The sequence below is a fragment of the Phocoena sinus genome, chromosome 12, assembly GCF_008692025.1.
Source record: "Phocoena sinus isolate mPhoSin1 chromosome 12, mPhoSin1.pri, whole genome shotgun sequence".
Classification (NCBI taxonomy): Eukaryota; Metazoa; Chordata; class Mammalia; order Artiodactyla; family Phocoenidae; genus Phocoena; species Phocoena sinus.
In genome coordinates, this window is record NC_045774.1 from 68,068,321 (window position 1) to 68,140,409 (window position 72,089).

At 40.5% G+C, this 72,089-nt stretch overlaps 2 protein-coding genes across 4 annotated transcripts; one reads left to right on the forward strand and one right to left on the reverse strand.

Annotated features, from left to right (window-relative positions):
* The first annotated feature begins 1,301 nt into the window (after positions 1–1,301).
* Positions 1,302–28,324, forward strand: SRSF12 (serine and arginine rich splicing factor 12). Of its 3 annotated transcripts, XM_032650805.1 has the most exons (5): positions 1,302–1,508; positions 9,813–9,917; positions 11,244–11,347; positions 11,526–11,667; positions 17,472–28,324. In XM_032650805.1, exons 1-5 carry the CDS (start codon positions 1,444–1,446, stop codon positions 17,839–17,841), a joined length of 786 nt encoding a protein of 261 aa, XP_032506696.1. In that variant the 5' UTR covers positions 1,302–1,443; the 3' UTR covers positions 17,842–28,324. The 3 variants fall into 3 exon arrangements, with proteins under 3 accessions (XP_032506696.1, XP_032506698.1, XP_032506699.1); XM_032650808.1 differs by lacking the exons at positions 1,302–1,508; positions 9,813–9,917 and adding an exon at positions 10,263–10,390 and having other exon boundaries at positions 11,236–11,347; XM_032650807.1 differs by lacking the exon at positions 9,813–9,917 and having other exon boundaries at positions 1,397–1,508; positions 10,044–11,667.
* Positions 28,325–28,533: 209 nt separating this feature from the next.
* Positions 28,534–35,569, reverse strand: PNRC1 (proline rich nuclear receptor coactivator 1). Its single transcript, XM_032651453.1, has 2 exons — positions 34,856–35,569; positions 28,534–32,714 (listed from the first exon to the last, which is right to left on the reverse strand). Exons 1-2 carry the CDS (start codon positions 35,399–35,401, stop codon positions 32,271–32,273), a joined length of 990 nt encoding a protein of 329 aa, XP_032507344.1. The 5' UTR covers positions 35,402–35,569; the 3' UTR covers positions 28,534–32,270.
* Between the last annotated feature and the right edge of the window lie 36,520 nt (positions 35,570–72,089).

Genomic DNA, 72,089 nt, shown 5'->3' on the forward strand with positions numbered 1-72,089 from the left:
TTCTCCAACACTCCTCAGGGAAAAGTTCAGTGACCCTCTAGGCCTGCTCACCAAGCCCCATAAGGCACCCTTCTAGAAGCATGTAGCTCTTTTCATAGCCCTTAGCCTAGTTTGTGTGTTTATTAGTGCCATAATTCGAGTCTGCCTCCTCTGCCAAACTGTAAGCTTCCTGAGAATGGGGGACCCTCCCCCACCCCTTATATTCCCAGGCCAGGCCTGAGCTTGCTTTGCCATAGCAATCACTTTTTGAATGAATGGCCACTATTCCAGAAGCATTTGCCGACTTTGGTAAACTCTCACAGCCTTTGAGACCGCTGTGGGCTAGGTAGGGTGACCATATTATTTACCCTCCAAAGCGACCACTCCTGAGAATGAAAAGGGGTGCTACTAACAATTACAAGTCACCTGGCTACAGTCCTGGTAACAGGCTGTACTGACCACAGGAGCAAATGTGAAGGCAGGAGGATAACCAGAAGAGGATGGATATGGCATTTTGGAGAGACGTGAAGAGGCTAATTTAAATTTGCTTAATTGCCTCTGCATTTTCATTGATTCCCTCTACACCATGTATGCATTTGTTCATTCTTTTATTGTCTGGTCTTCACTCATGGATGTAAGCTCTATGAGGACTGGGACTTGGCCTCTTTTGTTCGTTGCTCTAAAACGCACCTAAAATAGTTCCTGGTGCATAGCAGGTGCTCAATAAACACTTGAATGAACGTACTCAGAGCTGAACGGCGTATCCTAAATGAATAATGGATGAAGAATCAAAACACATAGAAAAAAATCCTCCCAGTTTGAAAGCCTAAAGAGTCTCAACACTAAAGGGGACGGGGGGGGGGGGGGGGGGGGGGGGCGGAACAATTGCCCCGCCTTGGGCTGAGGATGCAAGAATGAAGGCCCCAGCGTCCAAGCGGCCGTTGCGCGGTAGAACTCAGCCTTCACCCCGCCCACCCCCCCTCGTGACACCCTCCCTCCGGAAGCTCTCTAGCCCCCAGCTCATCCGCTTCAGCCCCTACAACCGCTCTGGTTCCTGCCCTCCTGTTACACTATGACCCCAGTCGTCTCCTCCCCGAATCCCATTTGACTCCGGGACCCCCGCGCGACTCCCTCTCCTGATCCCCTCAACCCCTGGCCTCCTGCGCCGCCCCCTTTTCAGACGCCCTGGAATCCTGGCACGCCGCGTCGCCCCCTCCCCGCACCCCTATGGGCGTCGGCGTCGGCGCCGCCCCCGCCCCCGCCCCCGCGAGGTCCGCACAGACTGACTCGCGCCGCACAGCGCTTCCCCCGCGCCCGCCTCTGCGGCTGCGCGCTGGCGGGGCCGAGGCGGAGGGGAGGGGGTCGCGCCGGGGGCCGGCGGAGCTGCTTTGGCTGCGGCGGCAGCAGGAGACGGAGCGAGCCCGGCGGCCACGGGCAGACCCGGAGGGAACGGAGGAAGCGGTCATGTCTCGCTACACGAGGCCCCCCAACACCTCCCTGTTCGTCAGGAACGTCGCGGACGCCACCAGGTGAGCGGCGGTGCCGCCTCAGGTTGGGGCGCGGGGGAGGGGCGGGTAACGGCCGCGGGGCGGAGCCCGGCGGCGGCCCGCGGGTCTGCCTAGCACCTCCCAGCCGGCTGGGCCGGGGCGCTCCGCGGAGGAGCCCTTCCCGGGGCCGGCGGGAGCCCTCGGGCTACTCGGGGCCTGGGCGGGACTCGCGCCTCAGCCCTCCCGGCCGGCGTTCCGCCCCGCTACGGCCCCGCTTCCGGGCCCCGTAGCGCTTGACCGCCCCCAGCGCCTGGGCGGCGGGCCGGTACCCATCCCCACCGCGAGAACCGGCGGAGCGCCGGCTGACTCTTGCCCGGGAGCTGGTCCCTCCCCGCCTCTGGCCCTCAGTGTTCCTCGAGTGGGTGCCTGGGTCTCGCCCCTTTGTCGCTGTACCGGGATAAAGCCGCGCATCTTGCCTCCTAAATGGGAAGGAATTGGGGATGGTGAGAACGCGTTACGGAATAATGCGTACCTTGGGCCTTACGATTCCCTTTGCCTGTAGTCGGTAGTCTGGTCTACTTACAGGTGGTGCTGGTTAAATTCTATTCGTTGCAGTTTTATACTATATACAAAGGATAACTTCAGTGGATGAGATTTCTGTGTTTTTCTTTAAAGTTCTGAGTGCAATATAAACACCCATCATAACGGTTTGGATAGACTTCCCTGGTCGGTTCTGATACACTCAAACCACCCGACCCTCTTTGGAGAATTCTGTCTACATAGTACCTGAACATAGATGTTAAGGAATGACTTCTTATAACAGTGTCTTTCTCCCTTAATAGGGGCCAGAAGGAATGCCGGGGCGGGTGGACATTTTGATAAATGTCTAAAATAATAGACATTTTCGTATCACTGGGCTTGCTTAATTTACTCTCCAGCACCATCCCAAACTTTATAGGTATGCAGGATTATCTTATTGTACATAAGGGAAAGCTGCAAGTCAGCGTGTTAATGACTTACCTGGGGCTTCACAGCTGGAAACATATTGGAGCGCTTGACTCCAGAGCCATCAGGAGTAATCATCATAATTTACCTTTGAGAAGTAAATGTTAGGTCTTTTTAAAAAATTTGATCCCTGCTATTATATATATATGTCACAACTGTAAACTGTGAGTTAATATACTTTAACATCCTAAAATGCCTGTGTTTACATTTCTTCTCTCAACCTGTTTAATCAATATATTACATAGAAAACAAGCAAAATTTATAACTTGGGTAAGGTTAAAACAATTCCCACAGTTAAACAGACCACTTGAATACTGAATAAGATCAAGCCTCTCCAGTGTGCCTACAAAAAAATGAAAGGTTTCCAATTCTAATGGCCACAGGGGCCAGCCAGGGTAATATGAATGAGTGAAGATGTCACGTTAAGGGACAGTAGGACGGTATGGACCCTGGCAAATGAAAAAGAACATGTGCCATCTCAAGGGGACAGTGACTGCTACCAAGCTTCAGCTGATAACTGCTGTATAGACATTTGGACTTGTTTTAAATGTTTAAACATTGTGTAGGCCAAACAAAACATATACACATGTGACACATGACCTCTGATCTAGATAATCAAGACTGATAATTGAGATTTATTGATTTCCTTTTCCATTTTTTTCACGACTTTCTATGACTGCCACTGGGGGACAGTCAAAATCTAGGAGGTTTGTATTAATGAAATTATAATAATCGCTAACATTTGTTGAGTACTCACTGTATACCAGGCACTGTACTAAAAACTGTACTATGTTATCTTATTAAATTTTCAGTAACCTTATATAACAGATAAGAATCTGAGATTTAGAGACATTAAGGATCTTTCCTAAAAGTGCACAGCTGTTGAGTAATGTTATGAAAGTAGAATCATCACATGCAACCTTAATTAATAGTTTTTTTTGTACAAGGTGGCATATAGTCTAAGTTAACTAGCAATATGACACCTAGACACATTTTATTTATTTATTTATAATTAATTAATTTTATTTTTGGTTGTGTTGGGTCGTTGTTGCTGCGCGTGGGCTTTCTCTAGTTGAGGCGAACAGGAGCTACTCTTTGTTGCGGTGCGTGGGCCTCATTGCAGTGGCTTCTCTTGTTGCAGAGCACAGGCTCTAGGCACATGGGCTTCAGTAGTTGTGGCACGTGCTCACAGGCTCTAGAGCGCAGGATCAGTAGTTGTGGTGCACGGGCTTAGTTGCTCCGTGGCATGTGGGATCTTCCCAGACCAGGGTTCGAACCCGTGTGCCCTGTATTGGCAGGCGGATTCTTAACCACTGTGCCACCAGGGAAGCCCCCTAGACACGTTTTAAATTAGCTTTAACATTTGGTATGCTTATAAAGAAAATCATTGGGATATATGTTAAAACAAACAGGGTATAAAACTATAAATACAGTTTGATTTCAATTACATAAAAAAATGAAGGGAAAATCTATATATATATTATAGAAAATGATCCTGGAAAGAAATCCCTTTGAGTGGTTTTCTTTATCTTGTTTTTTTTTGTTTTTTTTGTTTTTTTGTTTTGCAGTACGCGGGCCTCTCACTGCTGTGGCCTCTCCTGTTGCGGAGCACAGGCTCCAGACATGCAGGCTCAGCGGCCATGGCTCACGGGCCCAGCCGCTCTGCGGCATGTGGGATCTTCCTTGACCGGGGCACAAACCTGTGTCCCGTGCATCGGCAGGTGGACTCCCAACCACTGCGCCACCAGGGAAGCCTGAGTGGTTTTCTTTATCTTGTTTTCATATTTTATTTAATGTTAGTTTTATAACGAAGCCAAATTTTATTTTAAATGTTTCTTTGAAGTGGCCATTTTAATACATATGATGATAAAGCACAAGACATTAAAACACATTGTAGGTTAGCATTAAATTTGTTAGGAATGAAATTGAGCACAAGAACTAAAGAAAGATTTTAAAATTTTATAATTTGTGTTATGTTTCTCTTCACTGGTGAAGTAAGATGTGGACCAGGAAGAATATTAATTTTAAATCTTGGCATTTTGTGTACAGTAATCTTTTTAATGTCAGATATAGTTTTCTATTGGAACAAAGTAATGTCGAAATCTCAAAACACTCCCACTTTGATACTTACCATTATGTTAGGTTGGGGAGTACCCATTAAGTACTTCTCTTGGATATACTTAGTAGCATTCTTTGGTTACAGTGTGTATGAGGCTACATTAATATTGATATCAGTGGTCATGTAGAAAAAGCATTAAACAAAATCCAGCAAGATTCATAAGAAGTCTCAGCAAACCAGGAAGAGAAGGGAACTTCCTCAGCTTAATAAAGGACATCTGTGAAAAACCTATAGCCGATAACATACTTAATGATGAAACTGAATGCTTTCCTCTTACAAGACAAGGATGTCCACTCTCACAACCTCTATTCAGCATTTTATTGCAGGTCCTAACCAATGCAACAAGGCAAGAAAAAAAAGACATAAAAATTATAAAGGTAAAAGTAAAACCTGTCCCTATTCTTAGGTGACATGTTTGTTTACATAAAGCTATAGTAACTAGTAATGAGTTTCAGTGAGTTATTAGGATATGAGGTAAACTTAGTGAAAATTCTATTTCTGTATACTAACAGCAAATAAATAATGAAAAAAAATGAATTCCATTTATCTTAGTATTAAAAACATACTTAGGTGGGACTTCACTGGTGGCTCAGTGGTTGGGAGTCTGCCTGCCAGTGCAGGGGACACAGGTTTGATCCCATGTCTGGGGGGATCCCACATGCCGCGGAGCAGCTGGGCCCCTGCACCACAACTGCTGAGCCTGTGCTCTAGAGCCCACGAGCTATGGTTGCTGAGCCCACGTGCCACAACTACTGAAGCCCGTGCGCCTAGAGCAATGACAAGCCACTGTGATGAGAGGCCCGCGCACCGCAGCGAGGAGTGGCCCCCACTCGCCGCAACTAGAGGGCCTGCACGCAGCAACGAAGACCCAATGATGACGACCCAACGCAGCTATAAATAAATAAATTTATTTTAAAAAAACAAACATAAAAACATAGGAATAAGTTTCACAAAAAAACACGTAAAAACCTTTGCATTGAAGGAGACTATAACACATTGCCAAGAGAGAGCAAAGACCAACATAAATTGATAGATATACTTTGTTCTTAGATTGGAAGATGAAATTTTATTAAGTTATCAATTCAGTCCCAATTGATTATAGATTCAAGGCACTCCTGATCAAATGCTTTTTAAAAAACAGAAACTAACAAGTTAATTCTAAAATATATTAATATACAAAGGATCTAGAATAGCCAAAATAATTTTGAAAAAGGTTATTGAAGCTGGAAGATTTATACTACCTGACTTAAAGATTTACTAAAAAGTTACGGTACTCAAAACAGTTTGATATTGGCCTAAGGATAGACAAATATATCAGTAGAACAGAATAGAGGGTCCATAAATAATCCATACATATAGAGTCATTTGATTTTTGACAAAGGCACTAAAGCCATTAGAGAAAGGAAAGTCTTTTCAACAAATGGTGCTGTAACAACTGGATGTATGTACTAATTTTATGAAAAAAATGTGCTGCAGCCTCTACTTCACGTAATTTGAACTGGATCATCAATTGAAATGTAAAAGATGAAACTGTAAAGCTTGTAGAAGAAAGCATGGGAGAATATCTTCATGACTTGGGGATAGGCAGAGATTTCTTATAGAACAAAGAAAGTAATTACCATAAAATAAAAAGGAATATTGATAGATTTCTCCAAAATGAAAATTTCTGTTCATTAAAAAATAGCATTAAGAAAGTAAATAGGCAAGCCAAAGACTGGGAGAAAATATTCACAAAACATATATCTCACAAAGGACTTTTTCTCAGAATAATAATGAACTTTTACAACTCAATAATAAAAAGACAGATGTTATTATTAAAAATGGGCAAAAAACTCACACTTTCAAGAGAAAAATATGCAAATGTCCATTTAGCACATGAAAAAGTGCTCAGCATCATTTGTTGTTGCGGAAATGCAAATTAAAACCACAGTGTTCCACTTAACACCCACTTGAATGGCTAAAATTAAAAAGACTGACAATACCAAGTGTTGACAAAGATTGGCACAACTGAAACTTACATGTTGGTGGTGGCAGTATAAAATGGTGCAACCACTTTGCAGAACTGTTTGGCTCTTTCATAGAAATTAAATATATACATCCTCTCTAAAAACCCAGAAATTCTGGCCCTGGAATAAATGACCCATAAGCATGTAAAGATGTTGCACCTCACTGGTGTTTAGGTAAATTAAAATTCAAATAATGAGATACACATTCACTTTATATCCTTCAGAATGGCAAGGAGTAAAAGATGTTAGTGAGGAGTTGGATCCTTAGAAATTCTGATGCATGTCTTGAGGAGTTTAAGTGGATTTGGCTACTTGGGAGAACATGTAATGAAGCTGAAGATATTTGTACTCTCCAGCCCATCAGTTGCATAGCTAGTGGTACATCCCAGAGAACTCTGAAGAGCTCTAGGAAGCACATGCATCATAATGTGCACTCTAGCACAGTTTGCAGTTTAAAAAAGCAGCATTTTAAAATGTTCATCCACAGAAAGATGTATGAATAAATTGTGGTTTATTCATAACCATACCAATACAGAGTTAAAATGAGTGAACTAGAGCTACATGGAGAAATCTCAAGGGAGGAGAAGGAAAGGTGCAGAATTTTACAAATAGTTTGATACCATTTATGTGCATTTGCAGTAGAAATACAAAGTTATGCAGAGGAATGAGGAACACCAACGGTTGTTTCTAAGGTAGGAGGATGTAATATTTCTTTAAAAATACTAAAAATTACAGCAAATAGGGCAAGTGTTGAGATATAATAAATCTTGTTGGTAGATACATGGGTGTTTATTATCTCTATACATTTCTGAATGTCAAAATAGATCACACCAAAAATGCAAAAATAAATGAAAACAAAACAACAGCTCACAGGTGAGGGAGTGGAGACAATGAAAGAGAACCAGCTCTTTTGAGATTTGTTCCTTCAGACTTCTGGGATTCTAAGCCTCTGTGACACACACACTGCTCCAGCCTCTTTTATATTATCTAGGATCCTCTTCTGTCAGCCACTCACATTTGGTTAATGGAATTGGTTGCCTCCTAAGACATTTATTTGAATGCTAGCTTTGCTACTGGCTGTGTGTATCTCTGGGCAAGGTGACTGCTCTCACTCTGTCTCCTTGACTATTAAATGGTAACAATGTGTTCTTTGCTCATTAATACAGCAGATGCATACTGAGCGCTTACTGTGTGCCAAGCAACTATGCTAGGTACTGAGATACACTAGGTGAAGACACCTGCTTTAGAAGCGATTCTCAATCCTGAGCCTCAGAATTGCCTATGAAACCTTTAAAAACTTTAAACATAACTGGGGCTCACCATGGGAAGCACGAATTAGGTCAAGGATTAATGCATCAGGCTGGAATGCCTGTTTCTATAATATCTCCTTCACAGATGATTGCAATATTCAGGAATGGTTGAGAATCTTTACCCTGTAGTCTACGTTTTATGGGAGCAGGAATTGTGTTTTTCTTGTTCTCTATCATATTCCTAGAGCCTGGCCCATAGTACATATTCAATAAGTATTTGTTGAATGAATAAACAGAAGAAAAAAGACATTATCACTGTCCTCTAAATCTAAAGTTAATAGTCTCTCAGGGAAGGCAGACAATTAAACATGTTATATTGAGTATTAAATGAAATAAATATAATAAATAGTAAAAATATAATAAAGTTTGTCATAATATTGTTGGCACTGCCTGGTATATAGTGGCTACTTAGTCAGTGTTAGTTGAATCTTTATGTAATAACTCCTAAATCCAATCTCTAGCATTAATCACTGACGTCTAGTCTTGAAAATAACTAATATAATAACTAATGTAATTCGTATAGTCACCGTTGTCAGTTGCTTACAGAATTCTTACGGATATTCCACCATCACCTCAGATTTGGCATTTCTAACCCTGAAAGTTTCTTCTTTTGCCTCTCCTCCCTCTTCTATTGAACTGTCTTTTCCAGCTATCTAATTTTTATCGTGGACACTATCTTTCTTCCATTTGCCCAAGGTAGAAGCTTTGCAGTCATCTTAGGGTCTTTTTTCTACACAATATGTTTTGAAATACTCTTATATCTTCTGAGCCTTGTTTTGTGCTCATAGCTTGATTTTGAATCTCTAAGATCTCCACGAGGCAGCAGGGTAGAGTGGTTACAAACCCAGATTAGTGTCAGACTGTGGGAGTTTGCTTCCAGCTCTGTTGCTTGCTGGCTTCGTGACCTTAGGTGAGTTCACTTGTCTGTGCCCTCATCTGTAAACATATGTTGTTATGGGAATTTATAAATGCATTATAACTGTCAGCTATTAATGCTAAGTATTTTATCTCTTCAGTTAAATTGTAGCTCCATGAAGACAAATATTATGCCATGTATTTCTTTGGTGTCCCCTCTTTAGTACCTATCACAGTAGAAAGCATACAAGTGACTCAAAAATACTTGTCAGATTTGAGATTATGGTAGTTATTTTTGCTTTATGTTTACTAGTAAAGCAACCGTTTTTCTTTAAAGCCTGAGAAATAATTTTAGGACTTCTTTAGAATCTAATTCTTGCTATCTGAAAACAATGAACATAAAATGTGAAATTATAGTGAGATGAATGTGTTCTTAATGAGTTAATAGAACTCTCTATATATTGACAATTGAAAAGTCTTGTAATAGGAGTAACTTTCAGAAGTGGATATGCTATATATAAAATAGGTAACCAACAAGGACCTATTGTATAGTACAGGGAACTGTACTCAATATTTTGTAATAACCTATAAGGGAAAAGAATCTGAAAAGGAATGTATATATATATATATATATACACACTCTGAATCACTGTGCTATACACCTGAAACTAACACAGTATTGTAAATCAACTATACTTCAATTTAAAAAAGCAAAAAAAAACAAAAAAACAAAAAACAAAAAAAAAGTGGATGTCCTGGGTTAGTGTTTCCTCAACCTGACTAAGCATAAAAGCCCACCTAGACTGCTTGTAAAAGTACAGATTTCCAGATGTCAGGAATCAGAATCTCCAAAAATGAGACCTGAGAATTTGTTGTTTTCTTTATTTTTTCCTTCTTTGCTAAATCCTGGGTGATTCCTGTGAGAGACAATTTTAGATAATGCTAGTCCAGATAATATACTTTCTTTTGAAGGTTTCAACTGGATTTCTGTAGGCAAAATATTTTAATCCAGCTATTCATATTTCTTTACCTTATTTCTAAAACACTTCAGGCCTGAGGACTTGCGCCGTGAGTTTGGTCGATATGGCCCTATAGTAGACGTTTACATTCCACTTGACTTCTACACTCGCCGCCCGAGAGGATTTGCTTATGTTCAATATCCTTTATTTTACTGTGTGCATGTGAATAGACTACATACATGTGCATATACATATATGTACTCAGGAGTATATTTTATGAGATTAATACTGCCTAATTAAATGTGTTTATTTCTTTATCTCAGAAAATCTAAAGCAGTCCACAGTAGCTGGCAAGCGCCCCTCAGTTTGAACCAACCTGTTAGCTAGAATCCAAGCATAAACCGAGCAGGCGAGACAAAAGGCACCTAAAGTTCAAGCATCAAGGAGTAAAGAGGGAGGGTGGACACAGATATAAAGACCTGGAAGAGGGGAAGTCTTTATCAAGCAAAAGACAAAGCCAACACCAGGTTGAGACTTCGGCTTTCCTACATTTACTCAGAGTTCCAGAATCAAAGCCAAGTCTGATGTTGTTGGTTCTGCGTCTCTTATAAAGTCCATCTTGCAAGCCCTAAAGAATAAAGGTCAAGGTTCAAGATCAAGTGACATTGAGGTAATTGCCAAAGTCTCATTTTGTATTGCATTACTTGAGCTTTTTCTGTTTTCTATTTTTAAAAAAGTAAATCCAGCAACAACCTCCTGAAATACAACTATTTAGTCGTTTTATATAATTTGTTTCCATTTATTTAGGTTTAATATATAATTTATATATATAAGGGAGTTTAGTGGGGTATTAGGAATCAATATATGTAATTCCAGATGTTTGCAGATTGTTTATATCTTTTATAATCATATCCCAAATAATAAAAACATAAAGGTATTTTAAAGCAGTAGGTTCAAAGTTAAATATCATTTTTAAAGAACCAAATCAGTTTTGAATATATGTTTTAGCTCACTTTTGTTTTGTGTGCACTTTTGTTTATAAGTAATTTCTCCTAAATTAATTTAAAAAGCCTTTTAATGAAAGAGTAATTTTAATTTCAGAATAAAGATTTCTGCATGCTGATTTTTTTTCAGTGAAAAACCTGATAAATCTTTTACCTAACAGAAGGGAGTGAGTCCTCAACAGTTTATTTGATAATACTAGCCAATGTTGGACTTATCTTTTTCTCATAACATGTTTCTAATTATACATGCATACTACAGCTACACTGATGTATACATTAAAAATATAGAGATTTGTTTCTGTTCTTTTTATTTTTAGATTCACTCTTCTGAATCATAATGGGCCATTTGTTTTGATAATAAGTGACTTTTTTTCTTTTTATTCATATTATATTAGAGATGTGAGCTTAATAACTTGAGCTTGTTTTTCCTAATAATTTCATGTCACATGTAAATAATTCTTTAAAAATAATATTTTTATTTGATATCTGATGTTCAAAGTGTCCTTAACAGCTAGTCATATTTGAAGATGTTCGTGATGCTGAAGATGCTCTTTATAACCTCAATAGAAAGTGGGTATGTGGCCGTCAGATTGAAATACAGTTTGCACAAGGTGATCGCAAAAGTAAGTGTGGCTAAATAGTGGATCTTGTTTATTTAGCAGAATGAGTTTCAGCAATGACAGATTTTTTTAATTTAAAATTCCTTCCGAAAATACTGTTCGAGTAGTTTATTTATAATAGAGTGGTTATTTATTGAGGTTTTCAGGTAATGAATTATAAATCTTGAACTTCATATTCTAGCACCAGGCCAAATGAAATCAAAAGAACGTCACCCTTGTTCTCCAAGTGATCATAGGAGATCAAGAAGCCCCAGCCAAAGGAGAACTCGAAGTAGGAGTTCTTCATGGGGAAGAAATAGGCGGCGGTCTGATAGCCTTAAAGAGTGAGTACAAAATATAAGGGGATTGAAAACTTAATTTTCTTAATTTTAAAATGGAAACGATTTTAAAGAGTTTTCAAAAACAGGCCACCAGAATCATTTTATTTAATATACATAAAAGAATCAACTTTTGTAGAAGGATATGCTCTTCTCTGTTTGTCATGTATTGTTATTTTAACTTGGGTTTATTAGATACCTTCCAGTGTTTTCATTTCATGACAGACTTAACTTTAACCTTTTTAGTAGAAAGATAATATATACTGAGGAAAAAACAAAAAATTAAAAAGTGTACACTTGACAAATAAAATGAGGATTTAAAAAAAATAAAATTTTCCTAAATGAACCCCCAGATTAAGAATCTTGAAGTCTTATGATTAAAAACTCATAAGAAATACAGTGTAATCACTGTGAAAGGAAGTTGACTAAAGTTAATGTAAATCAATATATTTATAAAAGGCAAATTATTTTCAAGAATATATTCCAAGTATGGTAGTATTGTAGGAAGAAGACATAAAAGTGGTAGATTTTTCAGAAAAAGATATTTGCAAGTTATCTATTTTGCCTGCTAGGAGTTTGTTTCTGTTAGAATAACAGTAAATCACAATGGAAATTAATTATTTGGTGAAGCTATTTAAGTAATAACTGAAATTGTACTAGCATGCCTAAATTCCTAAACACTTAGGCACTATTTATCTTGAGTTCTAATGCTGTGATTTTTTTCATAGGCATGTAGAATTTTAAGGTGAATTCTGTCCTTGAAGAATGATCAGCGTTTACACTAGTATCCTCTTTCTATGAGTAATAAGAGTTGGCTCTCCTGGGGACTTCCCTGGTGGTCCAGTGGTTAAGACTCTGTGCTTCCACTGCAGGGGGCGAGGATTTGATCCCTGGTTGGGGAACTGAGATCCCATGTGCTGAGCTGTGCAAGTTGGCTTTCCTGGGCCATATGTTGTACCCCTACGCTGTCCCCTGACGACATAGCCTCAAATCAAAAACGATCTGCAGAACTGCTCACTTTCACTCCAGTCCTTCCATTCCTCAACTCCAAGAGCCTAGACAAGGAAAAGCCCAACATAGGATATATGTACAGAGCTAGACAGAGAGTCCTTGCCCAAGTCCCTAGTTCTAAAAACAAGACTGTGAAGTGGCCTGGCTCCAGTCCCTCCAGCCAAGTGGAAAGAAAATATAGGAACAGAGAAATATCCAAGAATCTTGATTACTAGAAAATGTGGCCTCTTCAGAGCCCTAGAATCTTACATGTCAGCTCAGTCCCTCTCCTTGGGTATGAATCAAATGCTTTGATTTTGGCTCATTCTGAGGGAGGCATGCAAGTAGAAGGAAGCCTTAAGCTTTTTTTTTTTTTTTTTTTTTTTTTTTTTTGGTGGTACGCGGGCCTCTCACCGCTGCGGCCTCTCCCGCTGCGGAGCAACAGGCTCCAGACGCGCAGGCCCAGCAGACACGGCCCACAGGCACAGCCACTCCGCAGCACGTGGGATCCCCCCGGACCGGGGCACGAACCCGCGTCCCCTGCATCGGCAGGCGGACTCTCAACCACTGCACCACCAGGGAAGCCCAAGCTCCTTTTATAAGCCAGAAGAACCCAGGTCAGGATTGAGCCATCACCAAGATTGGTAAAGAAATATTTAGGAACAGTCATACTGTGTTCTGGAATTTGATTCTTTTTATCATACTTTGATAGTATAAGAATATAAACCTCCCTTGTGTCTGTGGAGAATAATCCATTTTGTTCCATGGCTAAGGGAGAGCCATTTTCCTACTGATTATTTGAGATTTTGACACTGATACACTCAAATACAAGTTACATTTATAGAACGTAAAATGTGGGAACAAATTAAGAAATTTTACATGCCATGTGTATAGGAAAGTCACACCAGTACCAATGGTATTGCTTCTGGCTTCATGAAGGACATGAATAGTAAGAAAGTGATGTTCAGCAGTTCACATTACTATAAATTAATGAATGGTTAATAAACCAAAAATCAAAGTAGATGTAATATTGTATCTAAAGCAGCACTGCCCTAATTTATTGAATAATATCTACTGGCCTTGGTGAAAAAGACTTAGTTTTAAAAGAAAAGGAAAAAATTGCCCATCTGATCCATTAAGAATATAAGCGGTTTCCAAATGTGTTAGAGCCTTGATTAACCAGAACATTCACAGCATTTTCTGCCTTCTAGTGGCAGTATACTACTTGGCTGGAGAAAAAACAAAAAAGAAGTCTGTCAGTTATCCCAGTCATCATGGCGTATCAGGAATAGAAAGAACGGGGACTCCCTGGTGGTACAGTGGTTAAGACTCCGCACTTCCCCTGCAGGGGGCCTTGGGTTTGATCCTTGGTCGGGGAACTAACATCCTGCATGCAGAGCGTCCAAAAAAGAAAAAACCACATTTTCTTGCAAGACAATGCTGTTCTGCTCTGTTCTAGTTATAAGACCGTTGCTTAACCTCTCTGACCTCAGTGTTTTTTATTTGTAAAGTTGTATTATAGAGAATGCAAACCTTACCCAGCTTTTAAGTTTCATAAGGATCAGATTGTATGTGTGTGTATGTGTATGGGTCAGCATATAGGTAAGTCTAACATGTACTATAAATATATTCAATGTATGTGTTGTATTACCTTAGATAAAAAGAGGTCACTGCTTTTGCCTTTAGTGGATGTGGGAAAAAACTAGTTTGCTGCTATCATTAGACTGTGAACTCTTTGTGGAGCAAGGACTTTTGTCTTAATGCTTAATATCCCTAGCATTTATCAGTAGTCCCTTACTCAGATATTCCATAAATCTTTGTTAAATTTGTGTCAGTGAATGTGTATATACTCCTAAATATTCCTGAAGAATGTTAAAATGGCCCCTAGTCCAAATATAGCATCCTTTTTTTTTAAGTTTTATTGAAGTGTAGTTGATTTACAGTGTTCTGTTAGTTTCAGATGTACAGCACAGTGATTCATTTATGTATATATATTCTTTTTCAGATTCTTTTCCCTTATAGGTTATTACAAAATATTGAGTGTAGTTCCCTGTGCTCTACAGTAGGTCCTTGTTGGTTATCCATTTTATATGTAGTAGTGTTTATATGCATCCTTTTTCTTTCTTACGTTAGAGTTTTTTTTCCCCAAGGGCAATTTTCCCATTTTGTTTTCTACAACTATCTACAATAGGAATGAAACAATTTCTTAAAAACTGTGCTTTTAAAAAAATAAAAATAAAATAAAAGACTGCTTTTATTCTAAAATATATTCTACATCAATATGTTTATACTTTCCAGTGTTCTTTGTTCCTTCCTGTAGTTCCATGCTTTACCTGGGATTATTTTCCTTCATCTTGAAGCATTTTTACCGTTTCTTAGAGTACAAGTCTAATGGCAGTGAATTCTCTGTTTGTCTGAAAACATCTTCATTTTATATTCATTTTTGAAAGATATTTTTGCTGAAGATAGTGTTATAAGTTGGCAGGAAGTTTTTTTCTTTCTTTAATAATGTCATTCCATTGTTCTGATATCCACAGTCAGTCTTAATGTTGCTCCTTTGAAGGTAATGTGTCTACTGTTCTCTAGCAGATTTTCAGATTTTTCTCTGACTTTGGTTTTCAGCAATTTCACTGTGACATGCCCAGCATAGGTTTCTTTGTATTTATTCTACCTGAGGTTTACTGAGTTCCTTGAAATTGTGAGTTATTATGCCTTTCATTAGTTTTGGAAAATTCTAGGCCATCATCTCTTCAAACATTGCTTGTACCTTTACTCAATTTTTCCCTTAGGCCACATGAGTATGTACCAAATAGCTCTTATGCTCTGTTCTGGATTTCTTAAAACTTCTTTGCTCATTGTGTTTCACTATAATATTTTTCTAATAACCAGTTTGCTATTTCTTACTTCTGCTGTATCTAGATTGCTATTAAATCCATCTAATGACTATTTTAAGTTCAAATATCATGTTGTTGGTTCTAAAATGTCCATTTGATTCTTTTTATAGATTCCAGTATTGTTTAAATTCCCCATCTTTTTTATTTCTTTGTCTTTTCCTCTTCTTTTCTTTTTTTTTTGTATTTTTTGGGCTGTGCCGCGTGGCTTGTGGGATCTTAGTTCCTTGACCAGGGATCAAACCTGGGCCCCCTGAAGTGGAAGCTCAGAGTACTAACCACTGGAATGCCAGGGAATTCCCTTATTTTCTTGAACATATTAATCATAGTAATTAAAAAAATTATTTTCTGAATAATGCCAATATCCAAATTATTTTGGGTCTCTTTCGTTTTATTTTCCTTAGCTTTTAGTCATTTTTTTCTGTTTTTCACATACCTCATAATTTATTTACTTATTTTTTTTGTGGTACGCGGGCCCCTTTCACTGTTGTGGCCTCTCCCGTTGTACATGCTCCATTCGCGCAGGCTCAGCGGCCATGGCTCACGGGCCCAGCCGCTCCACGGCATGTGGGATCCTCCCGGACCGGGGCACGAACCAGTGTCCCCTGCATTGGCAGGCAGACTCTCAACCACTGCACCACCAGGGAAGCCCTGCCTCATAATTTTTTTTTGGATGTTGGACATTACTGTTGAAAGATTATAGAGGTTTTGGATGATATGATTCTCCAAAGAAAGCTGTTTTCTTCTAGCAGACAGAGCATTGGCAGATCACCTTGATCCTGTCAAGGCTTGGTTTGAGGCACTGTTAAGGCTGATCCATTTCAGCTTTACACTTACTCCTAGGGCATGACCCTTAACCTGGAGGATGAGGCCCTTCTGACTTAATTGAAAGCCTGCGTTGTCACTCAAGGCTCCTTGACCTTTTGGGGGGCTTGAATTCCAGCCTCTCTCACCAGCAACTCTGTATCTGAGAAAATTTCAGCTAAGTTTTTTTTCTTAACATCTTTTTTGGAGTATAATTGCTTTACAATGGTGTGTTTCTGCTTTATAACAAAGTGAATCAGCTATACATATATATATATCCCCATATCCCCTCCCTCCTGCTCAGCTAAGTTCTTAAATCTTCCAGCTGCTGTTTTCTGCTGACCTCTTAGAGTCTCATCCTGTGCATGTGCAACTTGGAAGATGGCCAGCGACCTGAGGAGAACTTGTAGGCAGATCTTAGGGGATGGGGGTTGCCTGCGGTGTCCTCACCTCTGGGATTTTCGTCTCTCCAGTCCTAGCCATTTTCGTGGCCCTGAATTCTAACTTCTGTCTCTGCAGCTTAGTCCAATAGCTGTTTTCTAGTTGGGCTCAAGTCTGCCATGCTGGCATTTGGAAAATGGTCTAAGGAAAAGAGCCATGGCTTATAACCCCTCGAGTTCTGCTTGTGTTGGTAATTCTCCAGTGCCTTTTAACAGTTGTTTTATAAATGTTGTCTACCTTTTTTATATAGCTCTTTTCTATGGGAAGATTAGTCTAGAACAAGCTGCTGTGTCATGGCAAGATTCAGAAGTCCATCTAGGTTTATGTCTTTATAAACATTTGATAAGCTTTAAATATTTTCTTTCTTTTTTTTCCCTTCAGATTTTCTAACCTCTTAGGATTATGTAACCCAGACTAAATATGCAAAATAAATATATTTTTCAGAACTGGCGCATAAGATATATTGATATCTAGCAAAGTCAAAATCTTTTGGTCAGATATTACAAACTTGTACTTAACGTTTGAACCAGAAGCATGCATGATAAAATTAGAGCTTCTTTTAGCTTATCCAATAAAAACATAACTAATGTTATGTAAAGTATATAAGTTCCTGAAAGTGTTGTTTCCTAACCTATTATGTATTTTTGTGTGAAATATATACTCTGATATTATGGATGTTTGCAGGTCCCGACACAGGCGATTTTCTTACAGCCAGTCTAAATCTCGCTCCAAATCACTACCAAGGCGATCTACCTCAGCAAGGCAGTCAAGAACCCCAAGAAGGAATTCTGGTTCTAGAGGACGGTCAAGGTCCAAGTCCTTGCAAAAAAGGTCCAAGTCGATAGGAAAATCACAATCAAGCTCACCTCAAAAGCAGACTAGCTCAGGAACAAAATCAAGATCACATGGAAGACATTCTGACTCCATAGCAAGATCCCCATGTAAATCTCCCAAAGGGTATACCAATTCTGAAACTAAAGCACAAACAGCAAAACACTCTCATTTTCGATCGCATTCCAGATCTCGGAGTTACCGTCATAAAAACAGTTGGTGAACAGCGACAGAAGAGTGCTACGTAGTATTTAATATGTTATTAAACCTCTCGTTATGTTAAATAAAAATTCTTCAAGGATTACAGAAAAAGTGAGTTGATATTAGTTATTTTGGGCATGTGCAAGAGATAAAATCTCTCTATCTTGGGTTAAGATTTGGTCTCGATTTAAGGGCCCATACCACAAATTATGATGTGAGTAATGTCCCATTTTATGGACCATTTTTTGTTTACATTGTGGCAGAAGGGTACTTTTCAAAGAAAATGGATAAAATGGAACTAATTTGGAAAATTAGACTTGGATGTTAAGAATAATACTAATAACTTTTATGAAAGTATTTTTTACTTTAAAGCACTTTTCTTTCATGTAAAAAGTAATTATGACTATATAATCGCATAGGGCAAACTTAAGACTATTTGACATCTTACGTCTCCTTTTTGTTTTCTCTTTAAACTTGGGCCAATTCCTGATGGATATTAGTTCATATTACAAAATTCTGACATTTCTAAAAGAGTTTATTGAGAGATCAAGCATTCAAAAGATACATTCTTTCCTGAGCTCAAAAAAGATTTTATTTTTACTGGGTGGAACAGTATTAGATAAGTTGACATTAAATTGCATCCTATACCATATTTATTCACTTCAGAAATACCGAAACGTTATAAAAATTCTGAATTTTGAATGGTTTGAGACTAAAAATGATGTGCAACACTCATAGTCCAAAAATTCATATCAAGCCTTACACATTTGAAGAGTGGTACATTTTGTATAAAAATCATACTTTATACCGTTAATTCTGCATACCTACTTTTCATCTACTGCTTAGTTTTTCTTTTTAGAGCTCTAGCTGATGACTTTAAACTGTATAGAATAACTTATTTATTTTTGGAAATGTTTAGTACCTTGTATTAAGAAACTCAATACTGCCTCCTCAAAAAACAACTTTGCAGTATTGGGATTTACATTACACTGCCCTTCATTTTTTTAAGCCAAATAGCTTTATCGATATTCATTGCTTTTGTAGTTGTTAAAACTAAGAATTTCTTTAAAAATGTGTTTGTAGATTACGTTTTTCAGAGGGTTTTGGTAGTATTTGTGATAAAATGGTTTTGCATATGGTTATTATAGGGGATATATTTATAGAGCTCTACTTGTGTACCTTGTTGAATTACATTGAAATTAAAAGTTCTCAGCCCATACAGTTAATATTTGTATCTAGAGTGCTTTAGAAAAAAAATATGTCTTATATTTTTAGCATATAGGAGCCAATATTGCTTCTATTTGTTCTGAATACAAATTTCATTTTTTTTTTTTGCATTTTACATCCTGTGTGTAAGAAATAACTTTACAAAATAATTTATATGCTGGTAATATTTGGACAGGTACCGTAAATTCATGTATATTGTACTTTCTGAGTAGATTTTCTCTATCTAATCATAGCAAAATTTATTTCAAAATTATAGCTCTTTGAAGTGTTCAAATGTAATAAAAATTTAGTTATAAAATTATGTGGCAGTATTGAAAATTGAGGGACAGTCTGAAGAAAGAGCAAGACAAATACTGATTTTTTGTATCTTCTAAGTAAATGTTTGGGTTTACATACACATATATGTAGTTATTCCAGATACTAACTAGGAGTTGATTATAGTGTCTTTACATTTAATCATTATATCTTAGTAAAAAATTAATAAGGCAGTGTTTCTGAACATGCTTAATCCTTCGATTTACCTCTGATTTGGTTTTCCACTGTAATCCCTGGGCTGCTTAGGAGGGTACTGTTTGGTTTGATGGAAAAACTGGAATGATAATAGTTTAAACTTTCTGATCATTTACTATGTGCTTGGCACTGCTCTGAGTTTTACATTACTCGCTCATCACAACAGCTTTATGAGGTCAGTACCACTGCAGATAAGGTAAGTGAGACGCAGAGAGGTTAAATGACATGCACGAGGTCACACAACCATTACACTTTGGAGCTGGGTGGTGGCTGGGCTCCATACGGCCCTCCCTGATCACCATGCTTGTCTTTTTGGAAGAGAAAAGTCTTTGACAGATATATGCTAAACTAAGATAATATTGAGAGGAAAAGGAGAGAATAGAATTTGGAAAGGAAATGATTATAGGGTTCAGTGAAAATGGATTCTGTGACTGAGTGGAAATTGATTGGCAGTTGTGCTGATATCCTGTAAAATTGTCCTCTGGGTACATCTATTCTAGGGTTCACTTCTGCTGTAGAATTGTTTCTTGGACCTTTTAAGAGAGGATACTTGGGGTAAGATTGTTATATAAAGCAAATGTATCACACATCTGTGATCACTTCCTGTAAAGATAATATATTTACTCAGGTGCTTCCTATGTTTGGTGTAGGGGCACTACCTACCTCCATTTGTTCAAGATTCATAGAGGATAAGTTAATGTCAAAGAAGATAAAGGTGGCCACCATGACTGCTTGGTTTCTTTCTCCCCATGAATAATTCACATTTCTGTGTAGCAGCTGGTATTTTGTAGCTGCAAACGTAATGGGGGAATATGCCAAATTTTTTATCTGTAGTCTGGGGTTTAATCTTGTGCCTCTGGGATGTTTATTTTTAAATGTAAAATATTAACTAATTTCAGGACTTTATATGTTATCTGAGATACGACTATTCTAAGACATGCTGTTGTATTACAAATAAGAATTTCTGCCTTTATTCCAATTCCATTGCTTGAAGCAAAATTAGTCGAAGTTTAAAGGAAGAAGCGTTTAGAAATACTTTTATAATTCTTCTATACTACATTAAAATTGTAATTTCTTATTTAGAGTTAAAAATTAAATTTGTTTTCCAAACAGGGTGGTAGAATATTTGGGGTATCTGTATAAATAAATACATGCTACTTACGCAGGAGATCTTAATCTGGTATCATGAAACCAAAGCTTCAGATCTAGGTCCTCTAATTCAAACAAGTCCGTGAGTCTTGGTATTTTAAGGACCAGTGGTTCAGTGAGACATACGGATATTACTCTCAAAACTCATATATTTGATTAGAAAAATTTAAGTATTAAATGAAGATTATGAATTTAGCATCTAAATTACTCCCTTGATGAAACTAGGGTATTTAGGATCATAACCTTAGCTCTGGAATTGATCTAACCATGTCAATTTAGGCCCTCTGGAAATTTTATATCATGTACCTTTAAAAAGATGCTCTTAAAATTAAGCAAATTAACCACAGCTTTGTGCATCCCAGACAAGGCTCCATTGCCTCACACAGACAGCCTCGGGGGAGTAAGCGCTTCATTCCTGACTGGGCTAGGGCCTGGCCCCCACTGCTTAGAGAATGCCCCTAATGCACTGACCCCATCCCAGGAACACAATAGAGCTGGGACAGCCCACAGAGAAGGTGAATGGACTGTAATTGATGGATTGACTGTGATTATAGAATTAAATTGGGTACGTCTTTTGAAAAGAAGCAAATTAAGTGTAGAGATACTATAGTCAAAAACCTATTTAGAAATACAATATTCCCTTATAGAAGTGTTAGATATTCCAGGTTGATCGAACTTCATTCAAGTTAAAACAGTACTTCACAATAATGACAAATACCATTTTTTATTTAAAGGAATCGTGAGGAAAGACTGAATTTAAAAATATACATAGGATACTATACCACATCAGTAGTATTTTCCCCAAAAAAAGGTATAATTTTTTTTTTTTTTTTTTTTAGGTATAATGTTTTTATTTTATTTTGGGGAAAGGGTTATATGATTAGTTTTTCTTGAATCTTATGTTCTAGGAATGTACCACAATTTTGAATTTATGAAAACAAATAGTATCAACTTGTGGAGATAGATGGATGCTCAGTGGGTTAATGGTTACTGTTTTTTAAATGTATTGTGTGATTTAAAGCATATGTTTGGTTCACATGTTTCAAAACACCATATTCAACCTACCTGTAAGTTTATGAACTAGTAACGTTACAAATTAAAATCAGGAATATCTTAGGGTATGTCAGGTTTCAGGTTCTTTCAGAATGCAGATAGAAAATTTAAAGGGTCAGTCTCTCCAGATGAGAATATCTAGCCAGTAATCAGTGCTTTGTGCTAGAAATGGATTGATTGCATGTTTATTACTGTTTGATCTTATGTATTGCAGCTTGTGTAGGATGAGCAGTTTCTCAGAAAAAGTGTAAATTGAAACAAGAAGCAAAATTACCACTTTTCTAACTTAGGAGTATAATTCTGTGAACTAAATGCCTAAGAACTATATGCTTTTTAGAAATGGGTCCATAGAAATTGAGGAACACCACATTCTGGTTTTCTTGGCTTACTCCTTATAGTATAGACGTAAAATGCTGTTAAATTGACTAATTTCAACAGAAATCTCAATATAAAATAGTCTTCCAGGCTCAAGTGATAGCCTTTTTTTTTCAATACTAAGAAAAATTCAGTGGATTTCTTTGTGGGGGAAGTTAAGAGCCATTCCTATGACATTTGTGAGGTGGTGTCTGCTTCGTGGGAATACTACTTTACACCTTGAGAAAAAGTACTCTGTTGAAGACCTTTTTTCAAAATCGACATAAGTTGTATAACTGGTCTGACTCTTCAGGGCATTCTTACATTTTAAAAATGAGATGGAATGTTACTTAAATTTATTTTAACACGTAAAATATATAATTTCATAAGAACCTTAAGGAAAATTAACATTCACATTGTCGGTAAACCTTAAGATTTTGGCCTTAAAATGTTAAATGTAACTGAATTAGGAAAACTAATGCTCTAGTTTTGTTTAGGATATTCATTATAATTTTTAATGTGTATACAAAGTCTAACCATTTTTGGTGTTCTTTTATACTTTATAATTCTCTACTCTTGCCATATAGTCTATGTGGGATTTTTTTAAAAATACCACTTAAAAACATGGATAAAAAATTTTTTAAAATTTATTTGTAGTGAGGTGTCATAGAGTCTGTCATACAGAGTGAAGTATATCAGAAAGAGAAAAACAACTACTGTATTCTAACGCATATATATGGAATCAAAAAAAAAATGGTACTGATGAACCTAGTTGCAGGGCAGGAATAAAGATGTAGACATGGAGAATGGACTTGAGGACACGGGGTGGGAGTGGGAAGCTGGGGCGAAGTGAGAGTAGCACTGACATGTATACACTACCAAATGTAAAATAGAGAGCTAGTGGGAAGCAGCCGCACAGCACAGGGAGATCATCTCGGTGCTTTGCGATGCCCTAGAGGAGTGGGATAGGGAGGGTGGGAGGGAGACGCAAGAGGGAGGGGATATGGGGACATATGTATGCATATGGCTGATTCACTTTGGTGTACAACAGAAACTAACACAGTACTGTGAAGCAATTATAGTCAAAGATCTATTTAAAAATAAAAAAATATACATGAAAAGCACTTGTATGAGGTGCTCTTAGCTGCCTGTCCGTAGTCAAATATAACTGATACTGTAAGAGGTTTTGGTGACTGCACTTTTGTCCACCTTTTATCTACCTTGACTAGAAGGTGGTGTTTTTACATGAATATCTATCATGGAAAGTGGAACTACACTTAAGGAATAATTTTAAATGCTTTTAACTTTCCATTAACTCCACTGATATTAATTCAACATTAAAGGCTTTAAAGAGTAGGCGCCAACCAAGTGTTAAGAGTTGCACCCTGCTTTGCCCGTCTACCTCCTGGTCACTCAGTGCTCACCAGCCCTTCGGCCATCCCCTTTTTTCTTTGGGAATCTCAGACACACTTCCTTACGCTACTTGAAGTTCAAGTTATTCCATGTTAGATAATTCTTTAACTTTCCCCTCAAACCATGGGCAGTTGTTATAAATGCCCTTCAGAATCTTTATAGTCTCCACCTACCTCTTTACCCTCTCCTAATTTAAGTTTCTTCAAGCTTTAACATTTCAACATTAACATTAAATGTCAACTGTCACATTTCCCAAATAAGACAATGCTTAAATACAGTATCCTTTCTCTAATCGTTCAGTTCTTATTTACAATGGCTTTGGTATTTCAGTCATTGACAAGAATTGTTCCATTATTTTAGAAGTGTTATAACCAACTAACCAGCCTAGTTGAAAGAGCAAAGAAAAAACATTTAGGATATTCAAAGTTTACATCAAAAGATTGACTTATTTGTGCTTAATGTTACATGTAAGTGAGCTTTTGGAATTATTGGCAAATACTCAACTTCTGTGTAATGTTGGAGTGAACTAGTAAAGCAGCGTTAACTTTCCCGAATTCTGTTAACATTTTGTTGTAAAATTCTTTAATAAGAAAGTAATCTTACAATGAACACCCATATACCCACTACGTAGATTCTACAGTTAAAAGTTATGCTTGTTTTATCACATATATTTCCATCCATCTTTTCCTCAATTATTTTGAATTTAACATATAGTAAATTTTTGAAAATTGGAATATTCATAAGTGCGCTATTCCAGTTAAAGAGTGATCAAAAATCTTGGTTGAATATCTTTTGTAAACATTCTATTTTCTTAGTTTTGAAATTCAGGGTCTGGCTTCAAACATCAGATGATTTACAGTAACCTAAGAAACACACAAATGGTTAAGGAGACTGGACTGAATGCACAGTGACTAGGACCCTTGGAAGGCTGATGGAAAAGGGTAATCCAATCTTTGATGTTAATCCTTTTGTTTTAAATTTTGAGAGCCCTTAGTGTCTGATCAGTTGAAAAGAGTAAGGGCAATTTCAACGTTGGAAGGGACGGTTGAGAGCCCTTATTATAGCAAGAAGATCCCCCAAATTGTAGATCTCTCCAAGGGTTTGGTAGGAAGAACCAAAGCCCTCTGATTCCACGTTGCCAAATAGAGTGAAATAATAAGGTTCTTCCTATTTAAAGATCTTAACTGTTAGAAGGCAGTTTTGAGTTCAGTTAAATCAAACATTTCCATGTTGGAAATAAAAGTCATCAAAATGTCTTCTACTTGCCATCCCCTCCTCAAGATTCTAGACTCTTAAGAACACATTTGTAATTCTGTTTTGACAACTAATCAGGTTAATCTCTAATCTTAGAACAATGGAACTATCTGTAATAATTTAGGAGTAGCTATATATATATATATGACCAGTTTTGGAGGAGTCTGATTAGTATCTATTATCTTTACAATCATATATAAAATACCACATTTTCCTGCCACTTTATGTAGTAGACTGGGAAAAATTACTTAACTTTCCTGGATCCTTTCTTACACATGCATAAAAGTTATCGTATGAATGACTAGAGAAATGAAGTTTTCAACGTTATTGCTTAAGAATGTCATTTTGTCTTTTAAGCTATTATACATTCAAGATATATGATCTCTTCTAATTAAATAGAGCTTGAATAGAACCTGTAGCCTCCTTTGACAAATGTGCATCTGATTTTCCATGATTATCCATGTAGGCTGCTTTCTGCCAATTCTCCCGTTTTTCCCCTTCCTACCATTACTTAATTCAGAGACTGTAATTAATGCCACATCATCTATGACAAACTATTCCTCTAACAGAGGGAACTTTAAATTTGTGTCACCAGTTCTACACTAAGGAAACATTACTCTAAACTCTGCTTTAGAAAATGAATTCTGAGATCTTGACAGTGAACCCACAGTAAATGTAACACCTTCTATAAGTCTTAAATTGCAATTCACAAGTTTAAGTTTGGCAAATACAATTCCTGGGTGTTAGGAATATTACTCATACATTTTAGCATATTTAATTTAGAACTCCAAGAGAATTGCAAAGGATATGAAAAGTAACTTAATCCGAAAACTGTCAGATTAATTCAAGACAATCTAATCCAAGAGATATAAAGAAAAAGGGTTTAGTTCAACCATAAAATAGATCATCCCTAATCTTAGAACTTTATCCACCCCACAGCTTCAGAGAATCCTATCTAAAATTTTCAAGAAAGTTTCTTTCAAAGATTAATTTTTATGAGTTTTTATAAATAGCACTATATAAAATGTACTCTCAAATTTCCTTTCAGATACAAAAACAAGCAGCTCCTGAACTACACGATTTGTGCCTACCACAATCCTGCTTCCTACACCATCTCATCTCAGCACAGACACACTCTTTCCCATTTGGAGACTTGTATTTGGGAGTCTTTGAAAGATTTATGGATAGCTCAGGGCTGAAAGAGCAGGCTTGTGATTTTTAAGTGTTTTCATTCTGCAATGTCCTTCAAAGTTTTAAGTATATAGAGGAAGATAATGAGACTCTCAGCCTTTCATACTCAAGTATAAGTACATATGTTTGATTCCCTCAACGTGAAACAGATATCAACTGCATAGAGTGCATGGGATTTGGGGGCCTTCCATTCTCTAAATAAAGGATAATTCAGCAATATGATGGGATGGTCATTAGAAGGGGGGAGATTTACAAAAAGATACAGAATGTTAAAAGATCAGTTTCACCCAGCATCAAAACTTGGACTAAGGGAAGGAAACTTTGTTCCTCTTCAGCAGCTGGGCCCCTGCTGTCTGAATCCAGAACTTAACATTAGAACCGTCCACTAACAGCCTTTTACAGGTCAGTAGTAACTAACCACCATTAACACTTTCAGAGGAAATACTTTCAGTTCAGCAACTAATTTACTATCATAGATGAAGTTGAGGGTCCATAGGAGGCAGAAAAGATGAGGTCAAGAGTACTGGTAAAGGTGTTAAACCCAGTGAGGGAAAAAAGAATATAGGAAGACAAAACATTTCAGTTCCACATTCATGTTGTAATTAGTGCTTCTGTGCGCTATTACCAAAGCTGTACCTCTCAGCCTGACCTATCTTCTACTTGCTGTGTGTTTCCACGTGGATATCCTACATGCATCTCAAAGTTCAACATGCAAATCAAAATTACCTTCCTCTATAATTTCAACCCCCTCCAGAGTTCCCTAATTGCTGGTTTTATCTTCCTGATTGCTCAATTTAAAAATTCTTTTCTAACCCTTCATTCAGTTGCTGAATTCTGAATTCTACCTCCAAAGTATCTCCCAAGTAAGGCCATGCCCCTGTATACCCTCTGATAATATCGTTTAAGGCTCTTTTTTAAACCACTGAAATATCAAGTGGCTTTCATGTCTCAAGCTTTCCCTTTCCAAACTGTTCTATGTATTTTCACCAGTTTTCTTTTTGAAGCAGAAATCTCATTACCTTGCTCATAAGCCTTTCGTGACTCTGCCATGCTTATAGAATAAAGTTGAAACTCTTCAGCATGACATTCAAAGCCCTTCATGTTACTACCCCAATACACCATTCAAGACAGTGAATCTACCTTCCCTGCACTTCTCTTAAGCTACTGGGTATTCCACATCTTTTCATAACACTGCTAAAACTTTTATCTCTGACAATATATTCAACTCTTCTTTGCATGGCAGATACAACTGAATATTTTAAGGCCCCACTCAATGCTACTTCTAATAGATGTCCCGATTCCCAACTAGACAATCCCTACTCACCAGCATTAGTCACCACCTGCTGGAAGAGACAATGACTTGACTTTTGTTTTTACCTCCTCTAAAAACGTTTCTTGTAGGGTAAGCTTGTATTTCAGTTATGGCCATCATTTCTTCCTCACCCACCTACGCTGTTAACTTTTAGCTTTGCCAATTATCCTTGTACAGCTGACCCCTGAACTACTCAGGGGTTGGGTGCACCAACCCCTTGCGGTTGAAAATATGCATATAAATTATAGTCTGACCTCTGTGTCCCTGATTCCTCCATATCCAAGGTTCCACATCCTCGGATTCAACCAACTGTGGATCATGTAGTATTGTAGTATTTACTATTTTTTAAAAATCTGTGTGTAAGCGGACCTGCTCAGTTTGAACCTGTGTTGTTCAGGGGTCAACCATCTCCTGAACGTACTTCACACTTAATCCCCCGCCACACTAAATTGTAGACATGCTACTCAAAAATGACACGAAAGGGCTTCCCTGGTGGCGCAGTGGTTGAGTCCGTCTGCCGATGCAGGGGACGCGGGTTCGTGTCCCGGTATGGGAAGATCCCACATGCCGCGGAGCGGCTGGGCCCGTGAGCCATGGCCGCTGAGCCTGCCCGTCCAGAGCCTGTGCTCCGCAACGGGAGAGGCCGCAGCAGTGAGAGGCCCGCGTACCGCAAAAAAAAAAAAATGACACGAAAGAACGTACTTCAAACAAGGAGGGGAGGGGTGGTTGAGGCAGTTTTATCCAAGACAGGGACTCTATATTAGTTTCATTGTTAGGATTTTTATAATATGCAGAAATGTGTTATCAAACATGTGCACAAACGAGCCGTTTGCTGGAGTCATTAGACTGATTTGGGAGATGTCAGAACTCACCTAGGCCAACCCATTAGTAATGTTTACAACACGTTATTTAAAAAAGCTAAAATTGGGCTTCCCTGGTGGCGCAGTGGTTAAGAATCCGCCTGCCAATGCAGGGGACACGGGTTTGAGCCCTGGTCCGGGAAGATCCCACATGCCACGGAGCAACTAAGCCCGTGCCCCACAACGACGGAGCCTGCGCTCTAGAGCCTGAGTCACAACTACTGAGCCTGCGTGCCACAACTACTGAAGCCCACGTACCTAGAGCTCGTGCTCCGCAACAAGAGAAGCCACTGCAATGAGAAGCCCGTGCACCGCAACGAAAAGTAGCCTCCAGTCACCGCAACTAGAGAAAGCCCGCGTGCAGCAACGAAGACCCAACACAGCAAAAAAATAAAAATAAACAAATTTATTTTTTAAAAAAAGGTAAAATTGGTGACTACCAACTGGGGGAATTTTGGACTATGGCCTTAACTCCTAAAATGAGATTTCCCATCTATTTGTAAGGAAGATACTTGCATTTATGTGAGCCGGAATGAAGACTCATACAAAATGCCAGTATCAAATTTGGATTGGCAGAAGTTCCTTTGCATCCTCAACCCCTTTCCCTTCTTTTCTATAACTGATTGCTTAATATCCCCACTCAAAATTTAGCTGCCTTTCTTTATACCACCTCTTGAAGTCCTTAATCACAAAACCAGTCTCCCACACACACACACACACACGCCCTGCGTTTTTAGTAATCTCAAACCATTTAATAATTATGGTTCTCTCCCCAAGCACCGTTTCTGGAAGAAACCAGGAATAGGGCAGAGGTCGGTGGCTTTGAGCTAAGACAGCCTTAACCTTCCCCCGACATCGAAATGCTTTTACTTGAGGACATGCTGCCAGGTGAGGGACAAGGCCTTGGAGGAGTCTAGCTTATCCACCAACCCCACAGCTCCTCATAATCCTAACTTCTTTGGCTTGGGCGGGTGCCCACCATGCCCTCCTTCCCAGGTCCATCCTGGGCCCTAGTGCTGAGGGGCAAAGCACACGCCTGGGCCCTGGGCCCTGGGGCCTGGGGCCTGGGTTTTGTCAGGGCTTTTAAAGAAGACAAAGACAAAAGCAAATACTGTGGGAGTTTTGAGATAGTTTAAAATCATGTACTACGCAAAAGAAATGCAAATGGTTTTCCCCAAGTGTAGCATGACTGGATCCCATTCAAGTCCCACATTCATACTAGCTTTGTATTAAAATCTGTGAAGGAAAGGGGTAATTACATAGTACTGCCTAAAAACCTGAATGCTTGTCCTGATAAAATGTAGATTACTTGTCTAACACATTCTAGTCTTTAAATTTATAAACCACCCTAAAATTTGTATTTTAACTTACAAATCACCTTTAAGTTTGAAAAGAATGGCTCCTGTCAATCTGTTAATATTGTAATTTGGTCTTTTATTACCTTCTTTTCCCTTTATCTTCCTAACAAGGACACTAATTACGTAGCACCAAGATTAATGCAAATAAAAGCAGCTTTCTATAGTCTCACTACGTCTGTGGTATGAGCTGAATAAACTCAGTATCAAATTGTACAAATTCACCTAAAAGCAACTTCAGTACAATATACTAAACCACATACTGGTATTTGTTTTATAGGGAAGTGCCACTGCATGGAACAATTTCTTCCACTCACATACTACAGTTACAAACCTTTTACCCCTTTGCAATGGTAATTTTTTAACTAGACCATTAGTTAAAGTTTAGGCCTGGAGCTGGTAACTGCAAACACAAAGTGTGCTCTATACACCCACAAAACACAAATTACAGGAACATTGGAGGAGATGTTTCAAGACACTCCAATAGGAGAAAAATAATGGCTGAATAATTGGGCTGCACTATGATCTGAATTCCTATGTTGAGACCCAACCCCCGAGGTAACATACAGGAGGTAGAGACTTGGCGAAGTGATTAGGACATGAGAGCAGGAACCCTCATGAATGGGATTTGTGCCCTTATAAAAGGAGCCCCAGAAAGCTCCCTCACCCCTTCTGCCATGTGCATACACAGCAAAAGGACACCATCTATGAACGTTTAAAACTGGGATCTCACTAGACACCAAATCCACTGATGCCTTGATCTTGGACTTCCCAGCCTACAGAACTGAGAAATAAATTTGTTTATAAGCTACTTAGTGTCTAGTATTTTGTTACAGCAGCCCAGAAGGACTAAGACATGCTGCTAAGTGTTCTACTTTAACACCAAAACTATTCAACTTTTAAATTTAACACCTTCTCACTAAATATATCTGTAGTCCATTTCACCCACTCTTCAAACTATAAAATCTGTTACTTTATAATACAACGTATTTCCTTACATCATCCTTTAAAAAATTTAACCATCCTCTTTACCAGTGTGTTAACACTTCTCTTAGCTAAAAACAAGTCTTATCTTCTATAAGGTTGAGAGTGCACTTGTATCTTAAGTTTCTCTAAGTGCTTTTTAAAAACCCATCTACATATACCTATATGTAAATGAAGTTAACTTTCTCTGAATTCATTTAAGAACAAAGCATGTTACAGTCAATGCCAAGAAAAATGGTTGGTTGGGGTGTTGACAAGCTGTATAGTGACCACATCTATTAGAAATTCTCAGATTCTGAGGTGGCTATAACAAGTCATCATGCCATCCTGGCATCGCTTATTAAGTCAATAGTGATTCTAAGTTAAGGTTAGTTAAGTGTCCTCCCTTCTTGTGTGAACCAAAATGATACAAGAAGTTGAGACTTAAGGCTCATTTATTTCTTCCTCAGGATGGTAGCACCTTTCTCATCTATACTACCTTATAGGATCATATATAGCCTCTGAACACCTTTACTTTTTCACATGTCTAAATATTGACCAATTACTCATTACCAATTACTTTTTTTCCTTTGTATTATTTGGCATAAACTTTGGCCGTGTATAATATAATGAAAAACGATATGGGGAAAATTGTGTTCTAGAATTTCTTACTGGAATAGACTTTATAGATACACTACTGAGTAGAAGTTTGAATTTTAAAGTAAAAATACATATGCTGCCATAACTTAAAGCAAGCTTGAGATTCCAAAGTCTCCATCTAATATTTTAACATCAATTGTATTTGCTTTGATTCAAGTATCCCATTCAGTATCAGTATAAATTTTGCAAATCAAACAAGTGCCGTTTTCTTTCATGGTAAATATGTGGTAAGTCAAATGCTGTTTTATGAAACAGCTCAAAAAATAAACACATATTCTAAGCTATAAGCTAATCAGCTTTACTTTTGCCCACAACCATTTCCATTCATGAGATGGGGAATTCCTCCCCTTAGAGGTAGTAGTGTTAAATTATTGGACTCTCCAGCTTTCAGAGGGAGGATGTACAATTAGTATAGACATTTAGCCAGTAAAATGGAAAGTTAAAATCCATCTCCTAGTTACACATTCAAACATGAAAAAACAATCACACACAAAGAGTCAAGACTAGTTGAAAAGGGGGGGGCCAAATTATTATTATTTTAAAATTTGATTACAACCGATTTTGTTGGCATTAAAATTTTAAATTTGAATGGATATAAACCAAAACCCAGAAATTAAGTTTGGTAAAAATGGGAATAGGAGTTTTCCGGTAATTACAGATTAGAAGGCAGAAATCAATTTAGAGAAACATAGACAAACCCCATGTTTACAATGATTGTGCCACAGATTTAAACTTCAGTAGTGCATTAGTAAACTGTTCACATTGAGATCTTCACCTTGAGATTCGACAGCTGTTTCTTGAAAAAAATCTCAGTACCTTGTGCAAATAAATCGGTCTTTCAGGTGCCTTAGCACACTTAAAATTTCTCCATTGTATATATACAAAACACCTACCATTTGGGCAGGGCAAAATACATACTTTCATAACAAAACTATAATGTACCTCTCAAGTATGAACAATATACACATAATACATGGTATACAGTATTTACAAAATATAAAATATAATACAAGCTGTTTGTAAATTTTTAAACTCATCTTTTGCCCTTGTATATTGCAACAAGGTAATTTTCCATTTCTGTACCACTGCTTTTCAAGAGTCCAGGGATTTTGGAAAAGCTATGTTTTACATACATACTGAAATCTGAGATCTAAGTTTGAACTTTTAGGAGAGTTTTTAAGTGTACTGCCATCAACTCCCTATTTTGGTTGGAATTTTCAATGGTGCTTCCCATCCAGTGACTAGGAGGCTTTGGAAGAACACTAGGAGAAGGTGGGTCACTAAACTTTGCCCCAGCATAATTCTCCTTTTGGCTCACTTCAGTTAGAAATGATGATTTCTTCAAATGCTTATTTTTAATATTCTCAGTATTTTTAAAAGGCTTTTTTTCCTGCTTCTGAATTATATCAGATGAAACAGAATTCTGCCAAAAGTTATTTTCATTTCTTTTTGCAGAGGTGATCTTGGTTAGTGGTAAGTTATATTTGCTTTTCTGTCTGTTTATCTTTGGTTGTTCACACAAGTGTATACCATGAACAAGCTGGCCGTGGGGAATGGCAATTTTCTCCGATTTTCCCATCTTTGATTTTAAAACCTACAAAGACAAGGAACATAAAAGTGAATACAGTCTCATGATAAAAATCAGTCATGAACCTCACCATATATCTAACATATTTTCTTTTAAAAAGTTCCCCTGGACTTTAGTTCACTGTCTTGATTAAATGCTTGCTGCACTTATCCCTGGAAGTCCAAATACGCACACATCTAATTTTACCACTAAAAATAGTTAGTAATCACTGTTACCAGTGCTGATTCTAAAATGTCAAAAGAACCCAAGGTAACCAAGTCCACCTTTCTATAAAGAGTAATGAACTATATTCCAAACATGTATGACAACCTCTTCCTAACTAACAAAGGTCAGCGTTTTTACAGCAGCGTATTTCCAAGAGAAATTTTCAAATGCTTTGGTTGATTAGAAAGAAAAACTATGTTAATAGATACACTATTTACCTTTTAAAACAGGTACTTTAAAAATTATGTCAGAATAGAAATTTGATTAGCAGGAGACTGATTTTAAGTGAGGAAGTGTTTTGATAATGGTTACTAAGTACACACATTAAAAATTATCCCCCCAGCTTGTGAAAACAAAATTTCAGAAATTTAAATACTAAAATACTTACCACTTTCTATCATCTCGTCCAGTTACACATATAATAGTCAGAAAAAAATGCTTTCTGCCTGCCCCCTACTTTCTGTTGTAAAAATTACTTCAAGAACTTTACTGCCTTAATTCCAGTCACTTTCCTAACTCAAGTGATCCTTACAGGAAGCCATGAGATGGAAAGACAGGGTAATCTATTCGATCACTGCCCTTTCAACACTTGTAATACGGTAGGTAAGCCAGGACACAAATAGAAAGCCGGAGCACAAGGTAACATAATCCATGTCAAAAAAAAAAAAAAAAAAAAAAAAAAAAAAAAAAAAAAAAAAGGGTAACTGACAACAGAGCTCCCGGTTTCTATACCGTTCTAGAAAATAAAGGAATCTTACTAGGAAACAAGTACAAAAACTCGCTTTTACAGTAATTAATATTACAGAAGAGCCGTGGAACTGAAAGGAACGTATACAAAATTTAAGTAATCACGGTGGACAAATTTAAGTTTTTGCAAGGGCACAGCTAGATAAGCTGCAAATCTCTCAAACCAATATTCTTTCAACAAATGTCAGTAACTTACTTTCATTATTATTATAAAGGTTTCTGAAATTCAAGTCAAAATGTTTTATTTTGATACAAAGGTTACTTTTAAGTAATATAGCCACTTAATACCGTTTACGTTTTAATCAATTTTATCCTAGTCCAATAGCAACTGGGCAGCATATCGTCAATTCAATTGGGAACTCTTCTTTCGGAAACTTCATTCTGGACATAAGCAATAAAACTACCTTCCGCTAAGAAAGCCTGGCACAGTACACCGTGGGGATGCGCAGTAAATTCCGTTCATCTGATAGACTAGCCCAGAGAACTTATCGCTTCAAAGAGGTAACAGCTCTGCCGTCGCTCCTGCCGACTTTCGAAGTTGAAAAGCACAGCTAAGTAGGTCGGCCCCGCGAGGAGCAGCGCCCCAGGTGGCCCGGCGCCCCACACCGCGCACCTCACAACTCAGCAAAAAGCCAACCGGAAGCGGGCGGCTGCCGCCCCATGACAAACCCCACACCGGGTACCGAGAGACCGTACGCGCGTCCCGACGAGTCTTGGCGCTGCTAACGGTCGGGAAGCCCCCAGGGGGCCCGCGCCCTCGCGCTCCCAACCCCCGCCCGGCTTGCCTCCTTCATGGGCGCCGAAGCGCTCCGCACGTAGCGCGCGCTGACGTCAGCCTCCAGCGGGTCTCTTCCTTCTCCCGCCCCCCACCCCCCACCCCGCGCCCAGAACGCCGAAACCCCCTGGAACGTCGCCAGCCTTCTAAATCCGGGCTGTTGCTGGGGCGCAGCCGCGGCTCTCATTGGCCGGCTCCCCGGAGCCAATCAGCAGCGCCAGCGCTGGCCTCCCCTCCCCCCCTCCACCAGCAAGAACAGAGCGGGCGTCACGGAAACTTCCCTCCCGAGTAAACAACCGTCCCTCAACCCGGCCCCTCCCTTCCCGACCCCAGAGCGCAGGGCCCCAAACCTCGCGTCCGGGCTGTGGCCGACTAGGGGCCGGTACGCCAGCGGTACCCCCGTCCCACTCGCGGCCCTTACCTCTCTATTGAACGAGGGTTGGCCGGGCGCCGCGGGCGGCAGCGAGCCAGGGAAAGGGCTCGCTTCCTCAGTTCGAGCTGCGGTCGCAGGAGCCGGGGCCCAGGCGGCGGCCTGGGCCTGGTCCGGGACTTGCTGCGCTCCGCCGTGGCCCGTCGCGGGGCTCCGCCCGCCCTCCAGGCTCGGCCGGTGCTGCTGGTACTGGTGGAAGCGGCTGGGAAGCTGCCCCGACGGGCTGGCCCGCACCTTCTTCTTTCGCCGCTTCTTTGGTGCTGCCCGAGGGGTGCCCCCCGCCGTGGCGAGGCTGCAGTTGGGCAGAGGTGCCGGGGCGCGAGGATGAGGGGTCAGGCAGGGACCATCTTCCCCTAAGAAGTGAGGGAGGAAGAGAGTGGGGGGCAGCCCCCGTGGGTCCGGGATCCGGGGAAAAGGCGGCGGAGCAGTGGTAACCATCGGGAGGGCCCCGAAGTAACCGCGGGCGGAAAAACCCATGGGCGCAAGGCGGCTGCCCAGAACAAGCGGCTCCCGCTGTGGGACAGAAACGACGGTCATAGCACTACGAGGAAAAGTGGCTCAGCAAGAGTAGAAGGAGGAGATAAGGCCAGAAATCACAGGGCGGCGGCGGCGGCGGCGGCGGCTGCTGCTAACAGAGCCCAAGAAAAGAACATACCATGGGTCGGGCGGTGGCGGCGCAGCAACAAATATCCTGAGCCTCCGCTCCGAGTGTTGTTATCGGAAGCTCCGCCCTACCCCGCCCACCTCTCTGAGAAAGCCCAATCAGAATGCGACAGGGAGGCCACGCCCCTCCGGCTCCGCCTCCACCGCCTTGAAGAGGCACACACAAACAACCCGCTTGCTGCAGCCCGGCACAAAGAGCGCGCACTGCGCAGGCGCTGCCATCGGGCTATTTCGGGAAGAGTCAGTCCCGCGAACAATGAAGTTTAGTTTCAGTTCCACCAGCCCCACCCCCCTACCCACTCTTCTTCCTCACCCCCGCACCTCATCCTGAAGGCGGTGGTCTGATGGCTAGATCTAGGCTGAATCTTGGGGATGGGGATGGGGTAGGGGGCGGGAACCAGGGAGGAAGAATCGGGAAGCATCAAGGCCACTGACCTTGGGGAAGTACTTATTTCAAGTCCAACATAATAGCATTATTATTGGTTTTTTTTAATTTTAAGATTTCAGAGTGCGCGGTAGGGGTTACATTCGTCGCAGTCGGAAAGAAAACCAGTCCACATTTAAATTACATTTGATGAAGTGTTGCTCACGTTTTTTTTCATTAACTCGGGTAAGAAACGCTGGTCATTAGCCATGATAATCGGAGTAAAAATTAAGGGAGTGACTTACTGAAATTGGCCTCTTAACGTATAAAAAGTTGTCCATAAATCCGTAATTGCACATTGGAAATGTTACTGATTTCATACTGTGGGACTTTGGGATCACGAAACAGTGCCTGATACCGAGAAGAAAGCAAAGGAGGAGGCTTGCGTCTCAAAGGGAGAAAGTGAAACAGCTCTGCAACATACAGTGTATTTTGCTAGGTCTGTGTTGATAGAAATTCCTCATCTCCCTGCACTGCGCTCACACACAGAAAGAACTGTGGCTATTTTTCAAGCACATATGTGCCACGAACTGTTCTTTGCATGAATTATCTCATTTGAACCTCGGAACAACTCTAAGGAATCGGTACTATATTTTATCCCCAGTTTACAGGAGAGAAAACGGGCTTAGGCAAAAAGTACTTGTCAAATGTCATACAGTAAGCTAGTAGCAGAATTTGAACTCCAGGCCTGGTAAAACTAAAATTTTAACATCATCCGTACTACCTGCCACACTAGATTATAGGTTTTTAGAAAACCACAATAAACTTCTTTGTATCCTACCAGCCTTTAACCAATATTCTTCAGCTTTGTGGTGCTTGATAAGTGTTTTGTGATAACAGAGTTGGACAGAGGCAATATCCAGAATAATGCTTCCCAATAACTTTATATAAACTGTTAATACTACCTTCCATCATTATTGATTGCTGGACTTTATCATTTTTGCTGGATTTTACACATTGTTGTGTTTCCAACACTTAATACATAGTAAGTGCTCATGATCATTGGATGAATGGGAATCATATACTTCCAACCCTGTAAAAGCTCCTCAGGCTGTAATTGAAATTGTCAGGTCTGTAAGTTGGGTTTAAGATCCATCTGAAGAGAATAGCCTGGCAAGAGTTGGTGGATGGACTTCCCTGGTGGTGCAGTAGTTAAGAATCTGCCTGCCAATGCAGGGGACACAAGTTCAAGCCCTGGTCTGGGAAGATCCCACATGCCTTGGAGCAACTAAGCCTGTGCGCTACAACTACTGAGCCTGAGCTCTAGAGCCTGAGAGCCACAACTACTGAGCCTGCGTGCCACAACTGAAGCCTACATGCCTAGAGCCCGTGCTCCACAGTAAGCGAAGCCACCGCAGTGAGAATCCCTCTTGCCACAACTAGAGAAAAGCCTGTGCCAGCAACGAAGACCCAATGCGGCCAAAAAAAAAAAAAAGTTGGTGGAGAAGAGCAGGCGAAGATTATGGAACCTCTGGAATGAGGTAATTTGTTCTTTTGTTTTTGTAAGAGTTTCTGCTTTTTCAAAGGACTTTTTCATCTGTTATCTCATTTTATTCTTACTCCAATCCTTTAAAGTAAATAGCAACATGTAGATAATATAAATAAAGCCTCTAAAGGTAAAGTAACTTGCCTAAGGGCCACAGTCCCTTAGGTCCGAGTTAGGGACTAAATCACTTGAACTCCTAATGCAGTGCTCTTTTCACCAGATCCCAAGGCCTAAGATTTGACTTTACTAGGGTGTACTATCAAACTGTCCTGAAGAATAATTTACCCTTCAGGGGGCTGCTAATTTGTAGTCAGTTCAATGGGGCCCTTGATCAAGAACACCTGTTGTTGTCTATGTATGTGTCTTGGGTGGGTGTTGGGATTATTATGTGGTATGTAGTTTATCCTTTTGAGACCTGAAGTGTAGGCCTTGCATAAAACCCTGGATTCTGTACTTTAAGAAAGGTAGCCTTAAAAAAAAAAAAAGAAAGGTAGCCTTGCAGCTGTGGCCACCTGGGTGGTAGGTGCTAAGATGGTGCCCACCACCAAGAGACTGGGAGCTGGAATGGACCACTGGAAGAGAGTAATTTGGGTTTTATAAACCATATTATTGGATTTCATTTTTACCCTTTGTGTATAGTTCCCATAGACTCCTAGTCTTTAGTAAAGTCTGGTTTTAATATTCAAACCTGGTTTCATCTGTGCTATACGATATAAAGGAAAAGATCAGATACGCTTGTCTGGGCCAATATGGAGGTAGCAAGACATTCCAAGGGTAAAGTTAATCTTGAGAGGACTTTAGGGTTCTTGAAGATTTTTGTTCCATTGCATGTCTTGGTTTTATTTTTGTTAAGTCAACAGTTTATTTACAGGAGGTGTTTTGTTTGTTTGTTTAAATAAACAATTGAAAAGTAGTCAGGAATTAAAGCCCACCTGTGTTTCTTTTTCTTTTATTTTTGGCTGCTCCAGAGGCATGCAGGATCCTAATTCCCAGACCGGGGATGGAACCTGTCCCACCTGCAGTGGAAGTGCAGAGTCTTAACCACTGGTCCGCCAGGGAAGTCCCCCCATTTGTGAAATAAGCAGTTTACCTGCATTGACGTTCCATAGCCCTCTGAATTCCTCTGCCCTCTCTTCTGTCTACCTTTGTCTCTCTCACATTTCACTTCTGCCCTCATCCTCTCCCTCTCTCTACCTTGAATATCATCTTTCTCTCCTGCTCTGAATGTCCTTCTTCCCCCTTCACTGTTACTTTGTTTCCATTTCCTCTGCCTATTGTTGCTTAGATCTTGAACATCTAAGCTCTAAAGGACACGTGTATGAAAAGAGGAACACTTACTCCAATTTATACTTTGCTTAATTCTCAAATTATTACTCTTTCAAATCTATGAAATAATATTCCTCTAAACATTGAACATAACCATGAAATCACAATGTTTACACTTAATGAATAAAAATTTCCCTGACATTTAAGCCTTGATCACAAACCTTATTTTATCAACACACCCTGAAAAGTTTATTTGAAATTTAAGGTTTACTTTTTTTAATATTTATTTATTTGGCAGCGCCAGGTCTTCGTTGCTGCATGCAGGCTCTTAGTTGCGGCATGTGGGGATCTAGTTCCCTGTCCACGAACTAGAACCTGGGCCCCCTGCATTGGGAGCGAGGAGTCTTAACCACTGGACCACCAGGGAAGTCCCAAGGTTTATATTTAAAAGCAAACAAAATATGCACAAATTTTCACAAAATTTATACTGACACTTCAATTGCTTGTGAAGTATTATTACTGTAGGTCGAAATTGTTGTCTTCATTATCCCTATCCTCCTTCATTATACCTTTCTGGGGTTGCAGTAATTTTACCACATGTTTATTTCTTAAACCTTCCTGAGAAGGACAGCAAGCCTTTGCAGGCTGTGCTTTGCACAAGGGTGCCTGGCTGAAGGGATGAGGGGGTGCTGAAATACAACTCTAAGTCTGCTCTTGAAAGCTGTTTTCCCGGGGGCTGGGGCCACCTGGAGGAAGGGGTCTCTTTTTCCTATTGCTACAAAGGTTTCAGAAGAACTAGTGGCAGCCCTGGGGTACAATAATATTATGGATACTTGATACTATTTCATCTTAGATATGAAACCAAAGGAAAAAGCATGTTATTTAGACCAGCTGAGGTTTCAACCAATTGAATCTTAGTTGGGGTCACAGGCCTGGTTGTGCCTTCTGCCTGGCTCTCCTTTTATACACTGTTAGAACTTTTAAAATCCTTACCACTCATAGAATGCAACCTATCGCCTCTCCTGAAATGTTTTTTGTTTCACTTGGCCACCTTACAGAACCCAGTTTCTTAACATTATATATTGATTGATCTAGACTGTTCATTTTTGCAAACTGATTTTGTCTCATTCATTAATTATGATAAATATGACCATTAAAAGGTTTCATCTTTCATGAGACAGGGATGGAATCTACATTATTAACTGTCTTCTGTTTTCCTCAGGACATTTGGCAAATCATCATCTTTTTTTTTGGAAACTTTGGAAGACATTTCTTTTTAAAGTCACAAGTCGGGAATTTCCTGGTAGTCCAGTGGTTAGGACTCCGCGTTTTCACTGCTGTGAAACACACCACTGAATTCTCCATTTGGTCATTTTGCAACCAAAATGTTGGATCTCCTTTCTACCTGGTTGTTTTGTGTGGCAAATAATGTGAAGCAGTTCTTTCTGTTGTTGGTATAGTTAATAATTTTCTCCAGGGCTGCTTGGCGGATTCCCAATTCCTCCATTCATCCCTCTCTACTTTCACAATTAGAGAAAAGGCGTGTTTGTACTTTATAAGCTAATATATGGTTTCAATTTTTATAAAACCCCATACATACAATTCTCTGTACTTAAAAAAAATTAACATATCTATATTATCACATTCACTATCTTTTATGGCCAAACTACCTATTACTAAATTGCAAACTTTTTCCTTTGGAGAATCATTATGAACTTTCATACATTAACATAGTTTTGATGATCGATAATTATTTTCCCTTTTTTGCTCAAATATTTAGAGCTTGGCCAGTAAAACGCCTTTTAGGATGGTTCTATTGTCTCTTCAGCACTTCTCCCAAACATTTTTGAAAACATTCTTGCTTTGCATACACAAGATGTTCCAGATTATCCTCATCTCTCTCTGACCCAAAGCGTGGAATGAGCTATTTTATAAGGAATCTTAGTTCCTTTAAATGAAGAAAAACATTAGAGGCAAAATCTGGGCATCAGGAATGGATATCAGATTGTTCTTCATGAGTACAGATTGGGATTATGATAGTATCACTGTTAGACCTTTTTTTTTTCTTTGACAACTTTGGAAGACATTTCTTTTCAAAGTCACAAGTTGGGAATTCCCTGGCTGCCCAGTGGTTAGGACTGTGCGTTTTTCTCTGCCATGGCCTGGGTTCAGTCCTGGTCAGGGAACTAAGATCCTGCAAGCCACGCGACTCGGCCAAAAAAAAAATTAAAGTCATGAGTCTTTTTTTTTTTTTTTTAATTCTAATTTAATTCAAACACTACAGAATCATTTAACACGTTCATTCCATTGTAAAAAAATTTAGTTTTCTACCTAACATAATCTTAAATTTTTAATCCCTCACCCAAACTGCAGTTGTGCCCTCATGTATAACCCTTAGGTGTCTCATCAGTCATCATTTCTGTAAACACCTCATTAACTATGATGTCTTAGTCTGTCCGCTTTGTCTCATGACTTACTCCCCTTTTAATCTTTCTGTTTTTTTCTACTGTTCTCATCATCATCCTTATTTCATCTCCTTTCCCTTAAATACTCAAAGCATGGAAATAAAGGATAATTCTTGCTCTACAATTTTTTTTTTTTTTTTTTTTTTTTGGTACGCGGGCCTCTCACTCCTGTGGCCTCTCCCGTTGCAGAGCACAGGCTCCCGACGCGCAGGCTCAGCGGCCACGGCTTACGGGGCCCAGCCGCTCCGCAGCATGTGGGATCTTCCCGGACCGTGGCACAAACCCGTGTCCCCTGCATCGGCAGGCGGACTCTCAACCACTGTACCACCAGGGAAGCCCTACAATGTTTTGTAACTCTGGAGAGTTATTGCTGTGTCATGATTTAAGCTACTTGTAAAACTTGGGACATCCAGGCCCAGCCCTACTTGCAACTATTCCAGATCAAGTCATCAAAAATTTCATGCCATTTGTGTGTGTGTGTGTGACAGAATGCATTCTAGAATATTGGCACATTTTTATTGACTTATTGATATACTTCTACTTTATAACCACAAAGAAAATAGCATATCTCATTTCTACAAAATAGTGCAATGCCCTAATTTTTATGGCATTTGAATTTAGGGTGATATGATAAAGTAGAATTTCAGACTCTAGGGCTCTTTCAACTATGTGATGGTAAAAGGTTACAAAATTAATCTTTGTTTTAGAGAAATGCTTATGATTTTCAAGTCTAAGTGGAACTATATAGAGTTTTTTCTGTAGTTTGTAACCCCAGAACACAAAAAGAAAAATGAGGTTTGGCCAATGATTTTTCTATTAATTTTTCCTAAGAAAGAAGATTTTCCATGTCCTTATAATATCCATAAAGATTTAGGATTTGTCCAAAACAACCAAATCAACATTGCCTGAGTTATCTTTACTGTTTTATTTTATTCTTGAAAATTTAAGATTAGTATAAGAAGGTGAAATTGACATTCCCTGAGTTATATCATTTTTTTTAACATTCCTGAACACACAGAGAAAGACCAAAACAATGTTTGGATTGCAGAGCCAAAGAAAAGCACAAAGAAGCTCAGAATGAAGCTGTGATGTTGATATTTTGCCAGGTTTTCTCTGAGATATTGATTATGACTTGCAGTCAGATATGACTCATTGCTATAATCTAACATGATGTCATTAGCTTTTTGAGTTGCAGGAGAGGTGCGAGTGATATTTTGGCCTAATGAGTAAGTTAGCATATTACAGTCATTCTACATGTACCACAAGTGCATATCATGTGATTAGCTTAAATATTGACATCAGGGATTCTTTAAGATATAGCCCAGCCAGATCATCCCATAGTGATGCCCAGTAGCCAATAATACATGCCATGCACACAGAGTTTACCATCAGCTTCTTATTTCTGTACCCTAAAGTGTAAGCAGTCAGGCAAGGATCACCAGACAAACAAACAGGAATAAAAGGAACTTGCAGGACACAGAGTAGGAGAAAGTTTTAAAAAGCCCCTCTAATTAATAGCCTCAGAGTGTTAGGAGTATAGTACACCCATGAAACAAAAACAAGATGCTATAAAAAGGAAACAGAATTTTTAAAAAATAAATTTATTTATTTTTGGCTGCGTTGGGTCTTCGTTGCTCCGCGTGGGCTTTCTCTATTTGCGTCGAGCAGGGGCTACTCTTTGTTGCGGTGCACGTGCTTCTCATTGCTGTTGCTTCTCTTTGTTGTGGAGCATGGGCTCTAGGCACACGGGCTTCAGTAGTTGTGGCACGTGGCCTCAGTAGTTATGGCGCACGGGCTCTAGAGCACAGGCTCAGTAGTTGTGGCGCACAGGCTCTAGAGTGCAGGTTCAGTAGTTGTGGTGCACGAGCTTAGCTGCTCCACTGCATGTGGGATCTTCCCAGACGAGGGCTCGAACCCATGTCCTCTGCATTGGCAGGCAGATTCTTAACCACTGCACCACACCACCAGGGAAGTCCCAAGGAAATAGAATTTTAAAAGAGCTATTGAAAGTGTAAAATACCATGGCAAAAATAAAAATTCCAGTTGAAAAAAATAAAAGGTAAATTTAAGGCAATCTCCCAGAAAGTAAAATCTAAATTTGAAGAGTCTGAAAAATAGAAAATAAAAGAGAGTTAGAGGCCAGTATTCCAGGAGGCCCAGTATTCGAAATAAGAATTCCAGAAAGATAAAACAAGGCAAATGGAGAGAAGGAAATTAACAAATAAACCACACAAATTTCTGAGAACTAGAGAACATGAGTGTGCAGGTTGAAATGGCCCACTGAGTGCTCAGTATAATGGATGAAAATAGGCATACATGAAGAAAAAAAAAGGCATGATTATTAAATTCTTTCTAAGGGAAAAACAGGTCACATACAAAGCAACAAGATTAGAATAGTATCTGAAATATCAGCTTGAAGCTAGAAGACAATGGAACAATGACTTCAATTCCAAGGATAAATGAATTACCACTCAGAAGTCTGTTTCCTCCTGTTTGTGTCCCTCCAAAATTCATATGTTAACACCCTACTTCCCTGATGATATTAAGAATTGGGGCCTTTGGGGGGTGATTCGGTCATGAGCGTGGAGCTCTTGTGAATGGGATTAGTGCCCTTGTAACTGTTCTGAGAGAGCTTGCTTCCTTCTCTTTGCTCTCTACCAGGTGAGGACACAATGAGAAGTCTGCAGTCTGTAACTCAGAAGAGGGCTTTCCCTAGAACCCAGCCAGGCTGGCACCCTGATATTGATTGGACTTCCAGCCTCCAGAACTGTTAGAAATAAACTTCTGTTATTTATAAGCCACCCAGTCTATGGCACTTGGTTATAGCAACCTGAACTAAGATACCTCTCCAACTATCAATCAAACCTAAGGTCACAATAAAAATCTTTCAAACACAAAACAACTCATGAAATTTCTCCCATGCATTTTTTTCCCCTCAGAAAGCTACTAGAAGAGGCACTTCATTAAAGAGAGTAAACCAAGAAAGAGGAAAACATGGCAACTAGGAAACATGAGAGCCTACAGGACAGGAGTAGAAGGAATTTTCAGGATATGGGTGAAAGGTGAGCTCAGGACAATAGCTGTACTGTGGCCTAGAGGGCAACCAGCTCAGCCTGCAGCAGGAAGCTGGATGACTCTGGGGGGAGGGGAGGAGTTCCAAGAAAAAGATGAAATTGATAGAATCCTCAATATGTCTGAAGGAACTGAGAAGAGATGTACACCTTTGGCAGAGAGCTTGGGGACCAATGAATGCTGGGTAAATGGAAAATGAAGCAAGGAAAATAAAGTCTAGGAAAGAGCAAGGCAATTATTGATTCCAAAGAAGAGGAAAAAGCCCAAGAAAGAGAATATATTTATAGTAAAACTGGTTACATGTCAATGCCTGTTAAAAAGAAACAACAGGCCTCAAACAGCAGTCACTGTGCTAAGTCACACCAAGACTTAATACCTAACCTATTCAATAATTGCTGTTTTAGCGTCTCCTGGAAGGTTTTAAAACCATTAAGTCTGAAATTTTCTGGTTGGCACTAGTGAGGTAATCTGCCTAAAACCCCCTGCCTTCCCCTTAGGGAAGGTGACCTTCCCTGAAATAATCTGCTCTTGTAATTTCCTTGTCCAACCCTCTTTCTGCTATAGAAACCTTCCATTTTGCACAACTCCTCTCTGCTTGCCAGATGAGACGCTGCCTGACTCATGAGTCATTTAATAAAGCCAATTAGACCTTCAGACTTATTCAGTTGACTTTTGTTTTTTAACACACCAAATAGCAACAGAATCCATACTTATAACTATATTAGGAGGATGGGGAAGGAGAGTATATGCATATATGTATATGGGTAAGTATATATGTATAGTTGGGATCTGGGTGATAGCAGAGCGAAAACCTCTTCTTTGTAGTAGAAAGTCATCAGTTTGTATTCAACCAAAAAAACAAATATGTCATTATTGGCATTTTATTTTAAAATATGAAGGTTAATACTAAAAGAACGGATAAGAGTGTTAGAAGGTTGGGGGAAGGTGCCGGGGGGGAGGTGCCGGGAGGAAGGGTGGACAGGAAGCAAAGGGTGGGTAGAGTAAGGCTGATTTCATTTAAGGCCTTATACTTATTTTAAAGAAATAGCATTTTTTTTTTAAAGTAAACCTACAGGATTTCGATATTAAAGCAAAGGCACAGAGGCATGAGTGTGCAGGGCAAGCATGGGTAGGAAACAAAATAATCCAGAGAAATTGGAAATTTAGATGGAGGTCAACTGAAAGGGGCACTCAGGGCTCTGCAGAGGAATTTTGAATTCATTGTGCTGTGGGTACCCCTAGAAGGTGGGGGAGTAGAGATGCTACGTGTGGGAGAGTATATTTTGGAGGGGTTTGAGAGGGCCGAAAAAAAAAAAAAGAGAGAGCCAAGACACCAAAAACTGAAAGGCAAGAAGACTACTTAGAAAATATTTTAATTGATAAGTATTTAAATTGTATTCTATTGCTATTTGGTGTTTTCTTTTAATTTTTAAATTTTATTTACTTTTTTATACAGCAGGTTCTTATTAGTTATCCATTTTATACATATTAGTGTATATATGTCAAGCCCAATCTCCTGCTATTTGGCATGTTAAAAACCAAAAATCGACTGAATAAATTTGAAGGTCTAATTGGCTTTATTAAATGACTCATGAGTTGGGCAGCATCTCATCTGGCTATTAAAATATCAGTTAAAGTATTTCCTTTAGTCTGAGGGAACTAAGGCACCTTGGGTGGGAGTGGAAGGGATTGGATATATGAGAAATACTCCAGGTGGAGCTGACAGGATTTGCGTTACTGATATGATATGGAGCAAGGAGAAAAGAAAGTTTAGAAGGACTTGGGTTTTTCCAAAATTTAGTTTGTCCAATGTCAATTGTCCTTCTCATTCCTGCGTTTGCTCCAAAGTTTGATCTTTAAGAAAATAAGGCACTGAGTTTGGCCAGAAGCAAACAAAATGCTTCCACTGGTTGGATCTACCTACATTATCACAGGGTCATTATGAAGTCCCAAGGATGTGAAAGTGCTTGTTACACTGTACAAATACTGGTGATTCTATCATAGCCATTATTATTTTCTAAAGAATCTGACTCAACTTCTAAGGGCAATGCCGAATGAAAAGTTCCAAAAAACATTTTGAGCAATGTCAGGAATATTAAACACTGATACATATTGCCAACATGTATCAGCAGGCTTCAAAATGGGCATATCTTTCACTGTGACGTTATTTTATTATATATTACATTATATATGGGTGTAGTGGGTTGGATGATGCCCTCCAAAGATATGTCCATATCCTATTCCCTAGAACCTGTAAATCTTACCTTATATGGAATTAGGGTCTTTACAGATGTTATTGTTACAGATCTAGAGAGGCAGACATCATCCTGGATTATCTGGGTGGGTCCTAAATGCAATGACAAATGTCCAAAGGGAGCCTGACCCTGTCTTTTGGACTTCTGGCCTCCAGAACTCTGAGAGAATAAATTTCTGTTGATTTAAGCCACTAAATTTGTGATAATTTATTAGGGCAGAAATAGGAACCTAGTATAATTGGTAGTATTACATTACCTAAATGTCCTAAAATAGCTAATTACTAAATGTCTTATATATAGGATTAGATGTTTGGTTTCTTTCTTTCTTTTTTTAAAAAATAAATGACAATTCATTTATTTATTTTTGGCTGCGTTGGGTCTTCGTTGCTGCATGGGCTTTCTCTAGTTGTGGTGAGTGGGGGCTATTCTTCTTTGTGGTTCTTGGGCTTCTCATTGCCGTGGCTTTTTGTGGCAGAGCACAGGCTCTAGGTGAGCAGGCTTCAGTATCTGTGGCACACGGGCTCAGTAGTTGTGGCTCTCGGGCTCTAGAGCACAGGCTCCGTAGTTGAAGCACACGGGCTTAGTTGCTCCGCGGCATGTGGGATCTTCCTGGACGAGGGATTGAACACGTGTCCCCTGCATTGGCAGGGGGATTCCCAACACTGCGCAGCCTGGGAAGTCCCAGATGTTTGGTTTCAAGGAAAAGAAACCATACAAGCTAACTCAAGCAAAACAGGATTACTCTAAGAATGCCAAGCTCAAGGAATCTATGGAAAACTAACCAAGCATCAACACAACCTAGTAACTCACAGAGTACTGCTTTCCTGTCCAGTGGCCAAGTCAGCCATGGGAATTCCTCTTCCAAATTCCCAAGAAAGGGCTTGGAGTGACCCAGCCTGCTGTATTTGCTATTCACTCTTGGCCCAATCAATTTTCTGGGGGTCTTCAAGCAATTTGTAATTTGTTTGTCCTTTCTACTAAATAGGTTTCTGCTGTGGCTTTTAAGTCTCGAAAAAATTAATATGGGGCTTCCCTGGTGGCACAATGGTTGAGAGTCTGCCTGCCAATGCAGGGGACAAGGGTTCGTGCCCCGGTCCGGGAAGATCCCACATGCCGTGCAGCGGCTGGGTCTGTGAGCCATGGCCACTGAGCCTGCGTGTCCGGAGCCTATGCTCCGCAACGGGAGAGGCCACAACAGTGAGAGGCCCGCGTACTGCAAAAAAAAAAAAAAAATTAATATACTTTTCCTTGAAAGTTTGCATTATTTTTTAAATTGTGGTAAAATATACATAACATAAAATTTACCACTTTAACCATTTTAAAGTATACAATTCAGTGACATTTAGTACACAGTGTTGTGCAACCATCACCATTGTCTAGGTCCAGAACATTTTTATCATCTTGGAAGAAAACTCCTTACCCATTAAGCAACCACTCTTCATTTCCCCCTCCTGTCACCTCTGGTAATCACTGATCTGCTTTCTGCTTCTATGGACTTACTTTTTCTGAACGTTTCATATAAATGTGGCCTTTTGGTTCTGCCTTTTTTTTCACTGAACATAGTATTTTCAAGGCTTATCCATGTTGTAGCATATCCATGTAGCATATCCATGTAGCATTATCCATGTTGTAGCATAAAAGTATTTTATCCCTTTTTAAAGCCAAATACTATTCCATTGTATGGATATACCACATCTTGTTTATCGAGCCATCAGTTGATGGACATCTGGGTTGTTTCCATCTTTTGGCTATTGTGAATAGTTCTGCTATGAATATTTGTGTACAAGTTTTTGTTTGAACACCTGTTTTCAGTTCTTTGGGATATATACCCAGGAGTGGGTTTGCTGAGTTACGTGGTAATCATACATTTATTGGAGAACCACCAAACTGTTTGCCACAGGGGATGCACCATTTTACATTCCCACTAGCAATGAAAGAGTCCTCCAATTTCTGTTTTCCATTTCCCAATTTCCATTTTCACCAGCACTTGTTTTCTGGGTTTTTGTTTGTTTTTGTGATTATATCCATCCTAGTGGGTGTGGTTTTGATTTGCATTTCCTAAGGACTGATGATGTTGAGCATCTTCTCATGTGCTTATTAGTCATTTACATGTCTTCTTTGGATGTCTATTTAAGTCCTTTGCCCATTTTTAAATAAGACTTTTTGTTGTTGAGCTGTAAGTATTCTTTATATATTCAGATACTAGGCCCTTATCAGATATACATTATTTTTTTTTTTTTTTTTGGCTGTATGCAGGCCTCTCACTGTTGTGGCCTCTCCCATTGTGGAGCACGGGCTCCGGATGTGCAGGCTCAGTGGCCATGGCTCACGGGCCCAGCCGCTCCGCGGCATGTGGGATCTTCCCAGACCGGGGCACGAACCCGTGTCCCCTGCATCGGCAGGCGGACTCTCAACCACTGCGCCACCAGGGAAGCCCCATTATTGGTTTTTAAATATGACTGCAGAAGCAAAATCTCTTGCCATTTTTTGGTCAGGGTATTCTCAAACAGAAAAAAATCAAGGTCCTTGTTTGTGCACACTCACTGCAGGTTAAACCCATATTTTAATAAGCATCTAAGAATACCCTATGTTCCTTCCTAATGATTCAGTAGTTACAGCTGTACAAGTGCTGTTTCTCATCTACTTTCCTATCAAATTCATCTCAGGGTGCCCCGGGGACAAGAAATGACATGTCTATTTCAACCTTTTGTGATTTTAGGTTATTCTGATTCCCCCTGCCCCCCCCTTTTCTTTTTTGCCTTTTCTTCTTTTACCTGTTTTGAGATTATACTTCAAACTTTCTGTTTTTAACCACCTATCCATGTTTGGTTTAGAAAATTTAGTTTTTCAAAATTATTACACTATAAATAGGTAAGTCAAAAAATCAAGAAAACCAGGATCTCTGATATTTTTGTGTTTTCAGGGAACTGTCCACAGTGAGAAGTGGAACTAAATACAATCTAGTAAATAAAATAAAATAAAAGTAAATTTAAAAAATGAAATAATGATAGCAGGACAATGACCTGATTTGTGTGAGTTAATGATTTTTAAGTGATCAAAAGTTAAAAGTCAGGGGCTTCCCTGGTGGCGCAGTGGTTGAGAGCCAGCCTGCCAGCCAGGCCCAGGAAGATACTAGAGAGGTAGAAAGACAATTATGTTATAACACCAGTTCCTTCCCTTCTGAGAACCAGCTCCTTCCACATATGCCCAGCAGGTTGGGCTTCATTGTTTGTTTCCTTCTTTCAGCCCAGGCACTGAGTCATCTTTGTTCATAAATGTGCCTGAACTTCCTTTCTCGCTGAAGAAGGATGGTATGTTTTCTTTCCCTCACCCCCTTTCTAGGATGTCTAGTCCACGCCCTTCTTCCAAGACCAGAACCCTCCCTCAGGAACTTACATCTTAGCTAACTTTCCTGCTCCAGGCTGCCAGCTGTCTTATACATGACTGAAGAATTGTGCAATCCTAAGCCAAGAAACGGGAGGCAGGGAAGGTGAGAAATGGGGATTCTGTTTTTACAGCAGGATCTAGAGTTTCTGGAGGGCTGGGGCTCTGTGACAGAGACGGTCATTACTGCTGCAGCAACTGTCCCTTTAGGACAGCAGTTTTCAGAATGAGGTCAGAAACCCCTGAAGTCCCCAAGATCTTCCCTTTCCTAGCTACATGTCAGTGTGAGGCCAGATTTCAACCAAAACATACCGCAACAGATTGAACAGAGGAGCAGATTTGAGAATCCAGCTGCCTTCTATTAAGCCAGACACAAGAGACTTGCAAAAAAAGTAGATGCCACTCTTCTCGGTAACTTTTCTTTTGGAAATATAGCTGTGCTTTATACATACTACTGTATATAAAATAATCAACAAGGACCTACCATATAACACAGGGAACTATGCTATGTACATATATATATATATATATATATATATATATATATATATGAATCACTGTGCTGTACACCTGAAAGTAACACAATATTGTAAATCAACTATGCTTCAACAAAAAAAGGAAAAGAAAAAATAGCTGTTTTAAATAAAAATATTACTTATGCTAACATGGAGTATTTTCATTTTAAATAAATTAATAAATGTTTCAAATTTTTTGTGTTAATTTTAATACAAGTAATATTGACATAACCCATGTAAGGAGAGCTGCGTGGAGTCCTCAACAATTTTTAAAAGTGTAGAGGGGTTCTGAGATTTAAAAGTTTGAGAACTGCTGCTCTAGGGCCAATCTCGGCCCCCATGTGCGTTCTTTTTTGCTCTTCCCAAGGAACCTTACCAAGACCCACTGCTTCAACTACCACCTCCAAGCTGTGACTGCCCTGGGCAGCACGCAAGCTCCTGGGTGCCACTCTGCAAAGACCCGGAGAGAAGGGAAGTAAGACTGCCCTGAGAGTTGGACTGAATAAATCCACACACAGAAGATGTGATGGACCATTCAGTCATTCAACAAATATTTATTGAGCACCTATCCTGTGCCATTTTATTTTATTATTATTATTTTTTAAATTTTTTAATTTTTTGCGGTACGCGGGCCTCTCACTGCTGTGGCCTCTCCCATTGTGGAGCACAGGCTCCGGACGCGCAGGCTCAGCGGCCATGGCTCACGGGCTCAGCCACTCTGCGGCATGTGGGATCCTCCCGGACCGGGGCACAAACCCGCGTCCCCTGCATCGGCAGGCGGGCTCTCAACCACTGCGCCACCAGGGAAGCCCCATGTGCTATTTTAGATGCTGCAGTTACAGTAGCAAGCAAAACAGAAAATCCCTGAATGTTCTACTGGGGGTATATAGGGAGAACATAAAAAAGAGTATAATGGGAAATCGAGCCATATGTAGAAATAATACTAGAAATTATTTGTAAGAGCTTGATTTCATGAAGTTTGGGGAATAATCCGAAATTCCAGGTTTCTTTCCCTACAAGATTCCCAAAGGTCATATTCAGACAACAGACGATGATAAAGGAAAGCAATGTGACAAAGATATGTATGTGGGGTGTATGTATGTGTTTTCTTCTATCCCATAAATTATGTTTCCCCAGGAGCCATTCTGCTAGTACAGTTCTGGGAAGTAGGTGTTTATAGATTTCTTCTTGGTGAGGAGGTAGATATGATGCAAGAAAAGTTCCTGCCAGCCACGGGAGTGGGGGAAGGAGCAGAACCAGGAGAGCAGACCTTAGGATTGGCAGCTTGAGGGCAAGACCAGACTAGCATCCTTGCAACACAGGTTGGTGACAATCCAGAGGAGAAGAGCCATCATGGGGTGCCTGAACTTTGTAACATCTTCCCTCTAGACACCGTCTCCAGGAGGAATGGAAAAAAGGGAGAGAAACAGCTCTGATAGAGAGTTGTTACCTGGGATAATACTCTCTTTCATTAGAAGAGTGAGATACTTTCATTGGTGATTTTAAGCTCCATCTCCAACATTTTCTTTGCACGTCTGAGATATGTGTGATCAAAATTCGATCTGGCTGTGTTAACCTTTTATTGTTGCTGGGCTCGTAAGTGAAATCCTGGGGCAGGGAACTCCGGCAATAGTGACCCCATTAGACCCTGCCTTCTCCTTAAGCCTTAACCCAGATGTAACGACCAGTTGGTCACATGGGAGACAGGAAGTTGAAGCGAAGAGATGCCAGAAGGAAAAGAGAACAGGTTGGACAGGTCTTTTCTCCAGAAGGAAATGGGAACCATTTTCTCTGCCACTTAGGCCACCTGGAAGGAAGAAGCAGAGAGAGATCTGACCACTTACCACTTACAGCATGCACACAAGAAAGAGAAGAGAGGAGACTTCCCTGGTGGTCCAGCGGTTAAGAATCCACCTTCCAATGCAGGGGACGTGGGTTCGCTCCCTGGTCGAGCAACAAAGCTCGCGTGCTACCACTACTGAGCCCACACATGCCACAACTAGAGAGAAGCCAGCGTGCCACAACGGAAGATCCCGTGTGCCTCAACTAAGACATAACACAGCCAAATAAATAAATATTTTTTACAAAATTTTTTTAAAAAAAGAGAAGAGAGGGCTAAGAGAAAAACAATGTGTGTGTGTGTGTGTGTGTGTGTGTCAGGGGTGGGGTGGTGGGTCTCCTTCCATGCTGACCTTCAGACAAGATAAAGAAGAAAGGGAGAGAGCCCCTCTCTCCTGTGGCGCAATCCCTAACCCATCAGATTGCGGTCTCCTCTTTGGAGGGGGAATGAAAGCAAGGACCAAGAAAGAGCCTGAGTAGACTCCCTTCTCATGCCCAAACTGTAGCATCCCTGAAAGTCAGACATTTTAAGTAGGCCTATCGAATGAGACTCAAGAAAAGAAATTGAAGTCCTACGCTAAGCAAGGAGCAAAGTCAGGGTTTGAATCCAGGTTTGCCTATTTGCAGTTGCCAGTGATCCATGCTGCTGCCCCCCTAAGCTCCACCCCACCCCACCACAATCAGAACATGATTGGTTAGTGTAGGTAGTCCTTCTTGTATCTTGCTGTCCTGTGTCCTTCCCCACCCTGGGATAATAGGTGAAATTACTGATTCAGAAGGACCACACCTATAGGCATTATTTATTCATCCAGCTAATGTTTATTGAGCTTGAGGACTTTTCTCAGTTCTGAGGCCTGAAACCGCTTCTGTGATCCAGTTCCCTGAAATGTGATATGCAGTGGAATGGATCCAGCCACAGGAGGACAGCAGGCTGAAACGTCAGGAGGTGGAGGATGAGAGGAGAAAGAAGAGCCACATTCGCCAGCCCTAAAGGAGCTGCCATTCCTGGCTGTGAGCAGGACACAGGGACCGTGTTGTTTACAGGAAATGAGATTGTGGTGATGAGGCCTCCCTCTGCTGTGTGGTTTCTCCTTGACAGCTTTACTGTTTCTCCTTGACTGTTTGCTGTGCTGATGGAATCTTGTCCCATGGATAGATTGTGCCTTTTTTAAAATTTATTTTTTGGGAGTTCCCTAGTGGCCTGGTTAGGATTCCGGGCTTTCCCAGCTGAGGCCTGGGTGCAATCCATGGTTGGGGAACTCTGTCTGGCACAGCCAAAAAAAGAAAAGAAAAAGAAAAGAAAAAAATATTTTAAAAAGCTGAGAGGCAGCTCCTGTGTTCCCAAACATTACCCAAGCCATTTGAATCACCTTCTTTCAACTCTCTTTGAGGTGCCTACACAAAATGACCCGGATGTCAGCTGTTAAAAGACAAACGGAGGCATATAAAACATTTTAAGAGTTTATTTGAGCAGAAATCAGTTGGAATCAGGCAATGCCAAACTGGAAGTCGTCAGGAGCACTCCACCAATAGGAGCTAGGGGAAAGACTTACGAGAGAAGGTGGATGCAAAGCAAGGAAATTATTTGATTGGCTATAGCTTAAGTGCCTGCCTTATATGGGAAAACCTGCTTGGCTGTTTGTGATTGGCAGTCCTGAGTTTCGGCTTTCTTCACCGTGAGGTATTTATAGGCTCGGGTTTGGGTCTGTTTACGCCTCTAAGGCATTAGGACCCCCTCAGTGTAACAGCGTCCTTGCTTAGTTGAACACTGCATAGACCAGTACTTGTCTGTACAACTAACCCTAGCACAGAACTGGTTATCCACAGCAAAATTTATTTAGTTATGTATTTATTATTTAAAGTTTATTTTAGAATATTTAGGAGGCAGTATAGCAGGGTGATAAAATGGCAAGAGGCCCTGATGTTGGACCATCTAGGTGAAGTGAGTCCCAGTGACTGCATTTACCAGCTCTGCTTTGTTTGACCCCCTCTGCTTTGTTTTTCTTGTATGTAAAATGGGGATAATAATAGCTTCTTCAGAGTTGAGAGGAAGTAAATGAGCCAGTTACTACCCAGTAGATAATAAATGACACTCAGTAAATGTCAGTTTCATCATTATTAGTTTTTAAGGTTCTTCCCTCTTTTCGTCCATTAGCACCGTTAAGCCATTTACTTCTTTTTCTTTTTTTAAAAAAATACCTATTCTGATTACAGAATTAATACATATTAGTAAAAGATTCAGAGAATACATAAAGAGATAAAAGAGGAAATAGAAATTACCCACTAATCCCAGGCCTAAGAGATATAACCGCTTTGAAAATGACTCTCAAGAAATCTAATTACTAGCATTTCTGAGAAATGCCTGAAATTTCCACTATTTGGTTTTATGGAAAGAAAAATCTCATTCGTACCAAGCTGCTATTTCTCTTCCCTAGACTGCCTTAGTGTGAATCTGTACACGAGTAGGTGGACTTTTATTCACCATGTACAATTTTCTTCGCCAAAAGAAATTAATGAATTATCCTCAATATCCACTCTGTTCTCCTCTGACAGCCTCAGAGGAATCCATCGTTATACTTTTCCCATCTCCATGTGTTAGCGTTGTCATCTGAGGAATAGGGACAGCGAGAACTTGACAGGGCTCCTGGCCCATGTGTTTCACTCGGGGACACCTCCCCAGATGCCGGAGGTCCCCTCTGGGGCTGGAATTAGAAGCTGGATCACCTGGTGTCCAGGCCGGTGCCCTTCCCACTACACTGTGCAGCTGTGCAAGGCTGGACTCAGAGAGTCTGCCCATGCGTGGGTGATTTCCCACCTCTGAAGTCACCGGGTCTGTGTGGGAGAGGCTGTTTTTAAAAATTAAAGCACAGCCTCTGAACCCTGAAGAGGGTGGTTGGCAAGGTAGATCTCCTAGGGGCTGGGGGGCCCTCCCTCTCAGAAAAGGCAGGGAAGAGGGCCTGAGGCTGAGGAAGGACTTTAACTAGAAAACACAGTATTACAGAGTAACAGGGCAAACCCCACAGAACCACAGAAACAAGTATACAAGTTGATACTGGGTGGTATGTGTACATAGCTAGATTGGGTAATATATCTTTAAAAGAAACTCTAGTTTTTGTGTTTGTTTGTTTTTTGAGGGAAAAAACCCCACAAAGTCGTCTTATTTGAAAAATGTTATTAAGTAGGTGTTTTCTTTCTCTAAAGTGAATATCAAAGGTCTAGATTTCAGTTAGACATAAATCCTTTTAGAAAGATTTTCAGCACCGATTATTTCAATAATAACAAAAGAGAAATGTTTAGGATCCCATACAGAAAATTAAATGAGTCATTTCCTCTGTGACTTCTATTTGGTCTTTTTAAGGAAAAGGCCACAATGCTTCAGTGTGTTTATATTTGAGCTAGTCAAAATTAACTAAAAGATCAAACATGCAAAGTGCTTGTCTTATAGTAAGCCTTCAATACATATTTGTTTCTTTTCCATTTTTAAAAACATATGTATCATTAAACATGATAACACTAAAATATTAGGGTTGATTTTGCATATAGTTTAAGAATTTCTGAATTCTTACTTAATCTGTACAATAGTGCTCCCTTTATCTCTGGGTCATTCCAAGACCCCCAGTGAATGCCTGAAACCATGGATAGAACCCAACCCTATATATACCAACATATACTATGTGTTTTCTTATATATTCACACCTATGATAATGTTAATTTATGAATTAGGCACAGTAAGAGATTAACAACAACTAATGATAAACCAGAACAGTTATAACACTATACATACTGCTTGAACAACTCGGGGCTTAGAAGCACTGACCCCTGTACAGTGGAAAACCCGCTGTAACTTTACCGGGGGCCCTCTGTGTCCACATCTGTGGATTCTGTACTGTAGTATGTATTTATTGAAAGAAAACCCCACATTTAAGTGCATTTCAAACCCATGTTGTTCAAGGGTCAACTGTGATAAAAGTTATGTGAATGTGGTCTCTTTCCTTAATCAATTTCTTCAACTCTGCCCGAAATGTGGCAGTGGCTTCTTCATCAACAGACTTGATCTCTCCAGTAATTTTTTATTTTTGTGGATTCTACAATGACAGTTCCTTTTTTTTTGTTGCAGTTTATTTAAATTTTTATATAATTTAAAAGGTTATATTCCATTTTACAGTTATTACAAAATATTGACTATATTCCCTGTGTTGTACAATACATCTTTGTAGCCTATCTTACACCCAGTAGTTTGTAGCCCCCTCTCGCCCTGTCCAAACCTGTTCCCAAGTGTGTAACCATCCCTGACTTACAGGAAGTAGCTGCTGTCACTCATTTCAGGGGGTTCCTCGCTCAAGTCTTCCTATAGGCTCGTTGCTTTCTGGCACAACACGTTGCCACCAATCAGAACACCTTTTCTGTTTATGTCTCCCACCCACAAATTTAATACCCTTTCCATTTTAACTAAGCACTTATGCACTGTGGTCGTAACCTCTGCAGTTTGAGGTGCGACTGTAAAACTAGCACAACTTTACTTTTCTTTCACAATTTCATAGAAGACTCATTCCCACTGTAGATCTTAGCAACCTCAGCAAACCTTTTTTCTTTCCTTATTAAGGTTGAGAACGTTCACCTTTTCACGTAAAGAAAGCACTTTATGGCTTCTCGTTGGCATATTGGAGTTGCCAGCATCACTACTCTTGGACTTTGGGGCCATTATTAAATAAAATAAGGGTCACATGATTACAAACGCTGCAATACTGCGACAATCAATCTGACAACCCAGACGGATACTAAGTGACTAATGGGCAGGATACACTGGACAAAAGGATGATTCAAGTCCCAGGCAGGAAGGATCGAGATTTCATAACAATACTCACAATGGTGTGCAATTTGGAAACTTATAGTTTACTTCTGGAATTTTCCATTTAATATTTTTAAATATTAAACATATTCAGTCACCGCAGGTGACTGAAACCACAGAAAACGAAAGCACGAATAAGGGGAGACTACTATAAAACATCTATGAGAAAGATAAACTGGAAGATGTGAAAACTGACAGGCAGAGAGGTTGAATTTGCCCAATTCCTGTAATCAGTACTAGTAGATTCTGAGTCTGTCAGATCCATTTTAACCCCAAATAATCAGACTTTCTACCCCCCTACCACTCTACTGAAACTATGTTTTCAATGGCTTCCCCCTCGCCCAACCCAATGATCAGTTTTCCATCCTTATCACTATCTGACATAATGGACTACTTCCTCTTTCTTGAACACCCACCCTGCCTTGGTTTGCAGTGTCCTGTCCTGTCCCACCTCTCTTGCATTTTTCTTAGCGATTAAGACTCAGTCTACTTGCCTACCCCTTCTCATTATCCCTAGCATCCCAGTGTTCAAGCCTTGCATTTCTCTATATCTCACTCCTTAGGTGATCTTGATTTAAACACCATCTTCCCCAAACCTGTTCCTCCCTGAAAACTCCATATTTCAGTAAATGACATCCTTCCAGTGGCTCAGGCCAGAACCCTGGAGTCATCTTTTTAATCTTTTTGTCTCCCATTTCATACCTAATGCATCAGCAAATCCTATTGGACCATTTTCCCCACCTTCATTGCTACCACCCAAGCTCAACTCCCACCTACTACTTCAGTAACCTCCTAACTGGTCTCCCTTTGCCCTGTCTCACCCCTCGACCGTCTAGCCTCCACATAGCACCAGAGTGATTCTTTAAAATGGGATCAGATCCTATGACTGCCCTACTCAATGGCTTCCTTTATTTTGCCAGAGAAAAATTCCAAGTGCCCACCTGGCCTCTGACGGCCTCTCTGCCCACGGCACCCTCTCCTGCTCTCTCTTCACCCCACATGTTGGCTTTGCTTTTCCTTGGTCATGCCAAGCTGGCCTGGCCTCAGGAGCTCTGAACCTGCTGGACCCTCTGCCTGAACTGCTCTCCCCAGGCCTCTGCAGGGCTCACTCTTGTACTTTATTCAAGGCCTTTGTTAAGTGCTACCTCCTCAGAGACGATTTCCCTCACATGCTATCAAAAATGACACTTCCACTATTCTATTTCTTTAAATGATTTATTTTCTTCACAGCCTGTATCCCTACTGGCCATCTTCTATCGTGTTCATTTGTCCATTGCTTGTCTCTATCACTAAAATATAAGCTGCCTGAGGACAGGCGCCATGTCATTTTTTTGTTCACGGTTATATCATCAGCACCTAAAATAGGGCACATGGTAGCTAGTCAGTAAATATTTATTCAATTCATTAATTGTTCAATACATATTTGTTGAATACTTTCTGTGGCCAGACACTGTTCTAGGCTCTGGTAATGCAGCAGTGAATAAAATAGACAAAGTCCCTGCTTTGTGGAGCTTATGTTTCAGTGAGGAGAGTGGTACCATGAAAAATAAACAAGTACATATGTAGTACACCAGAGGGTGATGAGTTCTATAGAGAAAAATAAAGCAGGGAAGGGGGGTTAGAAAGTGTAAAGGGGCAGAGGTTTTGGTTTTGGTTTTGGCTAGTTTAGTCAAGAGTGGTCAAAGAAAGCCTCACTGATAAAGCAATGTTTGAGTTGAGAATTCAAGGAAGTAAAGGAGCACGTCGATATATGGGGGAAGAATGGTCCAAACAAAAGAAACAGCAAGTGCAAAGGCCCTGAGGCAGGAGTAAGTATGGTTTCTTTGAGGGACAGCAAGAAAGCCAGTGTGTCTGGAACAGAGTGAATAAGGTGATGAATCGTAGAAGAGGAAGTCAGAGACATAAGGGGGACAAGATTGTAAAGGGCCTGTAATTCATGTAAAGACTGGTGGGAAATGTTTCTCTGAGATAGGAACCAGTGCAGTGCTGGAGCTTTGTTAAGCAGAGGAGGGGCACGTGATAATGGTGGTGAGAAGTGGTGGAATTCTGGATACATTTTGAGGGCAGAGCTAGCAGAATTTCTCAATAGACTGACAAGATAATATTGAGACAGGAGGGAAGGGCACAGGACACTACCTTTAAAAGTATGACATAGCTGGTGAGGATATGACATAAACTGATTAGAACCGATCAGACCCAAGAAGGCAGAAGATTTGATTTCCTCATTATACGCTCGTTGTAATACATTAGCTAAATGACACACCCACAGGCACCATGACAGTTTCGAGGCCAGCACTTCCACTGCTGTGGCCCCGGGTTCAATCTCTGGTCAGGGATCTTACAGGCAAGCCACACTGTGTGGCCAAAAGAAAAAAGAAAATTCTTTTTCTTTTTAAATTTATTTATTTTATTTTTGGCTGTGTTGGGTCTTTGTTGCTGCGCGCGGGCTTTCTCTAGTTGCAGCGAGCGAGGGCTACTCTTTGTTGCGGTGCGCAGGCTCTAGGAGCACAGGCTTCAGTAGTTGCAGCACGCAGTCTTGGTAGTTGTGGCTCACAGGGTCTAGAGCACAGGCTCAGTAGTTGCGGCGCACGGGCTTAGTTGCTCCGCGGCATGTGGGATCTTCCTGGACCAGGGCTCGAACTCGTGTCCCCTGCATTGACAGGCGGATTCTTAACCACTGCACCACCAGGGGAACCCCTCAAATAAGAATTCTTATTGTGGTGATGGTTGCACAACTCTGTAAATATACTAAAAGTTATTGAATTGTACACTTAAAATGGGTGAATTTCATGGAATGTAAAAGTATACCTCAAAAAACTTTTTAAAAACCCCAAATTCATATTTATTAAATATGGTAATGATATAGTTGAAAATTTAATTCAGGGTTGAGCTTAAAGTTGTACTGAGGGTTGATATATTAAGTTATTATTTTAAGCAGCCTACCAGGGTATAGCTCTAATAAAAGGAAAATCGAGGGATTTCCCTGGCGGTCCAGTGGTTAAGACTCTGCGCTTCCACGGCAGGGGGCACAAGTTCAATCCCTGGTCGGGGAGCTAAGATCCCACATGCCACACGGCCAAAACAACAAAAAAAGGAAAATCCACTGGAAAAGAATTAGGCCACTCATTATGTGTTTGTAGTACTGGTTAATATAAATCGGAAGTGAAACTGTAACATTGCCCAGGATAATAACTGCAGTTGGCGTAAGGCTCTAGAAAATTCCTTCTTTGCAACACTTCTTGGCCAGTGTGTGCTCTTCCTCTTCCTGGTAAAGTCCAGCCCACCTTGTGTCTGGGCTGGACTTCTCCTTAACCTTCCTTTTCTTGTCGCTTGGCTGGATGTGCTTTGCGGCCAGGAGTTTGACAATTTTTTATTCTGAAGTAGGAAAATAGCTAGAAGACATTAGTAGATTTTGCTGCCAGGAGAAAGGCCAAGTAGGAACTTGCTTGTAAATCAGCCGGCTGGTTGGTCATCATTCTCACCAAAAAAACGACATAACTGGAAGGTGACCAATGAAACTCCATATCTGGAATGTTCAGCGGCTGGACTGGTTCCTGGGGACTTTGGAAAGTAGCCTGTAGTTGGTAGTTCAGACCCAAGGGTAGAAAGGAGGGGCTGCTGCCTCATGATCTCTTCACAGCTGTTATTTTGTAATAATGATTTATGGTAGTGAGCAGTCACTGAATATTCCAGGCATACTCCTGTGTACGCCTGTGTATGCCTGTGTTAGTAAACGTTTGATGTTTACTGCCAAAGTGAAATGCTTAGAGCACCCAGCAGTAGTAGGCGAACTGAAAGTCTCCAGTCAGAAGGGCTCCTTTCTGGAATAATTAACTACCAAGTTAATTATTACCAACTACCAATAATTAACTGCCAAGTCCTGCCTCCCTACTTTTCCTCATGTGATTCTCCCGGCCCTGCTGCGCCGACGGCCTGTCCACACCAGGCCCCGCTAGCTTTCCCGGAGCTCCAGCTCTGAGCCGGTCTCTCCCAAGTTCCCGCTCCGGCTCTGCCCCTTAAGCATCTGTGTGATTTACCTTCTCTGGAAAATGGGACCATGCTTCTTAAGGTGGTGGCTTGGCACGAGATGCTCAATAAAAATTAGCATCTTTCCTAGCTGTTCCATAAGAGAGTAAAAATTACATCACTTTCCTCTGAAGGGAATGTACTTCATAAGTCAGCACTTTACTATAAGCTCGCTTGTCTTCTGCTCACTGTTTCATGGAGCAATTTGTCTTATACCCTCAGTGAGCCTCAACCTACCCTGGGGAAAGAAAAAAGCTTTTGCTCTTTTCTGAAGTCCTCTTAGAATGTCTACTTAGTTCACGCAAGGTTTGGACTATGTTGTGCTTGGTGGGCAGCTTAGTTTGTTGACACCACTGTTTTCAGCTCCATTAGGCTGTGCTAACGAGATCAGACCAGGTGGCTAGAATGTAGGGACCCTGTGACAGGGCTGTTGGACCCGAGTCACTGGCTGACTACTGTGTAGGGTTGTCTCCTGGCATCGTAAGAGTTCAGTTTCTCAGAGGGTGGAAAGCCCTCAATTACTTTATCAATCCAAACAGAGGGCTTTTCATACCATCTAATATGTGAAACTTCTACCACTCATCTCAATTTAGTGACACTCAGCCAGAAACTTGAGACATGCTTAACTCTGCCCGCTTTACCTCCCTCACACCCATACAGACATTGTCAGCAAAACCCTGTTGATTCTACCTCTTCCGTGACTCTTCAGACCCGCCTTCCTCTTCACCCAGCCTTCAGGGCAGGCTCCCATCCTCTCTTACCTCGACCTTTGTAATAACCTTATTGCTACATTAACACCTCTGTAATTTTCTTCCAAAGCACTGCCACCAGTTATCTTTCTCAAATAACCATCAAATCAGATTATCCTCCTTTGTAAAATCTTTTAATGATTCACCATTATTGACAGAAGAAAAACTCCACCCTCCCCACCCCCCCATGGAGTCTGTCACCTCAAATCTGTCCCCCGTCCCATCTTTATTTTCCACCATTCTTCTCTTCACATCCTCACCCCAGTTATAACTTGCAGGCTCTGTGCTCTTTCAGGCCTCTGGACCTTTTAATATACCGTTTTCTTGCCCTGGAATGCCCTTCTCCTTCATTTCTTTTACAGCATAGTGCTTCGAGCAAAGGCTCTGGGCAGACACCTTCATTTGAATCCTGACTCCTCTGCTTGCCAGCTGGGATGTTGGGAAAGTTATTTAAGAATAATAGGTTTTGGGGCTTCCCTGGTGGTGCGGTGGTTGAGAGTCCGCCTGCCGATTCAGGGGACATGGGTTCGTGCCCAGGTCTGGGAGGATCCCACATGCCGCGCAGCGGCTGGGCCTGTGAGCCATGGCCGCTGAGCCTGTGCGTCAGGAGCCTGTGCTCTGCAACGGGAGAGGCCACAGCAGTGAGAGGCCCGCGTACTGCAAAACAAACAAACAAAAAAAAAACAACTAGGTTTTATTTTACATAGGAAAGGGACTTTGCAGATGTGATTAAGTTAAGGATCTTGAGCTGGGCGAGTGTCCTGGATTATCCAGGTGGGTCTGAGTAATCACAAGGGGCCTTATAAGAGGAAGACAGGAAGGTCAGTGAGAGGAGAAGAAGGCAGTGTGATGGTGGAAGCAGAGATTGGAGTGATGCAACCATGAGCCAAAGGATGCTGGCAGCCTTGAAAAACTGGAAGTGACGAGGAACATATTCTCCTCTGGAGCCTCCAGAAAGAACCAGCCCTGTCAAACACATTCATTTTAACCTTTAAGACTCATTTCTGACTTTTGGCCCCCAGAACTGTAAGAGAATACATTTGTGTTGAATTAAACCACTAAGTGTGTGTTAACGTGCTACAGCGTTAATAGGAAACGAACACAACTTCATAGAGATGGGGTGAATCCCATAACACTTACATATCTATATCTATACCTATATCTATATCTAGTCTCTATATAGTTTTTAATTCATATGTCTTCCCCATTAGACTGTGTGTTTCTTAGGGTCTGATGCTTTTGTGTGTGTGTGTGACTAGTGTGAACAAATCCTTCTTCAAATTGTATTTATCTCAGGAGGGCCAAGGCTTGGGTACCAAACTGTACCAGTGAGTAGACAGAGACAAAACCCGGTTCAGTAAGGTCCTCTCTGCCAAGGAAAAGTCAAGGAGTCTGCTGCTTCTTATCAATATTTTAGAACACCCACTATCCCCATGACTACATACCTAGCACCATGCGTGGCACATCCTAAAACTCCTATAAATATCTGATGAAGGAATAATTATGGTCTCAAGTGTGGTTTTTGTTTTGGTTGGATTCAGTTTGTGTCAAAATGGAGGGACCAGTTGTGGACTCTCAAATAAGGTTCTGGCCCTGGCAAGCACAGCTCTGGGAAATGTGTCCGGGGAATAATTGAAAACAGGTCTGGGGATGGTTGTAGAAAAAGAGAGCTGACTGTAAGTGAAGGAGGGCCTGGCTCTGGAATATTTTATATGATGAATATTTCATAGGGTTCTGGTCTCTCAAAGATATAATAGAGCTAGAAAAGACCCAGAGAGGACATTAAAAATGATCAAGGGCAGAAGGAATTAGGTATGGTGGTTAAAAATAAAAAGATTCTATTTGCAAAAAAAGTTAAGTCTTAAATTCATGAAGAACAATCCTGGATTATTTTCTCAAATCTGAAAAAATAAAAATAGGTAACATTCCTTGAAGCCTGACTGTCTTTCTAGTAAAAATAAAAGGGAATACCTCTTTATATAGCATACATTAAAATATAGAATTCATTACTCCAAGAGGCTGTGCCTACCAAAAATATAAAGTCTGCAGGCAGAGCTGGATTAGGGGTCAAGCAAGCCAGCAGAGGCCTGAAGTACATCTAAGAGGCACAAATCATTGCTGAACACATTAGAATATGGTGTCTACTAACTCAGGTTTTCCAAATACAGCTTCTTACAATTTTACATCTGTAAAATTTGCATGTCCTTATTAAAATAAACAGTGCCCTTGAGTGGAATTTGAAGAGAAGAAAAATAAAAATCTCATCATTTGGATTTGTCTCCTTTGGAATGCTTTTGAATTACATATATAAGTAGACTCATCACCTAAACTTTTGGATTGAATAGAACGGATGGCCTTGGTACTGTTTATCACAAGGGAATGATTTCTTTTCTTATGTACATTTTAATCTTTTTAATATATTTTACACAAAGTTATCTGCTTCAAAAAAATCGCAAAAGGAAACTATGGAGAGAATAAGGATCACAGAAAAGTGGGAATTATTGTAGATTGTTTTCAGGACATTTAACATATGATCTTGGTATGAGTTGGGACCTGATTTTTTTTTTTCCAAATGACTAGACAATTGTCTATTTATTGAATACTTTATCTTTTCTCTAATGTTTTAAAACACCATTTTGTTATATACTAAATTCCCATATCAGTGGCAGTTCTTATGCTTATATATAGAAGTGAATCTGAAACCAGTGGAAGGAGGAAGTTCATGACAAGAAAGGACTGGCTCCTGAACTGTCAGGTCATGGGAGTTTCCAACAAGGAAAGGATGGGGACTTTCTAAAGCCAACACTGTACTTTTTGGTGTTAGGCAAATAAATTGGCAGCTAAATACTCTAAATTCCAATAATATGAATTCATTTAACAACTGATCATGTCATTTTAGCGTTTTCTTTCCAGAATCTATAAAACGACATTACCCTTGTTGGTGCAGAAAATAAGGTCGGGATATTTATCCTCCAGCTCCTTTCCTGTGATATCCCTTAGACTACTGGTGTCACCACTCCTGTCTCCTGGATTCTAGCAACCTCTCTCTCCCCTTGTTCCTTTGGACCTCTCCTGCTATTAGTCCTGGGTCCTTGCAGGATCCCTATATCTCTCCCACACCTTTGTAAATAGTCTAGTGATGTGCTGGTAAGCAGCTGCAGTGGGGGGTGGCAGTGGGGTGGGGCAGAGGCTTAATTTGTAGCACTTGCCAATTGCCATGGTGTAAATATTCCCATCATGGCCCATTTCAAGCTACCTGTGTGAAGTCACTGAACACGGAGTTGGGAGGAAATGTAGAGTCAGCTTTTATAAGTTGCTATGGGCCAGGTCCAGCACAGCCCTGAATAGTCCTCTTGTAAATGAATTCTTTTAAAATTATGCTAATTGGAGTGTGCCATCTGATTCCTATTGGGCCTCAGACTGATTCTGATACCATCCTGGAACATTGGCTGACTGTTCAGTCAGAGGGAGAAAGGAGCTCTCTTTTCTATAGGACTTAAATCTGGGAGGACATAAGCCTAGAGCTTCAGAAGCTGTCTGAGAGCAAAGGCAACCAAGAGGAAGGCAGAGCGAAGAGACGGAGGTAGACGAATTCTGGTGATACCGTCTGAGCTCTGGATACAACCATACTTGGAATGAAGTGTGCCCTGGCCTTTTCAGGAACATGAACTAATAAATTCTCTCCCTCTCTTTCTCTTTTTGTTTCTGTTGATTTCATTGTTTTTGCTTAAGCCAGTTTCCCTTGGGATTTTACCACTTGCACACAGAGGATAGCTAAGGGGTATAATGGCATGGCATGGTCTTTCCGGCCTGTAAGCACTCTCCCCTGGGTTTCTGCACTCCAGCTACACTGGTTTTCTTTCAGTCACTTAGAAGCTCTCGTGCCCCTCTGCTGTAATTGCTTTGCAGGTACCATTTCCCCTGCCTGGAACAGTCTTCCATCCTCTTTGCCCAGTTAACTCCTACTCACCTTCCAGATCTCTAGCTAGTGTTACTCTGGTAGTTTGTTACGTGGCCCCTGATGAATTACACCTTCCAGTATTCGTGCCCTTGTGTAGTCAGTCCCTTCCCCTCGACTCTGGGTTGGCACTGTGACTGCTGTAACCAACAGAATTCAGCCTAATGGTGCTGCACCAGTTCCGAGCCTAACCCTTAAGAAAAGCATCTTCCGCTTTTGTGCTTTTGGAAGACTTGGGCTGACATATCAAAGGTCTGAGTCCCCTGTTGGAGACACCAAATGGAGAGACCACACGAGAGAATCCTAGCTGTGTCCCAACCTATGTGCCAACTGCATGCAGCGCGTGAGTGACCCCCGACAAGACCAGTAGGGGAATGGACCAGCTGAGCCCAAATTACAAAATTGTGAACAAGTAAAAGGCTCCTCTTCTTCAAGATTGTTGTTTGTAGTTATTACATTTTGGAGTAGTTTGTTGTGCAGCAATGGATAACTGAGAGAATCCCTCCAAAAAAAAAGAAAGAGAGAGAAGATTCCTCCTTTCCTAGATCAAGTCATTCCCCCATCAGACATTATCAGCACCATGCACATGGCCTTCACGACACTCAGCACATTCTGTAACAATACATTTAACTCAAGAATGACTTTCCTTTTTAGCGTCCCTTTCCTGTGATAAATTCTGGAACTCTAAGAATATTACCCAACCTCAAGGCATCAGTCCTTGTAATAGTGGTCAAAAAGTTAGGTCCGCCCGCCCCAGGGCCTGGTCCTCGGCTTTCATTTGTGCTGAACCTGTAGCTGATCCTCTGAATGTAGGTTCAGTAGAAGTTTTTGCACAGACGTTTAGCACAGTAAAGATCCCATATTCTCCCCGCCACCACATTAGTGATTTTACTCTCAAGCATTAGGCACTATTAATAGGGAAACTAGATTTGAAAAGATTCATGATTTACAGGTTTACAGTATTCGGATTTACACAGCGGTTTCTTCCAAATTATACTCAGGGGAATAAATCAGTGACTAACTTTGGCACTCTTACCAAGTACAGAGTCTTCCAATTCTAAAGGATTTTGCCGGTGAGTCACTAAGTTAAAAAAGGAAATCCATATTGGTAATAAATCTCTGTAGAAGTAGTCTATGTTCTTTCGAAAACTGATTGTTTCTAGATGGCTACTTCAACTAACATTATCAAAAACAATAGATTTCTGTTAGAATATAAAATGATGCTTTCTGAGAAATTGTTTCCTTTTTTTTTTTTTAAGTTGATACAGGAGATTTATTATGGAGGGTACTTCCAGAGGACCAGAACTTTCAGTAAATTTATTCTGTTATTTTCATTTTTAAAAAACTATTATAGGGCTTCCCTGGTGGTGCAGTGGTTGAGAGCCCGCCTGCCGATGCAGGGGACACGGGTTCGTGCCCCGGTCCGGGAAGATTCCACATGCCGCGGAGTGGCTGGGCCCGTGAGCCATGGCCACTGAGCCTGCGCGTCCGGAGCCTGTGCTCCGCAACGGGAGAGGCCACAGCAGTGAGAGGCCCGCGTACCGCAAAAAAACCAACAACAACAACAAAAAAAAACCTATTATAGATCATAAATCTACCAGGTTGGAATTTTGGTTGCTGTATTTGTGGGGAGAGGGCATGTGGAGACCTAAATGTCATGCAGCTTAGAACTGACTCTACTGGCGTCCCAAAGCTTCAACCGTGGTGACTGAAGGTAAGTGAGGATTCCCCAAAGCCATCCTCTTGTTCAAGTGCTCTTCACCCACCCTCCACATATCTCCTGACAAAGACCATATATGCTTCCTCTCCAAGCTGCCACCTTCTCTCTTTTGCCATTGACACTGTTCTAGTTCAGGCCTGTGGACTTTCGGCCGCACTGTTCAGCATGCGGAACTTCCCCAACCAGGGGTTGTACCGGCACCTCCTGCATTGGAAGCTCGGAGTCTTAACCACTGGACGGCCAGGGGAGTCCAGGTCTGTGGCCTCATGAGTGGTGTTCCTGCCTGCAGCCTCATCTTCACTCCGTCTACCTCCTCGTCCGTTTCCGCAGCACTACTGGAGTAACTGGCCACTCTCTCTCTTAAACAACCCTTCCAAGACTCACCATCCTCATCAGCAGAGGTCCTTAACCCATGGTCCACAGACATTAGGCAGATGTATGGACAAGGGACCAGGAATCCTTTGAAGATGTGCAGACAAATGACGTGAATATGTCCATTTCTTGGGAGAGGGTGTGTAGCCTTCATTATATTCTCAAAAATGTCTGTGGCTCCACAAGAGGGAAGAACCACTAAACTACAGGAGAAAAGCAAATTCCTTGGCAAGTAACGTGATTGTTGAAAGGGTGATGGAGTTGGTGAAAAGGTGCTCTAAACACCACCAGCAAAAAGGTATAATTTCCAATCTGGTAAATGTTGTGCATCACAAAACAAGACTTGGGTGGGGGGAGAGATAAATTAGGAGTTTGGGATTAACATATATACATTACTGTTTATAAAATAGATAACCAACAAGGACCTACTGTATAGCACAGGGAACTATGCTCAATATTTTGTAATAACCTATAAAGGAAAAGAATCTAAAAAAGAATATATATAAAAATATATAATAGAATATATATGATTATATACATCGATATTTTATGTATATATAATTGAATCACTGTGCTGTACAACTGAAACTAACACGACATTGTAAATCAACTATATTTCAATTAAAAAGGTTTTAAAAACACAAAAAACAAAGCAAGACTTGGCAGCATCCTCCCCAAGGGAAAGCCAAGCTTTCCTTGTCCTTGAGTTCCCATAAAGGCACCCTATGCTGGTACTACCACCGGACCAATGTCCTTTGAGAAGAGACCATCCCAGCCCCTCTCAGAATGGCCAGTTGTTCTCAGAGGCCAATAGCTCTTCTGTGTTCCTGACAGCTTGTTGGTGCAAACTATGAATTAACTTTCTCACGGTAGGAACGTACCCTGCCCTGGGGATATTTACCTCTGCCTTTTCTCAGGTTGGTATTAGGGATGGGGTGAAGCAGGCTCAGTACATTTCTAAGCAACCACAGTGGGCCCAGGTGGAATCCAAGAACAATCTCCAGTGACATCTGAATCTCACTTTCCCAAACAGGATAAAGCTTCAAGCTTATTGGAAGCTCTATCTCCCGTAGGACATACAAGGCCCTTCACGATCTGGCTACTGCTCCAGTTCTGCCATGTGTCCTGTGGTCCAAACATACTAAAATATTCTAATCTCCCTGAACCAGCCATGCACTTTTTTTTTTCATATATATATTCATGAATTTGACATTGATCATGTAATTTTCTAGGTAGCATATATATTTGTTGACCAAAATATGATTTCTTACAGTTGTGAGTGCTGCTAAGTCCCTTATGACCATTGGAGCATTATTGCACTACAGCCACGCACTTTCATGACTCTGCCTCTGACATAACATCAATCAACATCATCACCATCATCATCTCCAACCAAAACTGTGAGGTAGGTCATATTATCCCTAGTTTAAAATGAGGACCCTGAGGCTGGTAGGAGTTAATTTATCTGCCGAAATCTAACAAAGGAAGTGAGTATGACCTAGAATTGCTTCTCTCTTTCCTCTGGTGAATGACGTTCCTGACAGCATCAGCTCCCATCACTTCCTTGTAAAGCCTGCTCCAACTTCTCTAGATAGAGTTAGGTGTTCATTCCTCTATGTTTCCACTAAATCTTCAAATATGTTTTCACTACATCAGTAACATATATGTATTATAGAACATTGTGAGATCTAAAAATTATTCCTCAATAGTACATCTATCCAAATACAATCATTGTTACTATTTTTATAACTATTCTCATAGATTTTAAAATATCACTGTTATCACTATGTGTGTATTATTTGGTAGTCTACTTTTGGGGGGCTAGTAGTATTGGCATCAACATTTCCTATGTTACACAGTTTCACAATACCTTTACTTTTTCAGTTAGGATACTTTTGGGTCCAAGTTAACAACCAACTCAGATTGTCTTAAACAATAAGGAATGTATGATAATCACTGCTATAGTGGGAACCACAGAAGTAGGGCAGGCTCCAGGCATGCTATAATTTGAGTTTCTACCCTATTTTTCTGTAGTTATCTCATATCTGCAGTTGCTCCCCATTCCCCGCATGGGCTAACATCGTCCTCAGGGCCCCCTCACATCACAGGCTGGGGCAGCCTGCTTCCTTGCTCATGAGGGGGAGAAATGTTACCCTAATGATGGAATAAAGTTCCACTTTTCAGTCTGATTGGGCCATTTTTAGGTAATGTGCTTTTTCCTGGACGTAGAATTGTTCCTGAGGGAATCTAACTCTAACCTTAAGCTTGAGGTCTTTTCTTTTTTAAAAATTATTTATTTATTTATTTTGAGCTACGTTGGGTCTTCGTTTCTGCGTGCCGGCTTTCTCTAGTTGCAGCGAGCAGGGGCTACTCTTCATTGCAGTTCGCAGGCTTCTCATTGAGGTGGCTTCTCTTGTTGCGGAGCACGGGCTTTAGGCGCACGGGCTTCAGTAGTTGCGGCACATGGACTCAGTAGTTGTGGCTCGCGGGCTCAGTAGCTGTGGCGCACAGGCTTAGTTGCTCTATGGCATGTGAGATCTTCCCAGACCGGGGATCGAACCCATGTCCTCTACATTGGCAGGCCACCAGGGAAGTCCAAGCTTGGGTTCTTGAACCAATCACTGGCCACCCACCAAATAGGATTATGATCTTTGGTTTATTTGGAATCAGCCTTTGGATCCCAGGATAAAGTCAACTTCTCTTGAGTCATCTGACTGCATAGATGAGGCATGAACGCCCAAAGAAAAATCGGAATTCTGTTAGGAAGGACCAAGGAGAGATTGACTATTACTCGTTTACTTTTATGTTTGCTAATTTGATAGGAGAGAGAGTTCCTCATTGCTATTTTACTTTTCATGTCTGTCGTTCCCTTCCTACCCTCTGTTGTGGCACTTCTGCGTCAGATGGTGGTGGATTCTTTACTCTCTGTGGGCTTCTTATGGATTATGAGCTTCTTAAAGATAAGGAATCTGTAATACTAACACCTGCTTCCTCAGAGCTTAGCAGGTGTTGTATAAATGTCAGTTAAATAAATGATTAAATGAAAGAAAAAAAATGAATGAATGCAGTGCAGAATGCATACAATAAGATGGCATTTAGGATTAAGATACAGAATGATGTTATAATGAAGAAGAGACAGAGATTCCTTTTTTCAGTGAATATTTATAGAGGTCTTATTCTGAGCTACCTGCTGAGATACCACAGGGAGCAAGACAGACGTGATTCTGCCTTCATGGAACTTAGATTCTGATGGGAAGAGGAACACTGAAGAAAGGACGGAGTCTGTTTTACAAAGAGAAGTGCAGGGGGGATGGGAGCTATGGAGTTGAAGGCTGTTCTGGGCTTTGTGAAATTTGGAGCTGTTTCCCTTCTCTTATCAGAATCAGGTCTGGCTCTAGGTCTTCTGCTTCTAACGAGACAGACAACTCAGGGCAACAGAAGGTAGTAACCAAGCCAAGGCTTTCACTGGCTCTCTGGTCCCTGTGACTCCAGTTTATCACTATTGTCATAAAGGCACTACTTCTAGAGCTCTGACTGAAGGTGGAGCTTTGCACATGCACGGATGGCTCTACAGCTGGCGACTGGACACAGTGGCGCAGAAGGGAGCCAGCAAGGAGGTTTAGCTCACAGACGGCTGATGAGCTACTGCACAAACTAACTGACTACTGTCCTACTGTCGTGTGTGTGTATGTGTGTGTGTGTGTGTGTGTGTGTGTGTGTGTGTGTGTGTGTGTGGTGCTGGTGTTCTGGCCCATTTCATTGCTTCTTGAGGGTAGAACTTGTCGGTCCGGGGTAATATCCAATCACAACTCTCTTCTCTTATTTAGGACACTGAGGGGGCATATTTCTCTCCTTATGACATAACATGAAAAGCAAGCAAGCATGATTTCTAAACCAAAACAGCTTTTAATTGGGGACTTTTAGGTGTTATACACACTCCTCCTTCATTCTGAGAAGGGGAATGCCTTGCTTAAGAGCAACTTACAAAGGTCCCAGCCTGCTTTCTTTGAGCAGGAAACTCCATGGTTCTGTGCTGGCTTCAGAGTAGTTCAGGCCTTGGGAGGTGCTTTTGCATAGTTCCTCCAGGACAGGAACCTGACCTACTTTGGGAGAGGAGGGATTGCTTTACTGGGGAAATGATATTTCTGTTGAAACCTAAATGGTGAGCATGGTTTTTCCAAA

Coding starts and splice junctions, on each gene's coding strand:
- PNRC1 (XM_032651453.1), bottom strand. CDS start 35,401: ATGACCGTCGTTTCTGTCCCACAGCGGGAGCCGCTTGTTCTGGGCAGC. Junction 32,715..34,855: donor AACCCTCGTTCAATAGAGAG/GTAAGGGCCGCG, acceptor TTGTCTTTGTAG/GTTTTAAAATCAAAGATGGG.
- SRSF12 (XM_032650805.1), top strand. CDS start 1,444: ATGTCTCGCTACACGAGGCCCCCCAACACCTCCCTGTTCGTCAGGAAC. Junction 1,509..9,812: donor AACGTCGCGGACGCCACCAG/GTGAGCGGCGGT, acceptor AAAACACTTCAG/GCCTGAGGACTTGCGCCGTG. Junction 11,348..11,525: donor TGCACAAGGTGATCGCAAAA/GTAAGTGTGGCT, acceptor TTCATATTCTAG/CACCAGGCCAAATGAAATCA.